This window comes from Phyllobates terribilis, unplaced genomic scaffold, assembly GCF_046119375.1.
Source record: "Phyllobates terribilis strain yellow unplaced genomic scaffold, ASM4611937v1 Scaffold_52__1_contigs__length_9100884, whole genome shotgun sequence".
In the NCBI taxonomy this organism is placed as follows: domain Eukaryota; kingdom Metazoa; phylum Chordata; class Amphibia; order Anura; family Dendrobatidae; genus Phyllobates; species Phyllobates terribilis.
The window spans coordinates 2,284,643-2,356,731 of NW_027362812.1; the positions used below are offsets into that span (position 1 = coordinate 2,284,643).

General features: G+C 43.5%; 1 long non-coding RNA gene across 1 annotated transcript; it reads right to left on the bottom strand.

Annotated features, from left to right (window-relative positions):
* Positions 1 to 25,767: 25,767 nt before the first annotated feature.
* Positions 25,768 to 26,444, bottom strand: LOC141191745 (uncharacterized). Its single transcript, XR_012265453.1, has 3 exons — positions 26,337 to 26,444; positions 26,007 to 26,254; positions 25,768 to 25,918 (listed from the first exon to the last, which is right to left on the bottom strand). It is a non-coding gene; the product is annotated as an uncharacterized lncRNA (long non-coding RNA).
* Positions 26,445 to 72,089: the final 45,645 nt, after the last annotated feature.

Here is a 72,089-nt window from a genome sequence, read left to right on the forward strand (position 1 = left end):
TACTACAGAATAATATAATATACAGCTCATCTACTGCAGAATATTATAATATACAGCTCATCTGCTGCAGAATATTATAATATACAGCTCATCTACTGTAGAATATTATAATATACAGCTCACCTGCTGCAGAATAATATAATATACAACTCATCTACTGTAGAATATTATAATATACAGCTCACCTGCTGCAGAATATTATAATATACAGCTCATCTACTGCAGAATATTATATATACAGCTCATCTGCTGCAGAATATTATATATACAGCTCATCTACTGCAGAATATTATAATATACAGCTCATCTACTGCAGAATATTATAATATACAGCTCATCTACTGCAGAATATTATATATACAGCTCATCTACTGCAGAATATTATAATATACAGCTCATCTACTGCAGAATATTATATATACAGCTCATCTACTGCAGAATATTATAATATACAGCTCACCTGCTGCAGAATATTATAATATACAGCTCATCTGCTGCAGAATATTATAATATTCAGCTCATCTACTGCAGAATATTATAATATACAGCTCACCTGCTGCAGAATATTATAATATACAGCTCATCTACTGTAGAATATTATAATATACAGCTCATCTGCTGCAGAATATTATAATATACAGCTCATCTACTGCAGAATATTATAATATACAGCTCATCTTCTGCAGAATATTATAATATACAGCTCATCTACTGCAGAATATTCTAATATACAGCTCACCTGCTGCAGAATATTATAATATACAGCTCATCTACTGCAGAATATTATAATATACAGCTCAACTTCTGCAGAATATTATAATATACAGCTCACCTGCTGCAGAATATTATAATATACAGCTCATCTACTACAGAATATTATAATATACAGCTCACCTGCTGCAGAATATTATAATATACAGCTCATCTACTGCAGAATAATATAATATACAGCTCACCTGCTGCAGAATATTATAATATACAGCTCATCTACTGCAGAATATTATAATATACAGCTCATCTACTGCAGAATATTATAATATACAGCTCATCTTCTGCAGAATATTATAATATACAGCTCATCTACTGCAAAATATTATAATATACAGCTCATCTTCTGCAGAATATTATATATACAGCTCATCTACTGCAGAATATTATAATAGACAACTCATCTACTGCAGAATAATATAATATACAGCTTACCTGCTGCAGAATATTATATATACAGCTCATCTTCTGCAGAATATTATAATATACATCTCATCTACTGCAGAATATTATAATATACAGCTCATCTACTGCAGACTATTATAATATACAGCTCACCTGCTGCAAAATATTATAATATACAGCTCATTTACTGCAGAATATTATAATATACAGCTCATCTACTGCAGAATATTATTATATACAGCTCACCTGCTGCAGAATATTATAATATACAGCTCATCTACTGCAGAATATTATAATATACAGCTCACCTGCTGCAGAATATTATAATATACAGCTCATCTACTGCAGAATATTATATATACAGCTCATCTACTGCAGAATATTATAATATACAGCTTATCTGCTGCAGAATATTATAATATACAGCTTATCTACTGCGAATATTATAATATACAGCTCACCTGCTGCAGAATATTATAATATACAGCTCATCTGCTGCAGAATATTATAATATACAGCTCATCTACTGCAGAATATTATAATATACAGCTCATCTACTGCAGAATATTATAATATACAGCTCATCTACTGCAGAATATTATATATACAGCTCATCTTCTGCAGAATATTATAATATACAGCTCATCTACTGCAGAATATTATATATACAGCTCATCTACTGCAGAATATTATAATATACAGCTTATCTGCTGAAGAATATTATAATATACAGCTTATCTACTGCGAATATTATAATATACAGCTCACCTGCTGCAGAATATTATAATATACAGCTCATCTGCTGCAGAATATTATAATATACAGCTCATCTACTGCAGAATATTATAATATACAGCTCATCTACTGCAGAATATTATAATATACAGCTCATCTACTGCAGAATATTATAATATACAGCTCATCTACTGCAGAATATTATAATATACAGCTCATCTACTGCAGAATATTATAATATACAGCTCATCTACTGCTGAATATTATAATATATAGCTCAATACTACAGAATATTATAAAATACAGCTCATCTACTGAAGAATATTATAATATACAGCTCACCTGCTGCAGAATATTATAATATACAGCTCATCTACTGCAGAATATTATAATATACAGCTCATCTACTGCTGAATATTATAATATATAGCTCAATACTACAGAATATTATAAAATACATCTCATCTACCGCAGAATATTATAATATACAGCTCACCTGCTGAGGAATATTATATATACAGCTCATCTACTGCAGAATATTATAATATACAGCTCACCTGCTGCAGAATATTATAATATCCATCTCATCTACTGTAGAATATTATAATAAACAGCTCATCTACTACAGAATATTATAATATACAGCTCACCTGCTGCAGAATATTATAATATCCATCTCATCTACTGCAGAATATTATAATATACAGCTCATCTACTACAGAATATTATAATATACAGCTCACCTGCTGCAGAATATTATAATATACAGCTCACCTGCTGCAGAATATTATATATACAGCTCATCTACTGCAGAATATTATAATATACAGCTCATCTACTGCAGAATATTATATATACAGCTCACCTGCTGCAGAATATTATATATACAGCTCATCTACTGCAGAATATTATAATATACAGCTCATCTACTGCAGAATATTATAATATACAGCTCATCTACTGCAGAATATTATAATATACAACTCATCTACTGCAGAATATTAAAATATACAGCTCATCTACTGCAGAATATTATATATACAGCTCATCTACTGCAGAATATTATAATATACAGCTCATCTCGTGCAGAATATTATATATACAGATCATCTACTACAGAATATTATAATATATAACTCATCTACTGCAGAATATTATAATATACAGCTCATATTCTGCAGAATATTATAATATACAGCTCATCTACTGCAGAATATTATATATACAGCTCATCTACTACAGAATAATATAATATACAGCTCACCTGCTGCAGAATATTATAATATCCATCTCATCTACTGCAGAATATTATAATATACAGCTCATCTACTACAGAATATTATAATATACAGCTCACCTGCTGCAGAATATTATAATATACAGCTCACCTGCTGCAGAATATTATATATACAGCTCATCTACTGCAGAATATTATAATATACAGCTGCAGAAGATGAGCTGTATATTCTAATATTCTGTAGTATTGAGCTGTATATTATAATATTCTGCAGTAGATGAGCTGTATATTATAATATTCTGTAGTAGATGAGCTGTATATTATAATATTCTGCAGCAGATAAGCTGTATATTATAATATTCTGCAGTAGATGAGCTGTATATTATAATATTCTGCAGTAGATGAGCTGTATATATAATATTCTGCAGTAGATGAGCTGTATATTATAATATTCTGCAGCAGATAAGCTGTATATTATAATATTCTGCAGTAGATGAGCTGTATATATAATATTCTGCAGTAGATAAGCTGTATATTATAATATTCTGCAGTAGATGAGCTGTATATATAATATTCTGCAGTAGATGAGCTGTATATTGTAATATTCTGCAGCAGATAAGCTGTATATTATAATATTCTGCAGTAGATGAGCTGTATATATAATATTCTGCAGTAGATAAGCTGTATATTATAATGTTCTGCAGCAGATGAGCTGTATATATAATATTCTGCAGTAGATGAGCTGTATATTATAATATTCTGCAGTAGATGAGCTGTATATTATAATATTCTGCAGCAGATGAGCTGTATATATAATATTCTGCAGTAGATGAGCTGTATATAATATTCTGCAGTAGATGAGCTGTATATTATAATATTCTGCAGCAGATAAGCTGTATATTATAATATTCTGCAGTAGATGAGCTGTATATATAATATTCTGCAGTAGATAAGCTGTATATTCTAATGTTCTGCAGCAGATGAGCTGTATATATAATATTCTGCAGTAGATGAGCTGTATATTATAATATTCTGCAGATGAGCTGTATATTATAATATTCTGCAGTAGATGAGCTGTATATTATAATATTCTGCAGCAGATGAGCTGTATATATAATATTCTGCAGTAGATGAGCTGTATATTATAATATTCTGCAGTAGATGAGCTGTATATTATAATATTCTGCAGCAGATGAGCTGTATATATAATATTCTGCAGTAGATGAGCTGTATATTATAATATTCTGCAGTAGATGAGCTGTATATTATAATATTCTGCAGCAGATGAGCTGTATATATAATATTCTGCAGTAGATGAGCTGTATATTATAATATTCTGCAGTAGATGAGCTGTATATATAATATTCTGCAGTAGATGAGCTGTATATTATAATATTCTGCAGTAGATGAGCTGTATATATAATATTCTGCAGTATTGAGCTATATATTATAATATTCTGCAGCAGATAAGCTGTATATTATAATATTCTGCAGCAGATGAGCTGTATATATAATATTCTGCAGCAGGTGAGCTGTATATTATAATATTCTGCAGCAGATGAGCTGTATATATAATATTCTGCAGTAGATGAGCTGTATATAATATTCTGCAGTAGATGAGCTGTATATTATAATATTCTGCAGCAGATAAGCTGTATATTATAATATTCTGCAGTAGATGAGCTGTATATATAATATTCTGCAGTAGATAAGCTGTATATTCTAATGTTCTGCAGCAGATGAGCTGTATATATAATATTCTGCAGTAGATGAGCTGTATATTATAATATTCTGCAGATGAGCTGTATATTATAATATTCTGCAGTAGATGAGCTGTATATTATAATATTCTGCAGCAGATGAGCTGTATATATAATATTCTGCAGTAGATGAGCTGTATATTATAATATTCTGCAGTAGATGAGCTGTATATTATAATATTCTGCAGCAGATGAGCTGTATATATAATATTCTGCAGTAGATGAGCTGTATATTATAATATTCTGCAGTAGATGAGCTGTATATTATAATATTCTGCAGCAGATGAGCTGTATATATAATATTCTGCAGTAGATGAGCTGTATATTATAATATTCTGCAGTAGATGAGCTGTATATATAATATTCTGCAGTAGATGAGCTGTATATTATAATATTCTGCAGTAGATGAGCTGTATATATAATATTCTGCAGTATTGAGCTATATATTATAATATTCTGCAGCAGATAAGCTGTATATTATAATATTCTGCAGCAGATGAGCTGTATATATAATATTCTGCAGCAGGTGAGCTGTATATTATAATATTCTGCAGCAGATGAGCTGTATATATAATATTCTGCAGCAGATGAGCTGTATATTATAATATTCTGCAGTAGATGAGCTGTATATTATAATATTCTGCAGTAGATGAGCTGTATATTATAATATTCTGCAGTAGATGAGCTGTATATTATAATATTCTGCTGTAGATGAGCTGTATATATAATATTCTGCAGTAGATGAGCTGTATATATAATATTCTGCAGTAGATGAGCTGTATATTATAATATTCTGCTGTAGATGAGCTGTATATATAATATTCTGCAGTAGATGAGCTGTATAATATAATATTCTGCAGTAGATGAGCTGTATATTATAATATTCTGCAGTAGATGAGTTGTATATTATAATATTCTGCAGTAGATGAGCTGTATATATAATATTCTGCAGAAGATGAGCTGTATATTATAATATTCTGCAGTAGATGAGCTGTATATTATAATATTCTGCAGTAGATGAGCTGTATATATAATATTCTGCAGCAGGTGAGCTGTATATATAATATTCTGCAGCAGGTGAGCTGTATATTATAATATTCTGCAGTAGATGAGCTGTATATATAATATTCTGCAGTAGATGAGCTGTATATTATAATATTCTGCAGTAGATGAGTTGTATATTATAATATTCTGCAGTAGATGAGCTGTATATATAATATTCTGCAGAAGATGAGCTGCATTTTATAATATTCTGCAGAAGATGAGCTGTATATTATAATATTCTGCAGCAGGTGAGCTGTATATAATAATATTCTGCAGCAGATGAGCTGTATATAATAATATTCTGCAGTAGATGAGCTGTATATTATAATATTCTGCAGTAGATGAGCTGTATATATAATATTCTGCAGTAGATGAGCTGCATTTTATAATATTCTGCAGAAGATGAGCTGTATATTATAATATTCTGCAGCAGGTGAGCTGTATATTATAATATTCTGCAGTAGATGAGCTGTATATATAATATTCTGCAGTAGATGAGCTGTATATTATAATATTCTGCAGTAGATGAGTTGTATATTATAATATTCTGCAGTAGATGAGCTGTATATATAATATTCTGCAGAAGATGAGCTGCATTTTATAATATTCTGCAGAAGATGAGCTGTATATTATAATATTCTGCAGCAGGTGAGCTGTATATAATAATATTCTGCAGCAGATGAGCTGTATATAATAATATTCTGCAGTAGATGAGCTGTATATTATAATATTCTGCAGTAGATGAGCTGTATATATAATATTCTGCAGTAGATGAGCTGCATTTTATAATATTCTGCAGAAGATGAGTTGTATATTATAATATTCTGCAGTAGATGAGCTGTATATAATAATATTCTGCAGTAGATGAGCTGTATATATAATATTCTTCAGTAGATGAGCTGTATATTATAATATTCTGCAGTAGATGAGCTTTATATATAATATTCTGCAGTAGATGAGCTGCATTTTATAATATTCTGCAGAAGATGAGCTGTATATATAATATTCTGCAGAAGATGAGCTGCATTTTATAATATTCTGCAGAAGATGAGCTGTATATTATAATATTCTGCAGCAGGTGAGCTGTATATAATAATATTCTGCAGTAGATGAGCTGTATATATAATATTCTTCAGTAGATGAGCTGTATATTATAATATTCTGCAGTAGATGAGCTGTATATTATAATATTCTGCAGTAGATGAGCTGTATATATAATATTCTGCAGCAGATGAGCTGTATATATAATATTCTGCAGCAGGTGAGCTGTATATTATAATATTCTGCAGTAGATGAGCTGTATATATAATATTCTGCAGTAGATGAGCTGTATATATAATATTCTGCAGCAGGTGAGCTGTATATATAATATTCTGCAGCAGGTGAGCTGTATATTATAATATTCTGCAGTAGATGAGCTGTATATTATAATATTGTGTAGTAGATGAGATGGATATTATAATATTCTGCAGTAGATGAGTTGTATATTATAATATTCTGCAGTAGATGAGCTGTATATTATAATATTCTGCAGTAGATGACCTGTATATTATAATATTCTGCAGTAGATGAGCTGTATATTATAATATTCTGCAGCAGATGAGCTGTATATTATAATATTCTGCAGTAGATGAGCTGTATATTATAATATTCTGCAGTAGATGAGTTGTATATTATAATATTCTGCAGTAGATGAGCTGTATATATAATATTCTGCAGAAGATGAGCTGTATATATAATATTCTGCAGTAGATGAGCTGTATATTATAATATTCTGCAGCAGATGAGCTGTATATTATAATATTCTGCAGTAGATGAGCTGTATATTATAATATTCTGCAGTAGATGAGTTGTATATTATAATATTCTGCAGTAGATGAGCTGTATATTATAATATTCTGCAGTAGATGAGTTGTATATTATAATATTCTGCAGTAGATGACCTGTATATTATAATATTCTGCAGTAGATGAGATGGATATTATAATATTCTGCAGTAGATGAGCTGTATATATAATATTCTGCAGTAGATGAGCTGTATATATAATATTCTGCAGAAGATGAGCTGTATATATAATATTCTGCCATAGATGAGCTGTATATTATAATATTCTGCAGTAGATGAGATGTATATTATAATATTCTGCAGTAGATGAGTTGTATATTATAATATTCTGCAGTAGATGAGCTGTATATATAATATTTTGCAGTAGATGAGCTGTATATTATAATATTCTGCAGTAGATGAGCTGTATATATAATATTCTGCAGTAGATGAGCTGTATATTATAATATTCTGCAGAAGATGAGCTGTATATTATAATATTCTGCAGTATATGAGCTGTATATATAATATTCTGCAGTAAATGAGCTGTATATTATAATATTCTGCAGCAGGTGAGCTGTATATTATAATATTCTGCAGTAGATGAGCTGTATATTATATTATTCTGTAGTATTGAGCTATATATTATAATATTCTGCAGAAGATGAGCTGTATATTATAATATTCTGCAGAAGATGAGCTGTATATTATAATATTCTGCAGTATATGAGCTGTATATATAATATTCTGCAGTAAATGAGCTGTATATTATAATATTCTGCAGCAGGTGAGCTGTATATTATAATATTCTGCAGTAGATGAGCTGTATATTATATTATTCTGTAGTATTGAGCTATATATTATAATATTCTGCAGAAGATGAGCTGTATATATAATATTCTGCAGTAGATGAGTTGTATATTATAATATTCTGCAGTAGATGAGCTGTATATATAATATTCTGCAGTAGATGAGCTGTATATTATAATATTCTGCAGTAGATGAGCTGTATATATAATATTTTGCAGTAGATGACCTGTATATTATAATATTCTGCAGTAGATGACCTGTATATTATAATATTCTGCAGTAGATGAGCTGTATATTATAATATTCTGCAGTAGATGAGCTGTATATTATAATATTCTGCAGCAGGTGAGCTGTATATTATAATATTCTGCAGCAGATGAGCTGTATATATAATATTCTGCAGTAGATGAGCTGTATATATAATATTCTGCAGTAGATGAGCTGTATATATAATATTCTGCAGTAGATGAGCTGTATATTATAATATTCTGCAGATGAGCTGTATATTATAATATTCTGTAGTAGATGAGCTGTATATATAATATTCTGCAGTAGATGAGCTGTATATATAATATTCTGCAGTAGATGAGCTGTTTATTATAATATTCTGCAGTAGATGAGCTGTATATTATAATATTCTGCAGTAGATGAGCTGTATATTATAATATTCTGCAGTAGATGAGCTGTATATTATAATATTCTGCAGTAGATTAGCTGTATATTATAATATTCTGCAGAAGATGAGCTGTATATATAATATTCTGCAGTAGATGAGCTGTATATATAATATTCTGCAGAAGATGAGCTGTATATTATAATATTCTGCAGTAGATGAGCTGTATATATAATATTCTGCAGAAGATGAGCTGTATATTATAATATTCTGCAGAAGATGAGCTGTATATTATAATATTCTGCAGTAGATGAGCTGTATATATAATATTCTGCAGAAGATGAGCTGTATATTATAATATTCTGCAGTAGATGAGCTGTATATATAATATTCTGCAGAAGATGAGCTGTATATATGATATTCTGCAGTAGATGAGCTGTATATATAATATTCTGCAGTAGATGAGCTGTATATTATAATATTCTGCAGTAGATGAGCTGTATATTATAATATTCTGTAGTATTCAGCTGTTTATTATAATATTCTGCAGTAGATGAGCTGTATATATAATATTCTGCAGTAGATGACCTGTTTATTATAATATTCTGCAGTAGATGAGCTGTTTATTATAATATTCTGCAGTAGATGAGCTGTATATTATAATATTCTGCAGTAGATGAGCTGTATATATAATATTCTGCAGTAGATAAGCTGTATATTATAATATTCTGCAGTAGATGAGCTGTATATATAATATTCTGCAGTAGATGAGCTGTTTATTATAATATTCTGCAGTAGATGAGATGGATATTATAATATTCTGCAGTAGATGAGCTGTATATTATAATATTCTGCAGCAGGTGAGCGGTATATTATAATATTCTGCAGAAGATGAGCTGTATATTATAATATTCTGCAGTAGATGAGCTGTATATTATAATATTCTGCAGAAGATGAGCTGTATATTATAATATTCTGCAGTAGATGAGTTGTATATTATAATATTCTGCAGAAGATGAGCTGTATATTATAATATTCTGCAGCAGGTGAGCTGTATATATAATATTCTGCAGCAGGTGAGCTGTATATTATAATATTCTGCAGTAGATGAGCTGTATATATAATATTCTGCAGTAGATGAGCTGTATATTATAATATTCTGCAGAAGATGAGCTGTATATTATAATATTCTGCAGTAGATGAGCTGTATATATAATATTCTGCAGCAGATGAGCTGTATATATAATATTCTGCAGTAGATGAGCTGTATATATAATATTCTGCAGCAGATGAGCTGTATATTATAATATTCTGCAGTAGATGAGCTGTATATTATAATATTCTGCAGTAGATGAGCTGTATATTATAATATTCTGCAGTAGATGAGCTGTATATATAATATTCTGCAGCAGGTGAGCTGTATATTATAATATTCTGCAGTAGATGAGCTGTATATATAATATTCTGCAGTAGATGAGCTGTATATTATAATATTCTGCAGTAGATAAGCTGTATATTATAATATTCTGCAGTAGATGAGTTGTATATATAATATTCTGCAGTAGATGAGCTGTATATTATAATATTCTGCAGTAGATGAGCTGTATATATAATATTCTGCAGCAGGTGAGCTGTATATTATAATATTCTGCAGTAGATGAGCTGTATATTATAATATTCTGCAAAAGATGAGCTGTATATATAATATTCTGCAGTAGATGAGCTGTATATATAATATTCTGCAGTAGATGAGTTGTATATTATAATATTCTGCAGTAGATGAGCTGTATATATAATATTCTGCAGTAGATGAGCTGTATCTATAATATTCTGCAGTAGATGACCTGTATATTATAATATTCTGCAGTAGATGAGCTGTATATTATAATATTCTGCAGCAGGTGACCTGTATATTATAATATTCTGCAGTAGATGAGCTATATATTATAATATTCTGCAGTAGATGAGCTGTATATATAATATTCTGCAGTAGATGAGCTGTATATTATAATATTCTGCAGCAGGTGAGCTGTATATTATAATATTCTGCAGTAGATGAGCTGTATATTATAATATTCTGTAGTAGATGAGCTGTATATTATAATATTCTGCAGTAGATGAGCTGTACATTATAATATTCTGCAGCAGGTGAGCTGTATATTATATTATTCTGCAGTAGATGAGCTGTATATATAATATTCTGCAGTAGATGAGCTGTATATTATAATATTCTGTAGTAGATGAGCTGTATATTATAATATTCTGCAGAAGATGAGCTGTATATATAATATTCTGTAGTAGATGAGCTGTATATTATAATATTCTGCAGAAGATGAGATGTATATTATAATATTCTGCAGTAGATGAGCTGTATATTATAATATTCTGCAGAAGATGAGCTGTATATATAATATTCTGCAGTAGATGAGCTGTATATTATAATATTCTGCAGCAGGTGAGCTGTATATTATAATATTCTGTAGTAGATGAGCTGTATATTATAATATTCTGCAGTAGATGAGCTGTATATTATAATATTCTGCAGAAGATGAGCTGTATATTATAATATTCTGCAGTAGATGAGCTGTATATTATAATATTCTGCAGTAGATGAGCTGTACATTATAATATTCTGCAGCAGGTGAGCTGTATATTATATTATTCTGCAGTAGATGAGCTGTATATTATAATATTCTGCAGTAGATGAGCTGTACATTATAATATTCTGCAGCAGGTGAGCTGTATATTATATTATTCTGCAGTAGATGAGCTGTATATATAATATTCTGCAGTAGATGAGCTGTATATTATAATATTCTGCAGTAGATGAGCTGTATATTATAATATTCTGTAGTAGATGAGCTGTATATTATAATATTCTGCAGCAGATGAGCTGTATATTATAATATTCTGTAGTAGATGAGCTGTATATTATAATATTCTGCAGTAGATGAGCTGTATATATAATATTCTGCAGTAGATGAGCTGTATATTATAATATTCTGCAGTAGATGAGCTGTATATTATAATATTCTGCAGAAGATGAGCTGTATATTATAATATTCTGCAGTAGATGAGCTGTATATTATAATATTCTGCAGTAGATGAGCTGTATATATAATATTCTGCAGAAGATGAGCTGTATATTATAATATTCTGTAGTAGATGAGCTGTATATTATAATATTCTGCAGTAGATGAGCTGTATATATAATATTCTGTAGTAGATGAGCTGTATATATAATATTCTGTAGTAGATGAGCTGTATATTATAATATTCTGTAGTAGATGAGCTGTATATTATAATATTCTGTAGTAGATGAGCTGTATATATAATATTCTGCAGTAGATGAGCTGTATATATAATATTCTGCAGAAGATGAGCTGTATATTATAATATTCTGTAGTAGATGAGCTGTATATATAATATTCTGCAGTAGATGAGCTGTATATTATAATATTCTGCAGCAGATGAGCTGTATATTATAATATTCTGCAGTAGATGAGCTGTATATATAATATTCTGTAGTAGATGAGCTGTATATATAATATTCTGCAGAAGATGAGCTGTATATATAATATTCTGCAGTAGATGAGCTGTATATTATAATATTCTGCAGCAGATGAGCTGTATATTATAATATTCTGCAGAAGATGAGCTGTATATATAATATTCTGCAGTACATGAGCTGTATATATACTATTCTGCAGTAGATGAGCTGTATATATAATATTCTGCAGAAGATGAGCTGTATATTATAATATTCTGCAGTAGATGAGCTGTATATATAATATTCTGTAGTAGATGAGCTGTATATATAATATTCTGTAGTAGATGAGCTGTATATTATAATATTCTGCAGCAGATGAGCTGTATATTATAATATTCTGCAGTAGATGAGCTGTATATATAATATTCTGTAGTAGATGAGCTGTATATATAATATTCTGTAGTAGATGAGCTGTATATTATAATATTCTGCAGTAGATTAGCTGTATATTATAATATTCTGCAGTAGATGAGCTGTATATATAATATTCTGCAGTAGATGAGCTGTATATATAATATTCTGCAGTAGATGAGCTGTATATTATAATATTCTGCAGAAGATGAGCTGTATATATAATATTCTGCAGTAGATGAGCTGTATATTATAACATTCTGCAGTAGATGAGTTGTATATTATAATATTCTGCAGTAGATGAGCTGTATATTATAATATTCTGCAGTAGATGAGCTGTATATATAATATTCTGCAGTAGATGAGCTGTATATTATAACATTCTGCAGTAGATGAGTTGTATATTATAATATTCTGCAGTAGATGAGCTGTATATATAATATTCTGCAGCAGATGAGCTGTATATTATAATATTCTGCAGTAGATGAGCTGTATATATAATATTCTGCAGTAGATGAGCTGTATATTATAACATTCTGCAGTAGATGAGTTGTATATTATAATATTCTGCAGTAGATGAGCTGTATATTATAATATTCTGCAGTAGATGAGCTGTATATATAATATTCTGCAATAGATGAGCTGTATATATAATATTCTGCAGTAGATGAGCTGTATATATAATATTCTGCAGCAGATGAGCTGTATATTATAATATTCTGCAGTAGATGAGCTGTACATTATAATATTCTGCAGCAGGTGAGCTGTATATATAATATTCTGCAGTAGATGAGCTGTACATTATAATATTCTGCAGCAGGTGAGCTGTATATTATATTATTCTGCAGTAGATGAGCTGTATATATAATATTCTGCAGTAGATGAGCTGTATATTATAATATTCTGCAGTAGATGAGCTGTATATTATAATATTCTGCAGTAGATGAGCTGTATATATAATATTCTGCAGTAGATGAGCTGTATATTATAACATTCTGCAGTAGATGAGTTGTATATTATAATATTCTGCAGTAGATGAGCTGTATATTATAATATTCTGCAGTAGATGAGCTGTATATATAATATTCTGCAATAGATGAGCTGTATATATAATATTCTGCAGGAGATGAGCAGTATATTATAATATTCTGCAGCTGATGAGCTGTATATATAATATTCTGCAGAAGATGAGCTGTATATATAATATTCTGCAGCAGATGAGCTGTATATATAATATTCTGCAGTAGATGAGTTGTATATTATAATATTCTGCAGCAGGTGAGTTGTATATTATAATATTCTGCAGTAGATGAGCTGTATATTATAATATTCTGCAGAAGATGAGCTGTATATTATAATATTCTGCAGCAGGTGAGCTGTATATTATAATATTCTGCAGTAGATGAGCTGTATATTATAATATTCTGCAGAAGATGAGCTGTATATTATAATATTCTGCAGTAGATGAGCTGTATATATAATATTCTGCAGCAGGTGAGCTGTATATTATAATATTCTGCAGTAGATGAGCTGTATATTATAATATTCTGCAGTAGATGAGCTGTATATTATAATATTCTGCAGTAGATGAGCTGTATATTATAATATTCTGCAGCAGGTGAGCTGTATATTATAATATTCTGCAGCGGAGGACAGAGGAGCGGAGGACGGAGCGGAGGGCGGAGGGGAGGACGGAGGGGAGGGCGGAGCGGAGGACGGAGCGGAGGCCGGAGCGGAGGACGGAGCGGAGGACGGAGGGGAGGACGGAGGGGAGGACGGAGGGGAGGACGGAGCGGAGGTCGGAGGGGAGGACGGAGGGGAGGACGGAGCGGAGGTCGGAGGGGAGGACGGAGCGGAGGTCGGAGGGGAGGACGGAGCGGAGGTCGGAGCGGAGGACGGAGGGGAGGACGGAGCGGAGGTCGGAGGGGAGGGCTGAGAATAACCACAAGAGCCCAGCAGGGACACAGGAAACCCCGTGCTTTTATGTATCTTGGAGCCTACAGATTTACGTTACATAAGATAAAACAGATGAGACCCCCCAGGGATGAAATCCTATACCCCCCCCCTATAAAGCGCAGCCAAGCTCCTCCCCTGTACAGTGATAACAGGACTATTATAGCGCTATTACAGGCGAGTAGGTAACGTGTCTCCAGCCAATAAGAGCGGCCCGTCCATTATCCAATCAGATTACAGAGGTGCCGGGGCAGCGACCAATCAGGACGCGCTGATGACAGTTCTGGATCGGCGGTCCCGGCTTCCCGTCCGTGCTCTTTATCGGTGCCCGCTCCGCTCTCAGGAGCGGCTGTCAGGCGGTGTCTAGTAACCGTCTGTGAATACGTTCCCGGCTTCCCTGCCTGTTACGCTGCTGGTGGAGGGCGGTTTGTGTTATGGCGTCTTATTACCTCTGTTACATGACAAGCGCTGGCTTGTCAGCTGCCGTGAGACTACAACTCCCAGCATGCCCGCCTATGTCCTGATGGTGCTGGTGTGCCGGGAGCTGTAATGTCGCCATGTTGGCTCTCCTGTGGCTTACTCTAGTCTTGCGCTGCCGCTAGACACCAGTAGGGGGAGCCCTGTGCATAGGATTTCATATATGGGCTCTATAACCCAAGTCTGTTCTCCGGGCTCCCCCTGGTGGTGGATGCAGGTATAGCATGGGGCTGAATGATGAGCTGCTCCTCGCCCGGCTTCTGTAGAGAGAAACCTCCCTACTAATTCTCTGGGGTTTCCTCTTCTCCTTGTCTCTACAGTCTGTGGTAGTGCAGATGAATCATGTACTGCTGAATACATGGACCTGATGCATGAAGACTAGTGATGAGCGAGCATGCTCTCTACTGCTCGGTGCTCGTCCCAGCATCTCACTGCTCGAGATGCTCCACGCTCGCTGAGTATTTCCGGGGTTGCTCGGCAGGAGCTCGAGTCCCCTCCCTGCATGCTTGTTGCTCTTTACCGAGCTAATGAACATGCAGGGATTGCCTGTCACTCATTGTAATGCCGCAGCCATGTTGGTTGTGGCATTACAGTGATTGGCTGGCCGCACAGAGTCATCAGGTCTATATCAGACCTGGGGCCGCTGTGCTCGTCAGTCACCCCGGAATCAGACAGTGGAGGGAGAGCAGGTAGATCTGTGGCTCACACCGCCGAGCCTAAAGCCAGGCATGGTCGTGTGTGACAATGGCCGGACCCTGGTGGCAGCTCTGAGGCGAGCTCACACACGTACCAGGCCTGGCCCATGTGCTTAACCTCGTGGTTCAGCGCTGTCTCAAATCCTACCTGGAGCTGCCGGATCTGCTTGTTAAAGTACGCCGCCTGTGTGCCCATTTTAGAAAATCACCTCCAGCTTCCGCCACCCTTGCCGTGTTTCAGCAGCGTTTGCAGCTTCCGGCTCATAGACTGGTGTGTGATGTCCCTACGCGTTGGAACTCTACACTGCAGATGTTGGGAAGGATTTGTGAGCAGAAGACGGCAGTTGTTGACTACCAGCATCAACAAGGCCGTCGGTATTCAGTTCAGACTCCACACGTAACACCTCAGGAGTGGACATGGATGTCAGACATATCCTCCAAAACTTTGAGGACTCCACCAAGATGGTGAGTGGCGATGACGCCATAATTAGGCTATGTGCCCACGATGCAGAAATGAAGCAGAAAATTTCTGCATCATTTCTGCATCTCCCTGGCAGATTATGCATGCGTTTTTCCTGCCAAATACATGCGGATTTGAAGCGTTTTCACATGCGTTTCCGCATACGGATTGACAAGCGCTTTCCAGGCGATTTTAGCATCACTTGGAAAGTGCTTGACAACTAGGTCACACTATATAAATCCATGCAACCGGCATGGATTTATATAGTGTGACCGTAAGAATGTTTAAAAATAAAAAAATAAACCTATACTTACCCTCCGATGGCCCGGCGTGTGTAGCTGCGCTCGCTTCTGTCTGCCAGGTGATCGCGGGACACTGCACTGAAGGGCCTGCGGTCACATGACTGTGACGTCACCGCAGGTCCTTCAGTCCTGCCCGCAAGCAAAGGGAAGGAGACCGGGGGCCGTCGAAAGGTGAATATAAACTTTATTTTTTATTTTATTCTTTTTTTTACAGGTACAATGGTACCCAGGTCTGGATGAGAGTCTCCTCTCCTCCAGAACTGGGTACCATCCGCACATTGAAACGCATATAATCCGTGAGTACAAATGTACTGACACGAATTATGTGCGTCTCAATGCAAGTCAATGGCGGCGATTACGCTGCGCTTCCGCAAAATTAATGGACATGCTGCGGATTTTTGAGCGCAGCATAAACGCTGCGGAAACATCCGCAGCATGGGCATAGAACTTGCGGAATCCCCTTGGGGACCATGGGGGGCGGATTACCTAGCGTTTAACAAGCGTTTATGCTGCGGAAATTCCACAGCATATACGCTTGAAAAACGCTATGTGGGCACTTAGCCTTAGCGTCACCATCCTGCTTCTGTCTTCTGAAATGCTCTCTGCTCACAATAAAAGAGTATGCACTGCTGGCGGAGCACGATGAGATGGAGCAAGGAACCATACAGGGTGATTACACACAGCCCAGCCTCATCTCATCCCAATGTGGATTGGGTGACAATGAGGAAGAGGAGGAGTAAGAACAGGAGCTAGTTTCCTGCGCTATAGATGGTACTATCTGCACTACTGTCATACCGTCTGTTCAGCGTGGATGGCCTGGGGATAGAGAGGAGGAGAGCATGGTCAGTGGTCCTATTGGTGAGGACACAGAAGTATTGCCTGTTAGCAGTCTGGCACGCATGGCTGAGTTTGTTACGCTGCCTTTCCCATGACCCTCGCGTTCTCAAAATTTTGGGTGACCGTCATTACTGGTTGGTGACACTTCTAGACCCACTCTACAAGTAGAAATTTCTATCTCTTATTCCTGAGGCGGACAGGTCTACAAAAATGGGGCAGTACCAGAAGGCCCTTGTTGCGGAACTATTAAAAATCTGAAAACGCTGGTGGCAGAGGTCACAGTTCGTTGGACAACCAAGCAGCAGAGGCGAGAGACACAACTCCAATCCAGCAGAGGCAGTGGAACACTGTCCAAGTTCTGGGAAAATAAACTCAAATCCAGTGTCTTTTTTTGGGAGGTGTATTCACATGCACCTTTTCACACCCACACATGGGTATACGCTTCCTGATTTTGGTGGCTATTTGCTCTTGTCCTCCTCCTTCTCCTCATCATCCACCACCATATCACCAGGGTGACCGTGGTCCGTGATGCAACACCCACAAATTTTTTTAAAGGGTGTTTATGATGCCCATAAAATTTTTTTTTTATGTTGTATGTTATCTGTCAGGACCCTGTAATGGGTAATTGCTGCAGTGTAGACATGGCGGCTGATCAGTGCTGCTCATAGCACTATGGATCTGTCAGGTCCCTGTAATGGGTAATTGCTTCGGTGTAGACATGGCTGCTGATCAGTGCTGCTCATAGCACTATGGATCTGTCAGGACCCTGTAATGGGTAATTGCTGCAGTGTAGACATGGCTACTGATCAGTGCTGCTCATAGCAGAATGGATCTGTCAGGACCCTGTAATGGGTAATTGCTGCAGTGTAGACATGGCTGCTGATCAGTGCTGCTCATAGCAGAATGGATCTGTCAGGACCCTGTAATGGGTAATTGCTGCAGTGTAGACATGGCGGCTGATCAGTGCTGCTCATAGCACTATGGATCTGTCAGGACCCTGTAATGGTAATTGCTGCAGTGTAGACATGGCTGCTGATCAGTGCTGCTCATAGCACTATGGATCTGTCAGGTCCCTGTAATGGGTAATTGCTGCAGTGTAGACATGGCTGCTGATCAGTGCTGCCCATAGCACTATGGATCTGTCAGGACCCTGTAATGGGTAATTGCTGCAGTGTAGACATGGCTGCTGATCAGTGCTGCTCATAACACTATGGATCTGTCAGGACCCTGTAATAGGTAATTGCTGCAGTGTAGACATGGCTGCTGATCAGTGCTGCTCATAGCACTATGGATCTGTCAGGACCCTGTAATGGGTAATTGCTGCAGTGTAGACATGGCGGCTGATAAGTGCTGCTCATTGCACTATGGATCTGTCAGGACCCTGTAATAGGTAATTGCTGCAGTGTAGACATGGCTGCTGATCATTGCTGCTCATAGCACTATGGATCTGTGAGGACCCTGTAATGGGTAATTGCTGCAGTGTAGACATGGCTGCTGATCAGTGCTGCTCATAGCACTATGGATCTGTCAGGACCCTGTAATGGGTAATTGCTGCAGTGTAGACATGGCTGCTGATCAGTGCTGCTCATTGCACTATGGATCTGTCAGGACCCTGTAATAGGTAATTGCTGCAGTGTAGACATGGCTGCTGATCAGTGCTGCTCATAGCACTATGGATCTGTCAGGACCCTGTAATGGGTAATTGCTGCAGTGTAGACATGGCTGCTGATCAGTGCTGCTCATAGCACTATGGATCTGTCAGGACCCTGTAATGGGTAATTGCTGCAGTGTAGACATGGCTGCTGATCAGTGCTGCTCATAGCACTATGGATCTGTCAGGACCCAGTAATGGGTAATTGCTGCAGTGTAGACATGGCAGCTGATCAGTGCTGCTCATAGCACTATGGATCTGTCATGACCCTGTAATGGGTAAATGCTGCAGTGTAGACATGGCTGCTGATCAGTGCTGCTCATAGCACTATGGATCTGTCAGGACCCTGTAATGGGTAATTGCTGCAGTGTAGACATGGCTGCTGATCAGTGCTGCTCATAGCACTATGGATCTGTGAGGACCCTGTAATGGGTAATTGCTGCAGTGTAGACATGGCGGCTGATCAGTGCTGCTCATAGCACTATGCATCGGTCAGGACACTGTAATGGGTAATTGCTGCAGTGCAGACATGGCGGCTGATCAGTGCTGCTCATAACACTATGGATCTGTCAGGTCCCTGTAATGGGTAATTGCTGCAGTGTAGACATGGCTGCTGATCAGTGCTGCCCATAGCACTATGGATCTGTCAGGACCCTGTAATGGGTAATTGCTGCAGTGTAGACATGGCTGCTGATCAGTGCTGCTCATAGCAGTATGGATCTGTCAGGACCCTGTAATGGGTAATTGCTGCAGTGTAGACATGGCTGCTGATCAGTGCTGCTTATAGCACTATGGATCGGTCAGGACCCTGTAATGGGTAATTGCTGCAGTGTAGACATGGCTGCTGATCAGTGCTGCTCATAGCACTATGGATCTGTCAGGACCCTGTAATGGGTAATTGCTGCAGTGTAGACATGGCTGCTGATCAGTGCTGCTCATAGCACTATGGATCTGTGAGGACCCTGTAATGGGCAATTGCTGCAGTGTAGACATGGCTGCTGATCAGTGCTGCTCATAGCACTATGGATCGGTCAGGACCCTGTAATGGGTAATTGCTGCAGTGCAGACATGGCGGCTGATCAGTGCTGCTCATAACACTATGGATCTGTCAGGTCCCTGTAATGGGTAATTGCTGCAGTGTAGACATGGCTGCTGATCAGTGCTGCCCATAGCACTATGGATCTGTCAGGACCCTGTAATGCGTAATTGCTGCAGTGTAGACATGGCTGCTGATCAGTGCTGCTCATAGCACTATGGATCTGTCAGGACCCTGTAATGGGTAATTGCTGCAGTGTAGACATGGCTGCTGATCAGTGCTGCTCATAGCACTATGGATCTGTCAGGACCCTGTAATGGGTAATTGCTGCAGTGTAGACATGGCTGCTGATCAGTGCTGCTCATAGCACTATGGATCTGTGAGGACCCTGTAATGGGTAATTGCTGCAGTGTAGACATGGCTGCTGATCAGTGCTGCTCATAGCACTATGGATCGGTCAGGACCCTGTAATGGGTAATTGCTGCAGTGCAGACATGGCGGCTGATCAGTGCTGCTCATAACACTATGGATCTGTCAGGTCCCTGTAATGGGTAATTGCTGCAGTGTAGACATGGCTGCTGATCAGTGCTGCCCATAGCACTATGGATCTGTCAGGACCCTGTAATGGGTAATTGCTGCAGTGTAGACATGGCTGCTGATCAGTGCTGCTCATAGCACTATGGATCTGTCAGGACCCTGTAATGGGTAATTGCTGCAGTGTAGACATGGCTGCTGATCAGTGCTGCTCATAGCACTATGGATCTGTCAGGTCCCTGTAATGGGTAATTGCTGCAGTGTAGACATGGCTGCTGATCAGTGCTGCTCATAGCACTATGGATCTGTCAGGACCCTGTAATGGGTAATTGCTGCAGTGTAGACATGGCTGCTGATCAGTGCTGCTCATAGCACTATGGATCGGTCAGGACCCTGTAATGGGTAATTGCTGCAGTGTAGACATGGCTGCTGATCAGTGCTGCTCATAGCACTATGGATCTGTCAGGACCCTGTAATGCGTAATTGCTGCAGTGTAGACATGGCTGCTGATCAGTGCTGCTCATAGCAATATGGATCTGTCAGGACCCTGTAATGGGTAATTGCTGCAGTGTAGACATGGCTGCTGATCAGTGCTGCCCATAGCACTATGGATCTGTCAGGACCCTGTAATGGGTAATTGCTGCAGTGTAGACATGGCTGCTGATCAGTGCTGCTCATAGCACTATGGATCTGTCAGGACCCTGTAATGGGTAATTGCTGCAGTGTAGACATGGCTGCTGATCAGTGCTGCTCATAGCACTATGGATCTGTCAGGTCCCTGTAATGGGTAATTGCTGCAGTGTAGACATGGCTGCTGATCAGTGCTGCTCATAGCACTATGGATCTGTCAGGACCCTGTAATGGGTAATTGCTGCAGTGTAGACATGGCTGCTGATCAGTGCTGCTCATAGCACTATGGATCGGTCAGGACCCTGTAATGGGTAATTGCTGCAGTGTAGACATGGCTGCTGATCAGTGCTGCTCATAGCACTATGGATCTGTCAGGACCCTGTAATGCGTAATTGTTGCAGTGTAGACATGGCTGCTGATCAGTGCTGCTCATAGCAATATGGATCTGTCAGGACCCTGTAATGGGTAATTGCTGCAGTGTAGACATGGCTGCTGATCAGTGCTGCTCATAGCACTATGGATCTGTCAGGTCCCTGTAATGGGTAATTGCTGCAGTGTAGACATGGCTGCTGATCAGTGCTGCTCATAGCAGTATGGATCTGTCAGGACCCTGTAATGCGTAATTGCTGCAGTGTAGACATGGCTGCTGATCAGTGCTGCTCATAGCACTATGGATCTGTCAGGACCCTGTAATGGGTAATTGCTGCAGTGTAGACTTGGCTGCTGATCAGTGCTGCTCATAGCACTATGGATCTGTCAGGACCCTGTAATGGGTAATTGCTGCAGTGTAGACATGGCGGCTGATCAGTGCTGCTCATAGCACTATGGATCTGTGAGGACCCTGTAATGGGTAATTGCTGCAGTGTAGACATGGCTGCTGATCAGTGCTGCTCATAGCACTATGGATCGGTCAGGACCCTGTAATGGGTAATTGCTGCAGTGCAGACATGGCTGCTGATCAGTGCTGCTCATAACACTATGGATCTGTCAGGTCCCTGTAATGGGTAATTGCTGCAGTGTAGACATGGCTGCTGATCAGTGCTGCCCATAGCACTATGGATCTGTCAGGACCCTGTAATGGGTAATTGCTGCAGTGTAGACATGGCTGCTGATCAGTGCTGCTCATAGCACTATGGATCTGTCAGGACCCTGTAATGGGTAATTGCTGCAGTGTAGACATGGCTGCTGATCAGTGCTGCTCATAGCACTATGGATCTGTCAGGTCCCTGTAATGGGTAATTACTGCAGTGTAGACATGGCTGCTGATCAGTGCTGCTCATAGCACTATGGATCTGTCAGGACCCTGTAATGGGTAATTGCTGCAGTGTAGACATGGCTGCTGATCAGTGCTGCTCATAGCACTATGGATCGGTCAGGACCCTGTAATGGGTAATTGCTGCAGTGTAGAAATGGCTGCTGATCAGTGCAGCTCATAGCACTATGGATCTGTCAGGACCCTGTAATGCGTAATTGCTGCAGTGTAGACATGGCTGCTGATCAGTGCTGCTCATAGCACTATGGATCTGTCAGGACCCTGTAATGGGTAATTGCTGCAGTGTAGACATGGCTGCTGATCAGTGCTGCTCATAGCACTATGGATCTGTCAGGACGCTGTAATGGGTAACTGCTGCAGTGTAGACATGGCTGCTGATCAGTGCTGCTCATAGCACTATGGATCGATCAAGACCCTGTAATGGGTAATTACTGCAGTGTAGACATGGCGGCTGATCAGTGCTGCTCATAACACTATGGATCTGTCAGGTCCCTGTAATGGGTAATTGCTGCAGTGTAGACATGGCTGCTGCTCAGTGCTGCTCATAGCAGAATGGATCTGTCAGGACCCTGTAATGGGTAATTGCTGCAGTGTAGACATGGCTACTGATCAGTGCTGCTCATAGCACTATGGATCTGTCAGGTCCCTGTAATGGGTAATTGCTGCAGTGTAGGCATAGCTGCTGATCAGTGCTGCTCATAGCACTATGGATCTGTCAGGTCCCTGTAATGGGTAATTGTTGCAGTGTACACATGGCTCCTGGTCAGTGCAGCTCATAGCACTATGGATCTGTCAGGTCCCTGTAATGGGTAATTGCTGCAGTGTAGACATGGCAGCTGATCAGTGCTGCTCATAGCACTATGGATCTGTCAGGTCCCTGTAATGGGCAATTGCTGCAGTGTACACATGGCTCCTGATCAATGCAGCTCATAGCCCTATGGATCTGTCAGGACCCTGTAATGGGTAATTGCTGCAGTGTAGACATGGCGGCTGATCAGTGCTGCTCATAGCACTATGGATCTGTCAGGTCCCTGTAATGGGTAATTGCTGCAGTGTAGACATGGCTGCTGATCAGTGCTGCTCATAGCACTATGGATCTGTCAGGTCCCTGTAATGGGTAATTGCTGCAGTGTAGACATGGCTACTGATCAATGCTGCTCATGGCTCTATGGATCTGTCCGGTTCCTGTAATGGGTTGTTGCTGTGGTTGGAGGCACAGTCCTCTATTCTCTGGTCCTGGCATCTGTAGGAGGATCATCGCTATAACACTGGGCACCTGCTTACCAGGAATGGCTTCCTCTCCTGAGCTCTCGCTATACTCCTCCTGACAAGGACCAGCATTATGAAGGGCTCCTCTAATATTCCTGAGTTGTGGTGTCAGGAGATTGTCCAGGGGTTGGTGAGGAGGACACTACTTGTTGGTGTGTTCTAAAATGAAACGTGGCTCATTCTTATATTTTGCCTGCAGAATCTGACTATAATGGCGACCGTGATCTACAGTGACCAGGAGAACGGTGATGTTAATGCTGCGCTGTTGTCCAGAGATCGTGCACAACTATCAGGTGCCGGTAAGTGGTTTCTAAAGGTAACGGCCGATCTGGCCCCAATTCATCAAGGGGTTTAATAGATTTCTAGCAGAACTCTGACAGGTCAAAACTTTTATGCAACTAGATGTTAATTTTTTTATATAATATATATATATATATATATATAATTGGTTAGTATATGGGTACAGGAGGCGCTGTGGGCTCGTCACTACTAGTGGCAGCAAATTTGTGGACAGGGAACCAGGGTTGTCCAAATAAGTGTTGATATAGCCGAGAAGAAGTAAATTTGCGCTAGTGGTAGTGAACAGAAGGACGGCACGAGAGATTTTGAGTGCAAGGGATAATTTTATTTAATCGAACATGTGCTTAAAAATAGCTAGTTAAAATGATTCAGACTCAGTGAGGTCACTGGGTCGGATATAAGAATAGTTATTAAAAGTATTAAAAGTTATAAAATCGATAAATAGATCGGTGTCCACTGATACAAGGTAATCACTGATTGATAAAAATAGGCCTTTTTCCCTCGTAGTCTGAGGATGTTCGGTTGCAGTAGATGTATAAGGAGGCAAAGGCTTGTAGACCTGGTGGGATAGAATAGGAATGTATAAATATGGTATACTAATGAGCGATGGGGGAAGGGGTAGGTATCTGTTTGTCTGTGGTTACCTGATACTAGTGCCTCGTATGGGGTATGGAGGTTCACTGGTGGCACGTGTTGGTGCCTGGGAGGGAGGACGAGGGGTACCTAGAGTGGGGTACACAAAAAAAATGTATGGATAAGTGGGGGTGGAACTCGACAGAGATGTCTCTGCTGGACTCTGAGTTGGGTCGTGAGTTACCTGTTCTTGGTATGGTACTCAATAGACTGTGGTAGTAGTTAGCTGTTGATCCACAGTAGCACTGCTACTGGTGTGACAGTCAGCAGGCTGTGTGGATAATACTGGATTCACCGGAGCAGTACTATAGGGAGTGAGAGGAGACAAGTATTAAGAATAGGGTGCAGGGCTCAAGGGTTAAGGTACGGGGTTCAAAGAGGGTAGTTTTGGATTAGTTACCTTCTAGAGGGTAGCGGGGGGTGTCCTGATTATTTTGGATGACTAGGAGGTATCGGTCCTGGTCCTTCTTGGAGAGAGGTAGAGGATATGTCACACACGGCTGTGGGTTGATGATCTGAGTTAGATCTGCAGGGGGAAGGAATAGGGATAGATCATAAATTAACTGATGTAGCTGTGGTACAAGCCTTGGAGACAAGAGTTTTGGGGTTACCTGTTGGTAGGTACAAGGGGCATCCAGGGACGTCTTAGAATGAGCTGGAGGTAGTAGTCCTGGTCCCTTGTTGAGTGGAGGTAGCACGAGGAGGTCAGAAGTAGGATGCAGCAAGAGGCTTGTACTAGCATGTAATGCCTCTGTTCGCTGTATAGAGATCTGTAGGGAGGGGGAGGGGGTGTATCTGTTAAGGTATCACTGGATTGTGGCTGTAGCCTCCAGTTTTTACCCAGAGATCGTGATTTACCTGCTTCGTAGGGATTAGGGTGTCAATAGTAGATGCTGGTTCAGGTCTCCATAATGTAGATACAGCAGGGTGCTGTAGTAGGAGGCTATAGTTATGTCAGAGGTAACCAGAGATAGGATACAGTAGGAGGCTTATGTTTTCCTATGTTGGGTGCACCAGGAGGCTCTGGCTGGAAACAGTGGGTGCCAGATTCAGCAATAGGGAGGGTGGCTGGTGCAGAGCCCAACTGAAGGGGTTGATAGCAAGTACTGCGGGGAACAGGGAAAAACCATTAGAGGGTCAGCTGCGTACAGTATGGACTTGGTGGGGCAGGGGCCCGTTGTTACTTACGGTCTGTAGAGGGCTTCACCGTCTGGGGGTGGTCGAGGTCCGGAGCGAGAGCGGAGTCCTGGCCGGTGACTGCCGCGTGCTCGCTACTTCCGGGTAGGAGGAGGAGAGAGAGAGTATGTGGAGAGCGCGCGAGAGGGGGGCAGCGTGACGTGGGGTCACGTGGCGTGCAGCGTGCACAAGGTACGGAGGCCTGTGGGCGCCTCTTTAGCTGTGTTAAGGGTCAGTCCGACGCGTTTCAACAACTGCGGCTGTCTTCCTCAGGGATGGCTTAACCCAGTCAAATGGTGTCCTTATATATGCAGGGCTGGTGACGTCATAGGTCAATTTGTTAGTCATTAAATGCAAAGAGCTCTATTTCGCTGTTCAATCCTCTTGGTCTTAAGGTGTTCAGTTTAAAAATCCACTCACTTTCTTTCCTGGACATGCTCTTAATAAAATCTCCTTGTCTCCAGTTCTTGTGGACGATTTGTATACCTACTATTTTAATTCCTTTTATTGACCCATTGTGTTTTTTTATAAAGTGTTTTGAGAGAGGGTGGCCCATGTATTTATTTTTGATGTTCCTTAAATGTTCGTTGATCCTGATGTTCATAGGTCTTTTTGTTCTGCCTATATATAATTTGCCACATGGGCAATATAGCCCGTATATGACCCCTGTGGTGTTGCATGTTATAAAATCTGTGATGGGGTATATTTCTTTTTGGTGGCTGACAGTGTGTTGTTTTGGTGTGTTTAGGGTTTTGCATGTCTTACATTTTTTGCATGGAAAGAAGCCTTTTAGTTTTTGATGGAATGGGGTTTGAGGTTTTTGAGAACTGGTGTGTATCCTTACTGTGGGGGCTATAATTGATCCTAGGTTACGTGCCTTTTTGAAGATGAATTTGGGTCGGTTTGGGATTTTGTCATCGTGTTCGATTAAATAAAATTATCCCTTGCACTCAATATATATATTTATTTATTTAAGCACTTTCACTCCAGCTCTGCCAAGTGGACGGAGCATGGTGAAGCCACCTGAGTCACAACTTTCCATAAATTAAGTGCACCCCATCACTATGGTGCGCCTCACCAGAAGTGTTAAGTGGAGTCCACCTCATAATAAACTTTGCTTTTACTTTTGCCCACCCATCTTTAAAGAATCTCTCCCATCAGTTTTTATTCTCTATATATTGCAGTCATCATATTATATAGCACTGTGTACTTACAATTGCTCATTTTGCCTTTCTACCCAGCTTATTGTCATTTACCTAATGGAAAAGAGATGTGATTAAAAACTGACTAGCTGAATCCTTCTAATCTCTATGTTAACACAAGGTGAACTTTTCCTGCATGAGTCATAAGTCCCTGCAGAGGAGGAGGGAGCAGCTGGGTCAGGAGGGGAAGAGGAGAATGATTTTTGCAGGGAAGAGGCTTCCTGTTTCTACATAGAAAAGAATTTACTGGGTAGAAAGGTAAAGTGAGCAATTGTTAGTACACAGTCCTATATAATTACAATATATTAAGAGGATAAGCTCTGATGGGAGAGGTTCTTTAAGACTGTCATGTATTGGGTAATGAGTTGGGGTGTCAGTCTCCATCAGTGCTGGCTGAACACTGACTATCCTGCTCAGATTACTACACATGGCGCTGCTCCTCCCTGTAGTATGGGCTACGCAGGACGGTGCCGAGGCTCCAGATTCTACCTGCACAGCGACAAGGTCCCAACACTTCTACCTCTATAACTTGCCTAATGCAGACGCAAACCTGCAGCCTTTCCACTGAGATCTTGTCGGCCTTCTACACTGCCATGGCTTTGTCTGCACAATGTAGCTTAAAGGGAATGTCCACTTCTTAAGCATCCTAGAAGTCTACAATATAAGGTCAGTATTCCTCTAACCCTCTGCCTTATTTGGCTGCCATTGAAGGCAGTCAGCGAAATGGGTTCAATTTTCTATAGAAGTGGCAGAATTTAACCCCTTCCTGACCGTGTTATTTCCCATCTCTGCATTTTTCTTATTCTTCTAAGAGCAGTAACTTTATCTTTCTGTCAATACAGCCATATGAGGGTTTTTGTTTTTATGCCGTTCACTGATCAGGTAAATTATTTTTATATTTTGATTGGACTTTTACAGAAGTAACGCCCATATGTTTTATTTTAAAATGGGTCATAGAGGGGCAGGGGTGATTTGAAGGTTCAGATTATACTTTTTCCTTTTTGTCCCCTTAGGCTGTGTGCCCACGATGCGTTTTTTAAGCATTTCCGCAGCGGCAAAAATGCTGCAGAAACGCTTAAAAAACACATGGTAGAAGGCCTGCCATGTTCCCCAATGATAATCCACATGTGCTGTGCACATGCTGCGGAAATTTCTGCTGCGGATTATCATTGCGGAAAAAAAACGCAGCACTACCAATTATTTTGCGGAAGTGCTGCTTTTTCGCCGCCACTTACTTGCATTAGATCGCATGGATTACGCATCACTGTATATGTAGATGCGCAATCCACGCGTTCCAATGTGCGGATGGTTCCCAGGTCTAGAGGAGAGGAGACCGTCCTCCGGACCCGGGTACTATAGAAACTGTGAAAAAAAGAATAAAATAAAAACTAAATATGATACTTACCTTCTGGCGGCCCCCGCTGCGCCCCTCCTCTCATGCCGGCAAATCGCGATGGACTGAAGGACCTGCGCTGATGTCATAGTCATGTGATGGGTCACGCGACGCTGACGTCGGCAGGTCCTTCAGTGCAGTGTACCGCGATCTGCCTGCAGTCAGCACCGAGTGAAGCAAGACTCTGGGGTCTATCGGAAGGTAAGTATAGATTTATTTTTTATTTTTTAACATTCTCTCGGGTCACACTATATAAATCCATATCGTTTGCATGGATTTATATAGTGTGACCAAGTTGACAAGCACTTTCCAAGTGATGCTAAAATCGCTTGGAAAGCGCTTGACAACCCGCATGCGGAAATGCATGTTAAGAACTCTTCATTTCCGCATGTCCCTGGCAGGAAAATGCATGTACAATCCGCATGTACAATCCACATGTACAATCCGCATGTACAATCCGCATGTACAATCCGCATGTACAATCCGCATGTACAATCCGCATGTACAATCCACATGTACAATCCACATGCGTTTTTTCTGCCAGGGGAGATGCAGAAACGCTCAGGAAAAATCCGGAGTATTTCTGCATCGTGGGCACATAGCCTTAGGGGACTTGAACATGCAATCATCTGATTTCTTGTTACGTACAGCAATACTGCAGTATATAGCCAGCATTCACAGATCTGTCATGACAGGCATGGGTCTTTTCAGCAGACTCCTTTCTGGCAGTGATGGCATCCCACGATCGTGTTACAGGAGCACAGATGGGCACATGGCATGACTCCCTTCTCAGTTCGCTGTTAATGCCGCTGTCCGTCTCTAACAGGTGGAGCTCTGCCCTACATGTGGCTATTAGAGGTTGATGATGGCTAAATATCACAGCTGGCATATGATGTAACTGCAAATCATGTTGCTAAGGGGTTAAAGTGCCACTCCAGTGGGTTTTTTTTCTTTCACTTTTAGTGCAGAAATGATTTTCAAGTATGTGCTCAGATTGGGCATGGGTGCTGGGATTACTAGTACACCTGACATCCAGGTGGGCATAATTCTGTTCCTTGCGTATTGGAAGACTCTGCCTCTGCTGCTTTGGTGTTGGCAATCTTTCAGTTTCTTGCCCATTGATGCTCGGGAACAGTCCTCAAAGTATCTATTTATCGGTCGACCATGACTGCACCACGAGAGAGGGAATCCGCCCACCAAGTACAAGAAACCTACAGGCTTAAAAGGGGCGGCACCTCTCGCCTCAGTTTGGTTTCCTATCCTTGATGAAGGGAACCTGTGGCAGGCTTACCTGTTGAAGATGTACGGATTCTGAAGAATCGAGCTGTCGAGCAGCGCCCACAGCCTGGGGTCGGCAGCTCCAGCATCGCTTTGCGTCAGTGGCTGTGGAGCGGCGCCTATGTCTGGGGTTGGCAGCCCCAGCATCAAATGGGCGCTGGATGGCAGCAGGGGCTGTGCCCCTGTCTGGGGTTGGCAGCCCCAACATCATGCTGGTGCCAGATGGTAAGGGGGAGCTGCGCCCCTGTCTGGGGTGGGCCGCCCCAGTGTCGTTCTGGCGCCAGGCAGTGGTGTCCCTGTGGGAAGTTGCAGCTTCAGTGCCGCATGATACGCGGGGCCACACGCTTCCGGTCTCTCTATGTAGCCGGAGGGGCCTGGCCACATGTGTGCCGACTCCAAAGGAGTGCTGCAATAACCTCTACGGCCAGCAGGTGGCACCCCAGTGGTAGCCCAAATTTGACCTTACCATTTACTCAAATCCTGGATGATAGGCAGGATCAGGTTTAAGAATGACTCTATCTCCCTAAGGTAGCTACTCATTTCCACTGACTTCAGGAAGTAGTACTACCCTCCTTCTGTCCTAATCCGAGTAACCAGAAGGAAGCAGAGTTGCATACATTAGACGTAAGGAGTTGTGTGGTTAGGTACCTCTCGGTTACCAAAGACTTTAGGAAAGAGAGCTCATTGTTTATATCCTACCAAGGGGTTAGGAAAGGGTTTAAAGTCAAGGTCCCCATAGCTAGATGGATGAGGGAGGCTATTTCTCTAGCTTATGCGTTTAGTGACGAAGAAGTATCACAAGGGTTGAACGCTCACTCCACCCGGGCTGTCTATCTCCTGGGCAGAGAAGACGGGTGTCTCGATAGACATATGTAAGGCTGCTACCTGGTCTTCTCCCTCTACATTCTATAGGCACTATAGACTGGATATGGGTGTTTCATCTGACCTCACCTTTGGGAGATGGGTGCTCCAAGCTGTGGACCCTCCCAAGACTTCTTAATCTCTACAATTCTCTCGTGGTGCTGTCATGGTCGACCGATGGTCATAAGTTACTTACCGGTAACGGGATTTTTCTGAGACCATGACAGCACCCTTATATTTCCTCCCTTCATGTTTGTGGGAGCACTCTGTTTGTTAGAATTTCACACTTAATGGGTGGTGTATGAGTAATTTTGTGATTGTTTGCTATGTTTATCCTGGCAGTCCTCTCAATACTCTGTAATCCAGACTGAGGCGAGAAGTGGCACCCCTTGTTAAGCCTGTAGGTTTGCTGTCCTTGGTGGGCTGACCCCCCCCCCCCCCCATGGTGCTGTCATGGTCTCCGAAAGATCCTGTTACCGGTAAGTAACTTGACTTTTTCCCTATAGGAAAGTCGCTTGTCAAAAGCCACCAGGGCAAAGTGCGCAGTTCTGCATCAAGTGGGAAAACATCAAGAAAAGCTCTGGGAAATGTCAACAAGCAAGTAATGACCCAGAAGAACGGGCAGCCTCTGAAAGGAGACCGGAAAGTGCCAAAGCCTGCGCCCGCTGTTATACAGGTATAATGTATTACCGCAGCTCTGATCATACACCGCTCTTGTGTTCTGCCCTGTACTGATGTACCGACTTGTATCTACATAATCCTAAAATGCCACAGGAACATCTGCAAGAAGATCACATGGCATGTTCTACTATTACAAGTCCCATTATTATCTGTTGGATTAAAGTGGGCTAATATCTGGCTAATCTAGCTGTGTAATGTGTATGGGGGTCTCCTGGCTGCCCTAACAAATATTCAGTTCAAATACCCGCTCCTTGTTCTCTAGGCACAAATTGCTTAGAGGCAGCAGATTACCCTCCTCCCCACAGAACACATGAGAGCTCATCTGTATGTTGGGAGAGATGGCTGCTAGCCAAACAGTGTATGGCCAGGCCACAGCTATGCCACAGGGGCTTGGCTGACTCCTTTTCAGATCATATATGGAGAACCTAATGGCAAACACTGGATAAATGAAGCTTGTGACCTGGTTCCTGTTCCCCTCTAGGTTTCTGGCACTTCTGATAAGACAGACGAGCAGCAGTACCCCGACATTGAGAAGTTTGTTCCCTACAATCCTGCAGGTAACTCTTCCACACCTTGCTGTACCTATTGCCTGCCATTAGCCACTTGCCTTTACATTTAATTTTGAGCATGAGAATCAATTCTAATACTTGCACCTGAAGCTGGATGGGGTTAGTGAATTTGTCACCAGGATTTTGCTGCCCCATCTGAGAGCAGCATGACTTAGGGGCAGAGACCCTGATTACAGTGATGGATCACTTGGTGCAGTTCAGAGTAACTGTGTCTGCTGCAGATCTACAAATGCTCTGAATGCTGGGCTCTGTATAACCCCACCCACATCACTGATTGGTAGCTTTCTGCCTATGCACAGTGTACAGAACTATCCATCCATTGTGGGGACAGGGTTGGACTACATGGCAGAAGCTTTACTAGTCATCTGGTGGCAGTCTCCTGCTTGTGGAGGATCTCTTATCAAAACTACAGCAATCAGCCCAGAAAGCAACACGTCACTGGAATTGGGGATCTTTGTCCCCACGTTGTGCTGCTCTCAGATCAGGTGGCAATAAACCTGGTGACAGATTCCCTTTAAATGCAGTTTAGGGCCATCTCTGTTACACTCTTACTCTCTATTAGCTGCAATGTCCCATCTGCCTAATGCAGCCACAGATCTCATGGCTGCAGTATCCGGATCTTCAGAAACTCGCTGACATCGTGTCAGTTAATCCAATGAGTGTTTGCAGTGACAGCAATGTCTGTTAGCTGGGCTTCTGCTGCTGCTCAGTTGTGGAGGAGAGCAGACAGATGTCAGTGTGGTGTTCGGAGGCTCCTGGGGCCCCTGCACGTGACATTAGGAGTGCCAGAGATCCAGAGTGTGGTCTTGGGCTCCACTATACAGGTGGGACTTTGCAGCTATTTGGGGGTGGGGAGAGGAGGACACAACACTGACGTGTGCAGTGAAGGTGGTTAAAGTTCATTGACGCTAGATGACTCATTTTGTTGCATTGAGCCCATAGACAAACTAGGAATGCCAAAGAACCAATCAAGAACAACCGAACTAAATAGTCAAATTCTGCAAAAATAGGAAATTTAAAAAACGTATAATGAATACACGGTTAAGTAAGTGACACCGTAGAGACAGGCACTCACACCAATGTACATACAATAGTTAAAATAGAAAAATATAGAATAGATGTATACTACCAGGAGTAGTTCTAGAACGCACACCAGGGGTAGGTGTAGAACCGCCCGCCAGGGTTAGTACTGGAACCGCCCACTGGCACCAGGGGTAGTACTGGAACCGCCCACTGGCGCCAGGGGTAGTACTGGAACCGCCCACTGGTGCCAGGGGTAGTACTGGGACCGCCCACTGGCGCCAAGGGTAGTACTGGGACCGCCCACTGGCGCCAAGGGTAGTACTGGGACCGCCCACTTTTGCCATGGGTAGTACTGGAACCGCCCACTGGCGCCAGGGGTAGTACTGGAACCGCCCACTGGCGCCAGGGGTCGTACTGGAACCGCCCACTGGCGCCAGGGGTCGTACTGGAACCGCCCACTGGCGCCAGGGGTCGTACTGGAACCGCCCACTGGCGCCAAGGGTAGTACTGGGACCGCCCACTGGCGCCAAGGGTAGTACTGGGACCGCCCACTGGCGCCAAGGGTAGTACTGGGACCGCCCACTGGCGCCAAGGGTAGTACTGGAACCGCCCACTGGCGCCAGGGGTCGTACTGGAACCGCCCACTGGCGCCAGGGGTCGTACTGGAACCGCCCACTGGCGCCAGGGGTCGTACTGGAACCGCCCACTGGCGCCAGGGGTCGTACTGGAACCGCCCACTGGCGCCAGGGGTCGTACTGGAACCGCCCACTGGCGCCAGGGGTCGTACTGGAACCGCCCACTGGCGCCAGGGGTCGTACTGGAACCGCCCACTGGCGCCAGGGGTCGTACTGGAACCGCCCACTGGCGCCAGGGGTCGTACTGGAACCGCCCACTGGCGCCAGGGGTAGTTCTTGAACCGCCCACCAGGAGCATACCAGGAACAGTACTAGAACCGCCCACGAGGACTTGCACGCTAGGAGTAATTCTAGAACCGCCCACCGGCACCAGGGGTTGTTCAGGAACCGCCCGCCAGGGGTAGATCTAGAACCGCCCTCCAGCACCAGGAGTAATTCTAGAACCGCCCACCATCACCAGGGGTTGTTCTGGAACCGCCCACCAGGGGTAGTTCTAGAACCGCCCACCAAAACTAGGGGTAGTTCTAGAACCAACCACCAGGGGTAATTCTAGAACCGCCCACCATCACCAGGGGTTGTTCAGGAACCACCCGCCAGGGGTAGATCTAGAACCGCCCTCCAGGAGTAATTCTAGAACCACCCACCATCACCAGGGGTTCTGGAACCGCCCACCAGGGTAGTTCTAGAACCGCCCACCAAAACTAGGAGTAGTTATATAACCGCCCACCAGGAGCAGTACTAGAACTGCACACTAGGAGTACTTCTAAAACCGCCCATCAGCACCAGGGGTTGTTCCAGAACCATCCGCCAGGGGTTGTTCTAGAACCACCAGCAACAGGAGCAGTACTAGAACTGCCAACACCAGGAGCAGTACTAGAACTGCCAGCACCAGGAGCAGTACTACAGTAGAACCGGCAGCACCAGGAGCAGTACTAGAACCGCCATCACCAGGAGCAGTACTAGAACCGCCCCGCCAGGAGCAGTACTAGAACCGCCAGCACCAGTACTAGACCCGCCCCGCCAGGAGCAGTACTAGACCCGCCATCACCAGGAGCAGTACTAGACCCGCCCCGCCAGGAGCAGTACTAGACCCGCCCCACCAGGAGCAGTACCAGACCCGCCCCGCCAGGAGCAGTACAAGACCTGCCCCGCCAGGAGCAGTAGTAGACCCGCCCCGCCAGGAGCAGTACTAGACCCGCCCCGCCAGCACCAGGAGCAGTACTATAACCGACAGCACCAGGAGCAGTACTAGAACCGCCAGCACCAGGAGCAGGACTAGAACCGCCAGGAGCAGGACTAGAACCGCCAGCACCAGGAGCAGGACTAGAACCGCCAGCACCAGGTGCAGTACTAGACCCGCCCCGCCAGGAGCAGTACTAGACCCGCCCCGCCAGGAGCAGTACTAGACCCGCCCCGCCAGGAGCAGTACTAGACCCGCCCCGCCAGGAGCAGTACTAGACCCGCCCCGCCAGGAGCAGTACTAGACCCGCCCCGCCAGGAGCAGTACTAGACCCGCCACACCAGGAGCAGTACTAGACCCGCCCCGCCAGGAGCAGTACTAGACCCGCCCACCAGCAGCAGGAGCAGGACTAGAACCGCCAGCACCAGGAGCAGTACTAGAACCGCCAGCACCAGGAGCAGTACTAGAACCGCCCCGCCAGGAGCAGTACTAGAACCGCCCCGCCAGGAGCAGTACTAGAGCCGCCCCGCCAGGAGCAGTACTAGAGCCGCCCCGCCAGGAGCAGTACTAGAGCCTCCCCGCCAGGAGCAGTACTAGAGCCTCCCCGCCAGGAGCAGTACTAGAGCCGCCCCGCCAGGAGCAGTACTAGAGCCGCCCCGCCAGGAGCAGTACTAGAGCCGCCCCGCCAGGAGCAGTACTAGAGCCGCCCCGCCAGGAGCAGTACTAGAGCCGCCCCGCCAGGAGCAGTACTAGAGCCGCCCCGCCAGGAGCAGTACTAGAACCCACCCGCCAGCACTAGGAGTAGTTTGAGAACCGCCCACAGTCAGCAGAGGGTAGTTTTTTGACCGCCCCACAGTCAGCAGAGGGTAGTTTTTTGACCGCCCCACAGTCAGCAGAGGGGGTAGTTTTTTGACCGCCCCACAGTCAGCCGAGGGGGTAGTTTTTTGACCGCCCCACAGTCAGCCGAGGGGGTAGTTTTTTGACCGCCCCACAGTCAGCAGAGGGGGTAGTTTTTTGACCGCCCCACAGTCAGCCGAGGGAGTAGCTTTTTGACCGCCCCACAGTCAGCCGAGGGGGTAGCTTTTTGACCGCCCCACAGTCAGCCGAGGGGGTAGCTTTTTGACCGCCCCACAGTCAGCCGAGGGGGTAGCTTTTTGACCGCCCCAAAGTCAGCCGAGGGGGTAGCTTTTTGACCGCCCCACAGTCAGCCGAGGGGGTAGCTTTTTGACCGCCCCACAGTCAGCCGAGGGGGTAGCTTTTTGACCGCCCCACAGTCAGCCGAGGGGGTAGCTTTTTGACCGCCCCACAGTCAGCCGAGGGGGTAGCTTTTTGACCGCCCCACAGTCAGCCGAGGGGGTAGCTTTTTGACCGCCCCACAGTCAGCCGATGGGGTAGCTTTTTGACCGCCCCACAGTCAGCCGAGGGGGTAGCTTTTTGACCGCCCCACAGTCAGCCGAGGGGGTAGCTTTTTGACCGCCCCACAGTCAGCCGAGGGGGTAGCTTTTTGACCGCCCCACAGTCAGCCGAGGGGGTAGCTTTTTGACCGCCCCACAGTCAGCCGAGGGGGTAGCTTTTTGACCGCCCCACAGTCAGCCGAGGGGGTAGCTTTTTGACCGCCTCACAGTCAGCCGAGGGGGTAGCTTTTTGACCGCCCCACAGTCAGCCGAGGGGGTAGCTTTTTGACCGCCCCACAGTCAGCCGAGGGGGTAGCTTTTTGACCGCCCCTCAGTCAGCCGAGGGGGTAGCTTTTTGACCGCCCCACAGTCAGCCGAGGGGGTAGCTTTTTGACTGCCCCACAGTCAGCCGAGGGGGTAGCTTTTTGACCGCCTCACAGTCAGCCGAGGGGGTAGCTTTTTGACCGCCCCACAGTCAGCCGAGGGAGTAGCTTTTTGACCGCCCCACAGTCAGCCGAGGGGGTAGCTTTTTGACCGCCCCACAGTCAGCCGAGGGGGTAGCTTTTTGACCGCCCCACAGTCAGCCGAGGGGGTAGCTTTTTGACCGCCCCACAGTCAGCCGAGGGGGTAGCTTTTTGACCGCCCCACAGTCAGCCGAGGGGGTAGCTTTTTGACCGCCCCACAGTCAGCCGAGGGGGTAGCTTTTTGACCGCCCCACAGTCAGCCGAGGGGGTAGCTTTTTGACCGCCCCACAGTCAGCCGAGGGGGTAGCTTTTTGACCGCCCCACAGTCAGCCGAGGGGGTAGCTTTTTGACCGCCCCACAGTCAGCCGAGGGGGTAGCTTTTTGACCGCCCCACAGTCAGCCGAGGGGGTAGCTTTTTGACCGCCCCACAGTCAGCCGAGGGGGTAGCTTTTTGACCGCCCCACAGTCAGCCGAGGGAGTAGTTTATTGACCGCCCCACAGTCAGCCGAGGGGGTAGTTTATTGACCGCCCCACAGTCAGCCGAGGGGGTAGTTTTCTGACCGCCCCACAGTCAGCCGAGGGGGTAGTTTTCTGACCGCCCCACAGTCAGCCGAGGGGGTAGTTTTCTGACCGCCCCACAGTCAGCCGAGGGGGTAGTTTTCTGACCGCCCCACAGTCAGCCGAGGGGGTAGTTTTCTGACCGCCCCACAGTCAGCCGAGGGGGTAGTTTTTTGACCGCCCCACAGTCAGCCGAGGGGGTAGCTTTTTGACCGCCCCACAGTCAGCCGAGGGGGTAGCTTTTTGACCGCCCCACAGTCAGCCGAGGGGGTAGCTTTTTGACCGCCCCACAGTCAGCCGAGGGGGTAGCTTTTTGACCGCCCCACAGTCAGCCGAGGGGGTAGCTTTTTGACCGCCCCACAGTCAGCCGAGGGGGTAGCTTTTTGACCGCCCCACAGTCAGCCGAGGGGGTAGCTTTTTGACCGCCCCACAGTCAGCCGAGGGGGTAGCTTTTTGACCGCCCCACAGTCAGCCGAGGGGGTAGCTTTTTGACCGCCCCACAGTCAGCCGAGGGGGTAGCTTTTTGACCGCCCCACAGTCAGCCGAGGGGGTAGCTTTTTGACCGCCCCACAGTCAGCCGAGGGGGTAGCTTTTTGACCGCCCCACAGTCAGCCGAGGGGGTAGCTTTTTGACCGCCCCACAGTCAGCCGAGGGAGTAGTTTATTGACCGCCCCACAGTCAGCCGAGGGGGTAGTTTATTGACCGCCCCACAGTCAGCCGAGGGGGTAGTTTTCTGACCGCCCCACAGTCAGCCGAGGGGGTAGTTTTCTGACCGCCCCACAGTCAGCCGAGGGGGTAGTTTTCTGACCGCCCCACAGTCAGCCGAGGGGGTAGTTTTCTGACCGCCCCACAGTCAGCCGAGGGGGTAGTTTTCTGACCGCCCCACAGTCAGCCGAGGGGGTAGTTTTTTGACCGCCCCACAGTCAGCCGAGGGGGTAGTTTTATGACCGCCCCACAGTCACCAGAGGGTAGTTTTATGACCGCCCCACAGTCACCAGAGGGTAGTTTTATGACCGCCCCACAGTCACCAGAGGGTAGCCCCTAACCTATTAGTCCCCTGTGCAGCTGCACTGGTTGCACCAATGATATCCACTTAGCCTAGTAAAATCTATCATCCGTTATCAAAGCTGAGCAACAAAAAACTCTCCTAGTTACCCATAGCAATCAGAAATTAAAAGGGTATTCCCATCTCCAAGATCCTATCGCAATATATAGTAGGTGTAATAATAATAATATTAGCAAATACCTCCAATAAGAAATGTAGAATACTTTTTCTGATTCGCTATGTTTCTTTCCTCATGTGCAAGCATTGCAGGACCTTAGGTATCTATGGTTACGACCACTAGCAACTAGATAACTATCGCTATAAGTGGTTTGTAAGCATGGATAGCTAAGGTCCTGCAATGCCTGCACATGAGGGAAGAGACATGGCGAATCAGAAAAACTATTCTACATTTCTAATTGGAGGTATTTGCTAACATTATTATTATTACACCTACTCCATATTCCACAGTGATATAAAAAAAGAATAAAAAGGGGAGACAAGGGGCGCAGAGTCTAAGTGTAGATGAATATGTGCATTTGCCACAACAATATTTGTTTTTTGCACTCACCCTTTAGATGTCTTGTATTTTCACTCAAATGATCTGTATAGTGGATCAGCTCTTTGCAATCCTCTGGTCTGCAGCACAAATGCGGGAACTATGTCAGCCCTGGTATAAGGCTTGCATGTTGGATATTGTAGTGGAGAGAAGATTTCCCTTTTTCGGCGCTTCCAGAGGATAAGGATCGTTACAGATGAATTCTTTTTCTCAAAATCAGATTTATTCGGACACTATATTAAGAACAAACAACGTGTTTCTGCCAGCAACGGCCTTCATCAGGTATAATATGCACTTGTAAGGACTTTAAGGGAAGACCATCTTTATAGACTAGTTACTCTTAAGATGTCGTGTTTTTTTTTTTTTTTCTTTCCTTGACTTGGTTGAATTGATTAGGATTGACACCACACCCCAATTAAGTTAGGAGAGTGGGTAGTTGTTCAGCATTACATTCTAGCACCATTCTGTGTACTAGAATGGTAGATTTTTTTATATTAGAATGAACATATATATAATAAAATTCCTTTCTCTTATCATTTCCTTCACTTTCCCCTCCTTATATATATAGAAAGAGAAAGTGATATATAATAGTAATTTTAGAATACATAGTTGTGATTAAAATATACCTGGTGATGGTTATATTTATATATAAAAAAATAATAATAAATAAATTACATAGTACTGATCATAAAAATACAGAATTGTTAGTCTAGTATATAAAAAAATTCATAAAATATAACAGTTATTTTTACAGGAATGAGATCTTACAATAAAACAAATATTATTTTCAGTATTGGTAAATAGGGCTGTGCATTATTAAATATACATTTTTTTCTTCTTTTTCCCCCTCACACATTTTCCACTATATCATTAAGACCATCTGGATATAGGGTTTTCAATCTAAAGATCCAATAAGACTCTTTTCTGTTTAGTTTCTGGAGTTACCTTTATGTCAAATTGTTTGTGGTGTTTAACTAAAAGGTGTCTGGACAAACTGTGTTTTAAAAAACCTTTTTTGGTGTTGTGTCTGTGGCCATTCATACGCGACCGCAGTGTCTGTGTAGTGCGGCCCACGTATTGAAGACCACAGGCACAATTGATCACGTAGATAACGTGATCACTCTCACAAGTAAGGTGCTGGTTTATATTTATTGTCTCTCCTGTGCTTCTTGATGTGATACATTTTTGTTTGTGACTAATGATATTGCAGCAATGACATTTTTTTGATCCACATCTAAAAACTCCAAGGGGATTTTGTATAGGAGTCTTTTTTGGTCTTAAAGGAGAGAGGGGTTTAATAATGCACAGCCCTATTTACCAATACTGAAAATAATATTTGTTTTATTGTAAGATCTCATTCCTGTAAAAATAACTGTTATATTTTATGATTTTTTTTTATATACTAGACTAACAATTATGTATTTTTATGATCAGTACTATGTAATTTATTTATTTATTTTTTTATATATATAAAATATAACCATCACCAGGTATATTTTAATCACAACTATGTATTCTAAAATTACTATTATATATCACTTTCTCTTTCTATATATATAAGGAGGGGAAAGTGAAGGAAATGATAAGAGAAAGGAATTTTATTATATATATGTTCATTCTAATATCAAAAAATATACCATTCTAGTACACAGAATGGTGTTAGAATGTAATGCTGAACAACTACCCACTCTCCTAACTTAATTGGGGTGTGGTGTCAATCCTAATCAATTCAACCAAGTCAAGGAAAGAAGAAAAAAAAAAACCACGACATCTTAAGAGTAACTAGTCTATAAAGATGGTCTTCCCTTAAAGTCCTTACAAGTGCATATTATACCTGATGAAGGCTGTTGCTGGCAGAAACGCGTTGTTTGTTCTTAATATAGTGTCCGAATAAATCTGATTTTGAGAAAAAAAATTCATCTGTAACGATCCTTATCCTCTGGAAGCGCCGAAAAAGGGAAATCTTCTCTCCACTACAACCTACTCCATATTGGGAGAGGATTTGGAGATGGGAATACCCCTGTAATAAAAGCTGAGCTCTGACTGGTTGCTATGGGTAACGAGAATAGTTGTAATTCTGCTCCATAATCTACATAATTTCTCCCCTTTCTCATCATTCAGGTGGATGTGACGGGGTCCTGAGTCTCCTCCTCAGCTTCCATCCTGTCAGTCTTGTCATGGCTCAGTGAAGGCTAAGAAGCGGGTTATTCTGTTCTTCTTGGCTTTCTCCTGTCCCTATTCTCCAATCGATTCTTCTTGCCTTCCTTGTGGTTTGTGAGCTCCCGTGTGTCTCCTCTCACCTGCGCTCCTGTGTATGCAGGCACCTGCCATTGTGATGTCATCGCTATGTCATAGATTCCACATTCCGGCACCTGCCATTGTGATGTCATCGCTATGTCGCCATGCTTCCACATGCTGGTATGTGCCTCTGATATCACAGCTTTGGCCAATATGGCTGTAGTCCTGGGGCAGCATAAGTCACATGACTGGTACCAGTCGTATGGTTCAGGACATTGCAGTCCAATTGAAGAAATCATTGCTTGATTACAATCCGGTTTTCCACACAATTTACCTCACACACATTATTTACACCAGTGCATTATTAATGGCCGTACAGAACTAGGCCTCAAAAAGGCTGGGTTTATTGAGGTCCTGACAAGACCAGGTAATGAAGGGTTTATTACAGGGTTTGATATGGAGGTTGGATGTGGAACTAGGAATGTGATAGGCTGGTGGTGGAGTTCTAGTGAGATTTATATAATAGGAGGGCTGCCATCTTTGGCGTGACATTCAGTGCTGGCTTCACTTTCCTCTCCTACAGACATCATTGACATCTGGAGGAGGTGGGAGAGCAGCTGCAGCGGTCAATTCCTCCAAAGTACGAGAGAGTGACGACACCTCTGATTGGCCGCAGGGATCGCGGGCCCCGGGAGAGCCAGTGCTGACACTGCTGGAATGGCCAAACCAGGTCTTCATAGGTAATTGAATAAAATGGAGGTTTATTTAGAATAAAGTTACAAGTAAAGGTATAGATAAGGATAAGATATAAAAACCTTATCCAGAAACCTCTATGAATGAGAAGTGGGTCGGCCTTCTTGCAAAAGGGTGCAGTATTTAAATGTAAATTTCTCTCATGCATGGAGTTTCCACGCACGCCCAGACAATATAATGAAATGACATGGAAATCTGTATTCCAAGCAAAACATCCATATTCACAGGTGATTTGAATGAGAGAAAAATGTATTTTGAATAATCGTTACAGTTCAGAGATGGAGATGAGACATAAAATGCGTATACAGGACCCCTATGAATGAGAGAGGGACCTACTCTGTTACAGAAGAGTGCAGGATCTAAACCAAAGTTCTGGCTCACAGTAACAAAGTTTCCATGCATGTTCAGATTAAACATTACAATTCTTAGTTCTCAAGGATAAGTCTGTTGCAGGAGACCTCCAGACGCCTGGTTTCTGTGAGTACATTTTATCTATGGAATAACATGGTACAGAACTTTCTAACAATATCTGCAGGCTCAGCCTTGATTTCCCTTACAGAAACAAAACATGATTTAATAAAGCTAGACTATATCAGACATATCACAAGTAATATAACATATTGGAAAATTATGGATTATAATTACTGTATTGATTATTTTTTTTATTAGAAATATTTAAAGTAAAATATAATTAATACTTAAGCATAAATCTGACAAGGAGGCTTCCAGGCGGTTTGTTTCTGAAAGAATATCTGATCTATAGTGCAATGTCTTACAGAACCTTCTGACCATATCGGAAGCTTAGCACAGAGGCAGATCTGTTTTCCGGCACCCGGAGCAAGACTTCAGTTTGGCGCCCCCCACACACACCGCTCATGCAGTTTGAATAGTAGTCATGTGACCGCTCATATACGATTTGCTTTTTGACAGTCATGTGACTAGCTGCTCTTCCTAATTCTCTCAATTTCAGTGAAAAACGACAGCCCCTATTTCATGAAGAGAAGCAGGATTAAAGGCTAGTTGTCACATAACCGTAAGTATGAAAATCACATACGAGTGGTCATGTGGTGTCTGCTGGACCCAGCTAGCAGAGCTGAATCCTGACATTGAGTATATTGCACGCTGTTAAGGTTGGGCATGCTACAGTACTTAATTTTATAATTAAAAGGGCTGTCCAGGTTTGTGATTAAAGTCGGCAGTAACTCTAGGTGGCTGCAGACTTCTGAATACTCGCAGCGCATGCACTGCACACTTTCACCTTTCCTCCAGCACAGGAGAATCCTGAAAGGTCATGTGAGTGCAAGTATGAGATTTTCATACTTCTGGCCACATTCCAACTAAACGTGACCAGCCTCACTCAAGTCATTTGTATAGAATGAGGCCACGCATGTCTAGTTGGCATGTGACCAAGTGTATGCAAATCGCATAATTGTGGTTTCAAGATTTCCTGCTCTCACCACTAGCGCCAGAGAATCCTGACCGCATGCAGTGCACATGCGCACGGTGAAAATTCAGAGGTCTGCTGTCAGTGATTGCAGACTTTCATCACAAATTTGAACAACCCTTTTAATTTTCCTAAAACAAATAAAAACAGAGTAACTCTTGTCAGACAGCACAACACTTTATTAATATGGCCATGTATCGTGTAATTTTATAAGTTATGGACTGTTCAATGTGTACAGGATCAGAACCAATAACTGCACAAAAATACATCAACATAACTACCAGCAGTATGCAAAAATACAGCATCACAACCCTCATCAGTACAGTACAACACCAGAACCACCATCAGTACATGTACTGTCTCCTCCTTGGTATGTCCTCACACTGTCTCTTCATGTTACCCCTTTCCCCACATTACCCAGTCTCTATTATGTGCCCGCACAAGCTTTTCTCCTCCTATACTGTCTCCTGACACCCCCCCCACCATTCCTTATACTATTTCTGCACACATCCCCCCCACCCCCGTTCCTCATTATTTCCACACACCCATTCACGCTTGCTCCTCGCACATTCCCTCCCCGCAGTGTTTCCACACCCATTCCTCACCCCCGCTCACTATTCTGTTTCCTCACACATTCTCCCCTCGCTCTCCGTACTGTTTCTTCACACATTCTCTCCATACTGTCTCCTCAAATTCACCCAGCATTACAATAATTCTTTGGTTCCTTCAGCTTAATTGGAGTGCTTGCCACACCAACAGACATTCTTCACGCCTATGTGTCGCTGAAGAGTGTCATCAGCAGTGTAATCAGATGACCTGATGACGCTGCTGACGTCGCCCTGACCCAGAAGTGCGGGAAGTCAGTGCTTGAATTGTTCTTGTGCATGAAAGACGTGAGTAAAGTTGATTGCTGGGAGCCGTTGTTGCACCTTCTCTGAGCCGGCCATCAAGCTAATAGCTGAATCCCACTATGGGGGCGGCAGAGACACGTCTGACCGTGACTTTAGGTGGCCCGATGGCGCCCCCTGGCCGGCTGCACTGAAGTTTAATGCCACACCTGCACCCCCTTAGATACGCCCCTGATTAGAATTGGTTTCTTTTAGCTGAAACAAAACATCACTTTATAAAGCTGACATATAATCCATCATTTGCCAATATGTTATATTACTTGTTATAATAGCTATACGGATTATTTTCATCAGTTCCCACCTTTGTTTTGCACATAAACAACTCTATGAATCACAAAATGAAAAGCAATAGCTACTTTTTCAAGCTTAAAAGTACAGTTTCTATTTTGAATCTTCATGTGTATTTGCAATGTCTAGAATTATAATAACACAAATTGCAACAATAGGTTTTGAGGAATGAAACAAAGAACTCAATCAACTGAGCTCCTAGGGAACCTATTTTGGATGCTATCACTTGGAGCTCTTTTACATTCTTGAGATGCTCAATCACAACTTCAGAGCTATCAAAGATACAACATTAATCCTCCACGAATGAACACACAACCTTGAGCTGCCAGTAAGAAATCTGCTACTCTACATGTCTGTTCTAATTCTAAAGAGATTTCTGCCAGAGCATCAGAAGTCTCATTGATAACCTGGTCCATAATATTACTATACAGATTTAGCTTTTTCATAATGAGGATACCCCAACCTATCAAAATTGGGGCCATTGAATAGAATCATAGATTCGTAGCTGTAAGTGACCTCCAGGTTCGTGTTCAACCCCCTGCTCAATGCAAGATTCAATAAACCATCTCCGGACAGATGTCTGTCCAGCCTCTGTTTGAAGACTTCTATTGAAGGCGAACTCGCCACCTCTCGTGGCAGCCTGTTCCACTCATTGATCACCCTGTCAAAATGTTTTTTCTAATATCTAATCTGTATCTGCTCCCTTTTCAGTTTTATTCCATTGCTTCTCGTGTTTCCATGTGCAATTTAGAATAAAGATGATCCCTCTACACTGTCCCATCCCTTCAGATATTTGTAGACAGCTATTAAGTCTCCTCTTGGCCTTCTTTTTGCAAGCTAAACATTCTCAGATCCTTTAACCATTCCTCGTTGGACATAGTTTGCAGTCCGCTCAATATCCTCGTGGATCTTCTCTGAACTTGTTCCAGTTTTTCGATGTCTTTTTCAAATGTGGTTGTAGCGCTGGCGTCCCTGCCCTCTGCTAGGCAGGGACGCTGCTCCCCTCACCGCTCTGCTGTCAGCGCGCGCTCCGTCCCGGCGTCCTCTCCCCGCTCTGCTGTCAGCGCGCGCTCCGTCCCGGCGTCCTCCTCCTGCTCTGCTGTCAGCGCGCGCTCCGTCCCGGCGTCCTCCTCCTGCTCTGCTGTCAGCGCGCGCTCCGTCCCGGCGTCCTCCTCCTGCTCTGCTCTCAGCGCGCGCTCCTTCCCGGCCCCTGTGCTTAGGGCGCGCGCGCGCTTCCCTCCTCTTAAAGGGGCCGCGCGCGCCGCCCTAAAGAGTCCCCGGCCAATGGCCGGAGGACTTCATCATATATAAGGCACCTCCTCCAAAATGGAGGTGCCCGAGCAATGTTGTTTGCACCTGTGTCTCACCTGTGCTTCAGCCCTCAGGTCCCGTTGCCAGTTACCTGCCAGTTACCTGCCAGTTTCCTGCCAGTTTCCTGCTAGTTACCTGCCTGATTCCTGCCTGAATACTTGTTACCTGCCTGCCTGCCTGAGGTCCGACGGTCTGCCTTACAACTTCGGTCAGTCTGTCTAAGGACCAACTTGTCCGCTCACCTGGGAGCGCACATCAGCTACCTGCCTGCTTGCCTGAGGTCCGACGGTCTGCCTTACAACTCCGGTCAGTCTGTCTATGGACCAGCTTGCCCGCTCACCTGGGAGCGCTTCTCCGCTACCTGCCTGCTTGCCAGCCCGGAGGTTCCGCCGTCACGTGCCGTGACCACCTGCTATTCCAGAGACTCTCGCTTGCTCACCTGGGAGCACACATCTACCATCTGCCTGCTAGCCTACCCGGAGGCTCTGCCATCACAGGTCGTACCTACCCCTTACCCAGAGACTGCCCTGATCACTTGCCGTAACTCCCTGTCCGTTCACCCAGAGACTGCCACCCGCTCCCTTACAGGGGCCGCCCCCTTGTATAGTAGCTCAGAGGTTCCGCCTCCCGGACCCGTTACAGTTTGCTCGGGCCATGGAACCCGGTGGCACCCAAGCTCCCTCGCTCTCGGACCTCTGTCTTGAACTGTCCCGTCAGAAGTCCCAACAGGAGGCCATCCTGGGTCATCTGCGGAATGTTAATACTCGCCTGAACACCCTGTCTGATCCTGCAACTACGGCCAGTACCATGGTATCCTTTTCCGGACCCCGGCTCTCTGCACCTCCTCGCTTCGGAGGCGACTCCGTCCTGGCTCGGGGCTTCATAAATCAGTGCACCCTGCATTTTGAACTATTGTCCCACCAGTTTAACTCCGACCGAGCCAAAATTGCATTCATCATGTCCCATCTCACCGGGGAGGCTCTGGCCTGGCTAAATCCTCTATGGGAGAGAGGAGACCCCCTGGTATCCGACTTGCCTGCCTTTCTCACGGCTTTCCGGAAAGCCTTCGACGAACCCGGACGGAGGACCTCATCCGCATCATCTCTGCTACGCCTCCGTCAGGGAAGCCTCACCGTGGGTCAATATGCCATACGGTTCCGTACCCTTGCCTCGGAGCTGGCCTGGGATAACGAAGCTCTGGTATCCGTCTTCTGGGAGGGTCTGTCCGGCCGTATTAAAGATGAACTTGCTGGTCGGGACATTCCTACCACTCTCGATGACCTAATAACTCTTGCCACCCGGATTGACCTACGGTTCCAGGAACGTGCCAAAGAGGTCACCCGTGAAAAGGGGCTTCCACGTCTGGTTCCTACTTTTCTGAAACCCGTCACTCCTTCCGTTTCTCCCCAGGTACACTCTCCTGAGCCTATGCAGGTCGACCAGACCAAGATGGTCAAATCCCGTCAGGACTTTCGCCGTGCCGAGGGGAGCTGCTTCTACTGTGGCAGTAAGGAGCATCGGATCCGTGCCTGCCCGGAGAGGTCGGGAGAACGCCTGTGTCTAGGTTCGCTCAGAGGACTTGATCTAGACAAAAATAAATCCTCTCCATCCCTGCTGCTGTCTGTCTCAATCATCTGCGGGGAGAATCGTTATTCCGAACTAGCCCAACTTGACTCTGGAGCAGCCGGAAATCTTATTTCACTGTCCCTGGTGGAGAAATACCGCATCCCCACCAAACCTCTGGCTGTACCCTTGTCTGTTGTTGCCGTGGATGGGGGCCTCTTATCTCGCCCCATCCAATTCATCACCGAATCCATTACTCTGCAAGTGGGTATGCTGCATTCAGAGAGTATCTCCCTTCACGTTCTGCCTGGACTCTCTCACGCCCTCTTGCTAGGTCTGCCTTGGCTCCAGAGACATGCACCCGTGCTTGACTGGCAAACCGGAGAAGTCCTTCGCTGGGGACAAGACTGTCATAAAACCTGTCTGGTTCCCGTCCATTCCGTCCGTCCCTCTCCTATCCCAGCTAATCTACCTGGACTTCCGATTCCTTATTGGTCTTGTGCTGATGTCTTTGATATGGAGGAGGCAGAGACATTACCACCTCGTAGACCATGTGACTGCCCCATCGATCCCGCCAGAGTAATGCAGGTGGCCCCCGTGAGTCTAAATTGTCTCCCTCCTGGTAAGACGTTCGTATCGGTACCTGATCGGGAGAGGATCCTACACTGGGGTCATTCGTCTAAACTAGCTGGCCACGCCGGTCAGAAAAAGACCCTCCAGCTTATTACCCGGCACTACTGGTGGCCTAACCTGCACAAGGATGTTATGGACTTTGTTTCTGCCTGTGTGTCCTGCGCCCGCAACAAGGTTCCGAGACACCTGTCGGCCGGCCGCCTTCTTCCTCTGCCAGCACCTGCTGCCCCCTGGCAGCATATAGCGATGGACTTCGTAACTGATCTGCCCGTCTCTGCCGGTTGTACGGTCATTTGGGTGGTCGCTGACCGCTTTTCCAAGATGGCTCACTTCATTCCCCTGCCAGGTCTTCCGTCTGCACCCGAGCTGGCCAGAGTCTTTATCCGCCACATCTTCCGTCTTCATGGCCTGCCCCGTCACATCGTGTCGGATCAAGGAGTACAGTTCACTTCTCGTTTCTGGAGAGCCACTTGTAAATTGCTAGACGTCACTCTGGACTTCTCCTCCGCTTACCACCCACAGTCTAATGGTCAAGTGGAGCGGATCAATCAGAACCTGACCAGTTACCTCCGGCACTTCGTTAATGCTCACCATTCTGACTGGGTGGATCTCCTGCCATGGGCCGAATTCTCGTACAACAATCACAAGAGCGAGTCTTCCTCCATATGGGAGAGTACCCGGTCCGCACTCCTTCTGTCATCCGAGCGTATGAAAAGGCACGCTGACAAAGGACGTCTGGATCCTCCTCAATTCCGTCCTGGGGATAAAGTCTGGCTCTCGTCCAAATATGTCCGGCTCAAGATCCCTTCCTATAAGTTGGGGCCTCGGTTCATCGGCCCACTGGAGGTTATCAGTCAGATCAACCCGGTGGCCTATAAATTGAAACTCCCGGCCAACTTACGGATCCCTAACTCCTTCCATGTATCTCTCCTCAAACCTGTGGTACTTAACTCTTTTTCTAAGTCTACAGGTACGCCTCTTGCTCCGGTTTCTGCTGAGGACGAGTTTGAGGTAGAGAACATTCTTGCCACCAAAAGGGTAAGAGGAAAGACCTTTTTCTTGGTAGATTGGAGGGGGTTTGGTCCTGAGGAGAGAACGTGGGAGCCCCGGGAGAATATCCATGCCCCTCTCATCCTAGCTAAATTTCTGTCTGGCCTAAAAAAGGGGGGGCCTAAAGGGGGGGGTACTGTAGCGCTGGCGTCCCTACCCTCTGCTAGGCAGGGACGCTGCTCCCCTCACCGCTCTGCTGTCAGCGCGCGCTCCGTCCCGGCGTCCTCTCCCCGCTCTGCTGTCAGCGCGCGCTCCGTCCCGGCGTCCTCCTCCTGCTCTGCTGTCAGCGCGCGCTCCGTCCCGGCGTCCTCCTCCTGCTCTGCTGTCAGCGCGCGCTCCGTCCCGGCGTCCTCCTCCTGCTCTGCTCTCAGCGCGCGCTCCTTCCCGGCCCCTGTGCTTAGGGCGCGCGCATGCGCGCTTCCCTCCTCTTAAAGGGGCCGCGCGCGCCGCCCTAAAGAGTCCCCGGCCAATGGCCGGAGGACTTCATCATATATAAGGCACCTCCTCCAAAATGGAGGTGCCCGAGCAATGTTGTTTGCACCTGTGTCTCACCTGTGCTTCAGCCCTCAGGTCCCGTTGCCAGTTACCTGCCAGTTACCTGCCAGTTACCTGCCAGTTTCCTGCCAGTTTCCTGCTAGTTACCTGCCTGATTCCTGCCTGAATACTTGTTACCTGCCTGCCTGCCTGAGGTCCGACGGTCTGCCTTACAACTTCGGTCAGTCTGTCTAAGGACCAACTTGTCCGCTCACCTGGGAGCGCACATCAGCTACCTGCCTGCTTGCCTGAGGTCCGACGGTCTGCCTTACAACTCCGGTCAGTCTGTCTATGGACCAGCTTGCCCGCTCACCTGGGAGCGCTTCTCCGCTACCTGCCTGCTTGCCAGCCCGGAGGTTCCGCCGTCACGTGCCGTGACCACCTGCTATTCCAGAGACTCTCGCTTGCTCACCTGGGAGCACACATCTACCATCTGCCTGCTAGCCTACCCGGAGGCTCTGCCATCACAGGTCGTACCTACCCCTTACCCAGAGACTGCCCTGATCACTTGCCGTAACTCCCTGTCCGTTCACCCAGAGACTGCCACCCGCTCCCTTACAAGGGCCGCCCCCTTGTATAGTAGCTCAGAGGTTCCGCCTCCCGGACCCGTTACAGTGGTGCCCAGAAGTGGACACAGTATTTCAGATGAGGTCTGACCATGGAGGAGTAGAGGGGGATAATTACTTCCCTTTATCTAGATTCTATGCTTCTCTTAATACATCCCAGAACTGTTTGCCTTTATTTCTGCTGCATCACACTGTTGACTTATGTGCAGTCTGTGATCTATTATTATACCCAAGTCTTTTTCACATGTGCTGTTGCTTGGTTCTATTCTTCCCATTCTGTAGATGTCCTTTTCGCTTTTTTCTTGCCCAATGAATGTAATTTTAAAAGTGGTAAAAATATCCCTTCTGATAATGATAGCCATGTCATGTGAAGAGCTAATCAGTTCTTTAACCCCTTCACCCTTGTTTCACCTTCATGACTAGGCCAACTTGTACAATTTAGACCACTGCCACTTTATATTGTAGTAACTCTGAACGCTTCAAATCCCAATGATTGAGATTGGGTTGTTTGTTTTTGACACATTGTACTTTTAGTGGTAAACTTACAGTTAGGTCCATATATATTTGGACAGAGATAAAATTTTTCTAATTTTGTTTCACAATATTTTTATTGAATTTTATCAACATTTAAACACGAACTCGAACATGGTTCGTATGGGGGGGGGGGGGATTTGTGAAAGGGGAAGGAGGGCAATCAGGTACATTAGCATTGTTTATCCAAGATAATATAAATCAAAACAAAACAGAACAAGTAAAAGCGAATACGCTTAGCAATGACACATTGGAACAACATGTTAAACCTGTGTGAAAGGTTTGGGAATGACGATTGTCTGTCTATGGTTTCTCTTTAATCGGGGAATTTTTTTGACCATAATGACCATTTTTTTAAGTTTCTTGTTGAGCCATTTATGCTGGAAGCATATCTGAACTCATACGATTTATGGAGTGAGATTCTGCCTAGAAGTTCGAAGAAACGAGGGGGATCTGGTTTCTTCAAGTTATATGCGATTGAATTTTTTATTACCAAACATATGTGGATGATAAGGTATCTAGTGTGTGAGGTCAGTGATTCCAACTCTAAGGACAAGAGAGCCTTCTGAGGTGTAAGGGCGATTTCTTGGTTGGTTAGGTTATTAATTAGTTTAGACGTCTGAGCCCAGATTTTTTTAATTTTGGGGCAGTTCCAGAAAATGTGGATCAGATCTCCGTATTGCCCGCAATTTCTCCAACAGAGAGGGGAATTGTTGGGGTCTATATGCGAGGGTCTTAAAGGGGTATAGTACCAACGTGGTAACGTTTTATAGTATCCCTCATGTAACGCCATGCAAATGTTGGAGGAATATGATGAGCAGAGGGCGTTTTCCCACATCTCCATTGTGAAGGATGTATTTAAGTCTACTTCCCAGTTTTTCATGAATGTAGTTTTTTTAAAAAATGCGTCTTTGTTAAAACTTGAGTAAATATATTTCAGACTCCAGAAGATGTTATGGTTTGTATTACGAAGTAAGTTTATAGAGGCCTCAGACATTGATTTCCTGCTGGATAGAAATATTCCAATCATGTCCTTAGTCATTGAGTAGTAGAAGAACTCGTCGGATGTCAATTTAAATTTGGATTTTAGTTCTGCGAAGGGAATAAAATTGCTACTGTTAAAAATGTCTTTGATTTTGATTATGCCTATGATGGGCCAATGAGAGGGGAATGGGTGATTGTAGATTGCTGCGATATATGAAAGAGGAAAATTCAGTGAGTTATTTGAATTGTTTTTGCTTCTATTGAGAGTAATGAACTTTCCCCAAGCAAATAAAGCAGCTTGGAAGATAGGGTGGGATGGAGTATACCGGGATTTTTTTAAAAGATTATTAAGGAGTAGATTTTGGGGAAGAAGGTTACCATTGAGCAATGTCTCCAATTCAATCCATGCTGGAGGGTGTTTTGAATGTAACCAGTATTGGCTTTGTTTAATTAAATTTGCTAAATAGTAAGCGTTCACATTGATGAGACCAATGCCACCGTTAACTTTGCTTTTATATAGCAAAGCTGTCGGGGTCCTCGCTTTTTTACCGCTCCAAAAGAATGTATTGATAAGGCATTGCATCTTGGTTATGTATGGGGCGGGAATAATTAAGGGACGGTTTCTTAGTACGTATAAGATTTTAGGAAGTGCAAATGCTTTCAGGATTAGCGACTTGCCTAGCCACGATAGGTCTTTGTCGTTAAAGTATTGTAAGTCTTTATTGTTTCTGTAATTGAAACCATATTTTTGGTGATAATTGAGTTTATATTTTTTGTGATGATGATTCCTAGGTATGTGAATTCTTCCTCTTCCCAATCGTAGTTAAAGTCTTTTTTGATTTTATTTATTATGCAGTTGCTTAGGTTGATTTGGATTATTTTTGATTTTTTGTTGTTTATTTTGAAATACGATATTTCTGAGAATTTTTCCAGGGTGTTTGTTACCTCTTTGACCGAATTGAGGGGGTCAGCTAGTGTAAGGAGAATATCGTCTGCAAACAAACTAATTGTAAATTGTCGGGAGCCTGCCTGTATCCCTTTGATATTTTCATTTTCCCTGATTTTTTGTGCGAGGGGTTCAATTGCCAAAGCAAACAAAAGAGGTGATAGGGGGCAACCCTGCCTGGTTCCGTTATTTATTTTTATTGGGCTAGATAAGTGTTTGTTGGCGTATATTTTGGCAGAGGGGTTAGAGTATAACGCGAGGATGGAAGACAAAATTTTTTCGCCAAAACCAAATTTCATTAGTGCAAGTTTTAAATATAGCCAGTTGAGACGATCGAACGCTTTTTCAGCGTCAAGAGTCAGGAGGATTGATGGGGTTTTGGATAAATTCAATAATTTGATAATATTAATGAGGCGTCTCGTTCCATCTGTAGATTGTCTTTTTTCGACAAAGCCAATTTGATCGTTGTTTATTAAGGTAGGTAATATAGATTTTAATCTATTTGCCAACACTTTGGAGTATAGTTTGAAATCGGTGTTTATAAGGGAGATGGGCCTGAAGTTTTTGCCATCCTCCGGATTTCCTTTGGGATTGGGTATAAGTATGATTATGGCTTCCAGCATTTCGTCTGGGAATGAGCCCTGAGACGCTGCCTTATTAAATACTTGGGTGAGGTGAGGGGTAAGAATAGATTCGAACGTTTTGAAATATTCGTTGGTGAATCCGTCGGGGCCTGGGGATTTATAGGGTTTTAGTTGTGTTATTGCCTCGACGACCTCTTTTTCTGTAAAGGGGGATGATAACGTTTCTAAGTCATGTTTACTGGCTTTTGGTAGATTAATTGAGGAAAGGAATTTGTTGATGAGTTCTTTGTTAGGCTTTGGTATGGAATCATTTGTGTTAATATTATATAGTTTATGATAGTATTTCTCAAAAGTGGAGACAATCTCTTTTGGGTGATGTCTAAGTGTGCCATCCTCCGATAGAACTTTATTAATCCTGTTTTGTATCCTCTTTTTCTTAATACGGTTCATCATAAATTTAGTCGGTTTGTTCAAGGATGCATATACTTTAAATTGTGAGTTCTTGACTAGAGATTCAAAGGGGGCAAATAATTCTTTTTTGAGTTCTACTCTTAAATTATTAATTTCTTGGCCAATTTTTTGAAAGGGTGGGTAAGTGTTGGTTTGGATCTCCTCCTTAGATCTAATTAAGGCTTGGAGTTCTATAATTTTAGCCCTATTTTTCTTTTTGATGGAGGATGACAGTTTCAGCAATGTCCCTCTGAGGACTGCCTTATGAGCATTCCAGAGAGTAAATGGACTAATGGTTTCATTTTCATTGAAGTATTGTTTTAAATTTTTCTCAATTATAGATCTGTACTCTGGTGAATAAAGGAGGGACGGGTTGCATTTCCAAAGAAAGTTATTAGTGAGGGGTGGGCCTAACCTAATTTCTCCCAGCAAAGGGGAGTGGTCAGAGATAGTTTTTGGGAGAATTTCAATTTTTGAGATGGAAAAGACATCAGTTAGAATAAGGTCTATTCTGGATGCAGTCTGGTGGACGTCTGAAAAAAACGTGTACTCTTTTGAGGTAGTGTTGATACACCTAAATGCGTCAAACAGCTCGTTTTTTATTAGCCACGGGTTTAGGGAAGCAGATAGACATCTTCTGGGGGATGAGGAGTCCATATGACCATCAGGAACCATATTGAAATCACCCAGTATAAACAGTTCTCCCTTCTTGATTTTGGAAATCTTTTTCATCACCTTGTTAAGAAAGCTGATTTGTCTTTTGTTGGGAGCATAAATGTTTACAATTGTACAAATCTTGTTATTGACCCCACAAACAAGAATGTGATATCTGCCATTAGGGTCAGAAACCTCTTCTTCAAGTTTAAAGGGGACGGTATTTTTGATTATAGTGGCGACCCCCGCTTTTTTTTTATTCTTGTTTGTAGACTCAAAAATGTTAGTAAAGTTTTTGTGGCCGAATTTGGGATGATTGGATTCAGAGAATTTTGTCTCTTGTAGACAGATAATATCCGCTTTTTGGGAGTTAATTTCTTTCCAGAGGGAGAATCTTTTATTCGGGCTATTTAGTCCCTTAACATTATATGATGATATTTTAATACTCAAGTTGGAGAATGCTTATATTCAATTGGGAAAGGTGGAGAGATTTAGGAGTTGGAATCAGGTAGTATGTTAAAGCTTTTTAGATGACTACACAGGTGAGTTATTATAAATGTGTCATAAAATGTGTGAACAATTCACAATGCAAACAACAAACAAATGAGAACAATAACACAACTTTAGGATTGTACGTGATAAGCGAAGTGAATATTTGTGTAATAAAATCACGACTTCTAGACAAACCTCCAGGGGATACCTACTAGTCCGTAGGGTTTTTTTTCTGGGGGAAAAAAGTTCGTGAAATTGTCCAATGTAGAACAACCAAGTTGTTAGAAGAGAAAATCCAGGTGTGAAAGAGGTCCAGTTAGGATTGCATACAGTTGGTATATAACACACTACGAAACGCATAATACCTGTATGATGAAAAGGTTATATAATTATAACATAACATTAAATCCTTCAACAACGTGGAGGGAAACTGCAGCTTTAAGCAGTAAACAAATTTTTAGAAAAGGTAATGGTTAGCCGGAAGTTAAACGATTGTCCCTTTGGGAGAGAGGAGGGACTTTAAATGAGGAATCGTCCTTCAGCGAGGCAATAAATTTACGCCCTTCCTCGGGGGAGAAAAGAACGATGGTTTTTCCTTTGTGAAAAACTAATAGTTTTAGCGGGAAGCCCCATCTGTAGGGCACTCCCGATTCTCTCAAATATGTCGTGGTGTCTCTGAAGGATTTTCTGGCATCTATTGTTTCCTTAGACAGGTCTGTGTAGATTTTTAGATCTTTAAATGGTTCAGGAAAGGTTTTTTCTACCTTGATAAAGTTTTGAATTTTTTCTTTTGTTTGGTAGAAGTGAATTCGTAAGATTGTATCTCTTGGGGTGTCGGCTGCAACTGAGTTGGGACGGGGTAGTCTGTGGATCCTGTCTATAGTGAGTTCTTGATTGGATAATAAGGGCAGAGCTTTTTTGAACACTGATTTAGCGTATTCAGATAGATCTTGTGGTGGGACTGTCTCCGGGATACCTCGTATTTTGAGGTTGTTCCTGCGGTTACGGTCCTCCAAATCCGCAAGTTTTGCTCTGAGCTTGTTGATCTCTGCGTGGGTATTATACTGGTCGTTTGTTGTTTTTTCGGTTTTGACTTCTACAAGAGTAAGTCTTTTTTCATAATCCTCCAGTCTTTTATTGAAAACTTGGAAAGTGGAATTTATTGTTTCTGTTTGTTTGTCCAGAGTAATTTTCATATTATCGTTGATCACTCTGGCCAATTCTAACATGTAAGATTCAGTGTTATTTGAGGGAGGTGGAAATTCCTTGTAACTGCCTGAATTGTAAGAAGCTTTATCGGGGGTCTTGGGCCCGTGATCTGTTTTCTGCTTATTTTTTTCCGGGCTATGATTTGGGGATGAGTCTGTGAAGTCAGAGTCTGAGTCAGACTCAGCGTGATCCTGGAACACTGTGCCCTTGTGACCCCAGCTTTCAGGTTTCGATCTTTTATGAGATATTGAGGTGTCCATTCCTTCGAAGTTCAGATTGTTAGGTGCGATTGAAGGAGGATGGTCCTTGTTTATGACTGTTGGAGGGGATAGGATAGAGGAAGAGGGATTTTGGAAAGAAGTTTGTGACACTTCTTTTTGGGAATTTTTTCTGGAGGTTGATTTTTCTTCCCTTTTGAGGGGAGATCTGGACTTGAGAGGGCTTGCTGTATTTGGAGAGTCCTCCAGGGTATTACAGTATGTGTGGTAATCAGGATTTTTCTCGGCAGGATTTTTAGATTTATTTGTAGAATTAGAGGATTTGCTACTTGCAGTAACACTTTTTTTGGTAGAGCTCATGTTTGACTGTGTCAGTTAGAGCAAAATTTGAAATTTTTAGACAGGATTTGATTTTGAAATGAGTTTATCCGACACCTCTGTAGTTTATAGGTTTTTGTAAAGAAAAAAAAAATGTTATTGGATATTAAATGATATCAACCAAGCAGAGGTAATCTGTCAGAGATATACTTAACCTGTATTACTAAGTTAGAAAAATACAAGTTAGACGGTTGGAAATAAGTCCGTGGGACTCTGTAATCCTAACGTTTAATATGATTTTCCTTCTTTTCCAGTGACAGGTTGAGACCTATTGCCTGAACATAGGAGAGTTTTGTAGGGAGTCCAAGTAAATGATACGAGAATTGAACCTTAAGAGATCAGTAGCACTGATTTATTGTGCCAAAATTGAGGAAGTCACAACTTTGTCGTGTTATATGTGTCATAGATTTTGCATTCAGATGTGATCTATGCTCAAGATTGGCAGTTGGCAGAAGTAATTCTGTAGATGCAAGTAGGGAACAGTGTTACGTTTTGCAATTCCAATTAGTGCTGCGAGATGCACTTAGATTCTGCTGTTGAGGCAGTTGACTGTCAGGTGTAACACTGTAGGTGTTAGGGGAGTTGTAGCTGTGATATGCAGATGGCAATCTGTATTCACACTCTGAGTTCCAAAAGAGACAGAACTGCAATGTATAGATGCAATGTGCCACAAGGTCCAGTTAATATTTAAATGCCGAGCAGTCAGCAGTCTGTATTCACACTGTGGGAGCTGAGAAGGACGCGATGATTCCTTCGTTCGCCGGGTAGTAGGGGGGGACGGGACGGGGGAGTATGTACTAGCCTGTACTATGTCTCCGCTGATCCGGTGTCCTCTTCGCTCCCTCCGTGCAGTCCGCGCTGTCCTCCTCACCGTGGTGCTGGATCTTCTCCTCCGTGCCTTCCTCTGTGGGACCTCGGTCGGCCTTTTCGTGATCCAAGGGTGTCAGGAAGGATGTGGGTTTGTGATGAGGCACAGCTTGTTAATGGTGCCTGAGGTGCTGTCGCCTTCCCTCTTCTCCCTTGGGAACTTGAGCTGTGCTTCTGATGGTGGGAAAGTGCAGCCGCCGGCTTCAAGTAGCTGGAACAACTTCAATTTTGGTGCGATTTCTTCAGGGAAGGTCTCAAAATACTCCTGAGAAGTTCCCCAGACGGATTTTGTAGGAGCATTTGGGATTTCCTCATTTAAATTGCTTTGAGGTAGCTTTGATTTGGTTGCCTGTACGGAGCTCAGCTCTTCTGCAACCTACATCAGCCAAGCCCAGGCCACGTCCCCCACTTCGACTTTTTAAACCATTTTCACTGTGCGGCATTTTTCCACACCTGCCTGTCTAGTTGATTGGAGGGGTTTTGGTCCTGAGGAAAGGTCTTGGGAGCCTGCCGACAGCATCGTTCTCCCCCCTGTGATTTTTGAGCAGTTTCTCTGTCGGGTTGGCCTAAAGAACAGTGGGGCGTAAGGGGGGTGCTGTCACAGCAGTAACTCACGTGCCTCCTCAGCGTCGTCCTACTCTCCATCGTCAGCGTTCGGCGTCTCCTCCCATCAGGTCGGCTCGCTGAGGTTTGCCTCTTGCCGCTCTCCTCTGCACAGCTGCAACAGCATGGTGTTTTCCCTTTGGCCTTAGGGGGCGTGGCCGGTCTCTGCAGGAATTTAACCCTGCTTTGTCCTGCAGAGATCAGGAGTGGTACCTGGCGACTACCTGCGGCCAAGACTATCCTCGCCACCAGAGGCTCAAGTGAAAACCAGTTAGTTGCTTAGTCACGCCACTCCAGGGTAAGCCTGGCCCCAGGAGCAGTGGGTCCACACCCAGCCGTGTTACCGGAAGTTTCAGCAGTTTTTATTTTAAGGACATTAAGACAACTTTTTCTGTTGAACAACTTCCTTTGTAGAGAAGCTGTCACTTGACATAAATGTGTAATTTTTTCCGTTCTCATGAATCTGCGTCATTTTGTTTTTCTTTCCTGTGCCCCTTCGTTTCTAAAATATGGCACTTTACGCCTTGTGTAAAGTAGTCTTTTTAGCCAACTCGGAGTGGTCTTTAACCCCTTACTGGCCAGGGGCGTATTAGTACGCCCCAGGCCATCACCCCCGGTTCAGCACTGGCTCCGGCGCTGAGCCCGCACTGAACCAGGCACATGTCAGCTGATTCTTACAGCTGACATGTGGCTGCAACAGCCGTTGGTGGAATTGCGATCCACCCGCAGCTGTTAACCACTTAAATGCTGCTGTCAATCTCCGACAGCGGCATTAGCCCCGCCCATCGGTGACCTGTCACTTGATCGCAGGTTACCGATGCGTGGGCATGGCAACCCGGGGTCTGCAACAGACCCCTGTGGTTGTCATGTCTTGCTTGCTATGAGCGCCACCTAGTGGTTGGCGCTCATAGCACATGAGCATTTCTGCTACATAGAGGCAATCTGCTCATCGCCTTTCTGAAGCCGAGCCGATCAGGTAACTGCAGCTTCTGGTCTCCTGTGGAGACTATTGAAGAGGCAGAAAGTGGAAAAAAATGTTTTAAAAAATATGAAAAAGGTAAAACAATCTATAAAAGTTTAATTGCCCTCCTTTCGCCCCATTCAAAATAAAATAATAATAAAGAAAAAACACATACACATATTAGGTATTGCTGCATTCAGAATCGCCCATTCTATCAATATAAAAAAAAGAATTAATCCGATCAGTAAACGGCGTAACGAGAAAATTCTAAACGCCAGAATTATGTTTTTTGGTCGGCACAACATTGAAATAAAATGAAATAACGGGCGATCAGCTCGACACGCAAAAAATAAACCCTCACTTGGCCCCAGATCCCGAAAAATGGAGACTCTACGGGTCTCGGAAAATGGCGCCATTTTTAGCAAACTTTAGGTTCTTTTTTATTTAAGTGGTGAAAAAAAAATCCATACATGTTTGGTGTCTACAAACTCGTAATGACCTGGAGAGTCATAATTGCAGGTCAGTTATAGCATTCAGTGAACGTGGTAAAAAAAAAACAACCGTGGAATTGCATTTCTTTTGCAATTTCACCGCGCTTGGAATTTTTGTCCCCATTTTCCAGTACATGATATGGTAAAACCAGTGATGGCGTTTAAAAGTACAACTTGTCCCGCAAAAAATAAGCCCTCACATGGCAATATTGTACTAAAAATAAAAAGGCTATGGGTCTGGGAAGAAGGGGAGCAAAAAATGAAAATGCAAAAATGGAAAATGCTCCGGTCATTAAGGGGTTAAAAAGACCCCCATGTAGAGGAGTTTTGTATCATTACCACTTAGCTAAAGGGACAAGATGAATATATAAGTAAGAGGAGTGGAGTGGCAGATGGAAAAGGGAATAAAACCAATCCCAGATCCAGAAGAACAGCGGCATTTACACCAAATAAATGTTCTAGATTTATGACAAGTGACAGATCCTATTTAATGTGATTGTTTCTGTGACAAAACAGACATTTTCTGCTATTCTAGAACTCCTTTCCTTATAAATGTATTGTGGGCTCTAGATGGTACCGTGTCTGCGATCATTGTAATCTCCATTACTGGATAGAATTAGAGAAGAAAGACTAAGGCTCGAAGCTGTGACCAAAAATGATCAAAAGTGACTGCAGATTTTATTTGTATCTTTTTTAGGCAAAAGGAGTTAATAACAGCGATCACCTGACCGGGGTCTTACATCTTCAAGCAACTATTCCCAATCATCTGGGAATCTACAAGAAGAAATGTCTTGTTTGCAGCCACTGATTTCTCTGCCTCCATTCAGTCCACAGTTGTGGATTTGTCCGGCTGAATCTTCCATGAGGCTTTTCCTCCATCACTGACTGCGAGGATCCATCACATAACTGCCATAGATTCAGCTTATGTGCTCAGACATCACTGGGAGCCCCCCAGCAATGTATAAATGACATTGCCAGAACAGACCACCCCACTGTATCCAGAGCTGATCACTCCGTACTAGGACCCTGGAATAGAAGTGGACGGCCCCCACACACAGGGGGCAGCTGTGGACGTGGTCCTGTGCCGGCTTCATTAGGGCAAGGTATATAGAGGATCTCATCTGTACCGAGAAGCTGGACAAGCAGTCCTGCAGCAGAAGTGACCGAACACTGCGAGGGTCAGTACCTAGGACCACCTCTTGGGAGGAGGAGGATGTTTTAATGAAGTATAAAAACTTAGGACACTATAGTCCTGATTGATCAATGCAATTATGCCAGAATTCTGGTGTAAATCACTTTGAAAAGTCACAATTTTTGTGCATTGTTGAGTTGATCAAAAATGTTGTGACGTTTGGTGTTTTCATGTCAGTTTTGCCCAGCTTCACCAAAATGGGCAGAGTTGGGGCAGGATGGAAGTGTGGCACCACAGCTTGTCTAATTCATAGCGAACTGTGGCTTCCCTTACACCAGAAATCTTACTCCAGTCCGTGACTGGAGTAAGATTTGTGGCAAGATGCACACACCACTTGTCAGAAGTGCATAATTCATGCGCCACTTAATGAATCTGGACCGTCTGACTCCAGCACGCTCCCTCATCAAGAGCAGCTTGAATATGGCCAGTCTTAATGAATCCGTGTCCTAAGTGCTTTATTAGTTAAAGAATAACCGTTATTTTAATGTGTAATATTAATTTACAAAACAAAAATTAAAACAAGTAATTTTATAATCTTATCAGAGAAGTCTTCTTTTTCCTGCTGGATTGATCTTTCAGTCTCAATTCGCGGTAACATCTGTAAAATCTGTATTCAGTGAAGACAAACTTTCCTATTAGTGAGATAGATGACAGTTAGTGCTATTAATACTCTTTACAGAAGGAAGGGGAGGAGCTAGCGGAAGGGGGAGGAGCTAGCGGAAGGCACAGACCTTCTGCTGCAAGTTCTCCTGAAACCACAGTTACTTCTCCATGGAAGATTGCAGCTGGTGTTTATACATAGAATCCTAGAACATTAGAATTGGAGGAACCTCCAGGGTCCTAGTGTCCAACCCCTGCTCAATGCAGGATTCACTAAACCATCTCAGACAAATGTCTGTCCAGCCTCTGTTTGAAGACTTTCATTGAAGGAGAATTCACCACCTCTCGTGGCAGCCTGTTCCATTGAAAAACGCACCAAATCTGCAGCGTGTGCACACAGCCTTGTTGTTCTTTTGGTCACAGGCAGGTCTTTGCACAGTCCTGAATGATAAGTACAGCACATACACGCTAAGGCTATGTGCCCACATAGCAGATTTGATGCAGAGCGTTTTTGCCTCTCTCTGGCAGAAAAAAACATATGCAGATTTACATGCAGATTTACATGCAGATTTACATGCATTTTTTCTGCCAGAGAGAAGTGTTTTTTCAGCATTTTTTCAGCGTTTTTTCAAGCACTTTTCCAAGTGATTTTGAGCATCACTTGGAAAAGTGCTTGACAAGTTGGTCACACAATATAAATCCATGCAACCGGCAACCGGCATGGATTTATATTGTGTGACCAACTTAGATGCTTTAAATGCTGCATCTATAGTAAAAAAAAAAAGAATTAAAAAGTTAAAAATAAAAAAAACCCTGTATACTCACCTCTCCAGTCTCCTCCCGGCAGCGTTCTCTCTCTTCAGCGTCCCGCGGTATACTGGCAGGACCTGCGGTGACGTCATCTAGTCAGCTGATGGTCACGCGACCATCACCTGACCTCTGACGTCAGCGGTCGAGTGACCATCAGCTGACTAGATGACGTCACCGCAGGTCCTGCCAGTACACCGCTGGACGCCGAGGAGAGAGAACGTTGCCGGGAGCAGACCGGAGAGGGGAGTATACAGGGTTTTTTTATTTTTAACTTATTTATTTCTTTTTTTCACCGCTTGGTAGCCGGGATGAAGAGGAGTTGTAGTCTCTTCTTCATCCTGGGTGCCACACGCACCCCAATTACGCTGCAAATTCTCGGCCATTGAATTTAATTGAAACGCAGTAAATCCACACATACCTGCGGGTTTGCTGCTTTTCAATGGCCGCGTAATCGCGGTAGAAATGGTCATGCTGCGTTTTGCAACGCAATGTGAATTCGGCGCGCTAATTAGCGCATCATGTGCACAGCACATCCCAATTCACATTGCTTGGCATGGCAGACGGTTTTACATGGGCACATAGCCTAAGAGCGGGGAGCGGCTCTAGTGTCACCTGCTGGGATGGCACAATCACTGTCAGCCGGATACAGGGGACATTATCAGAAAGGAGGAGATGAAGTCTCTTCCCTCTCGCCTATCAGAGAATAGATTGCTGTATACGGGGGGCCTTATCCTCCTCTATTACACAGCACTCAGCTCCTAAAGGGAATGATTTGACCATAATACAATATATTTGAGTGGGGCCAGTGCTCCAGTTTTACGTTCATAATGTTGAATGGAGATTGATCAGTGCAAGTGTGTCTGAACAGGGTCCGAGCCCACATCTCCTGAGCTCAGGCTTTACACTGAGCATCACTGTCACGGACGTCAGATTAGAAGGGCATGGAGCACGATGTGGATGGTTGCCTCCGTATCCGCCATTACCTGGACTGCTAGCTTTCCCTGGACACTCTGGATCAGCTCCTCCGTCTTGTCGAGACCTCTAAGGGCCTGTTCACACAAGCAGATAAAATATCATTCAGCGTTTCATCCAGAAAAGTGGGAGAATTCTTTTCTCACTTGTCGTCCATGTGCAGTCCAGATCTAATCTGGCTTTTTAACCATTTACAGTTTCCAGGGCTACAGGATTGCAATGTATCTGTATAAAGCAGATTTTTTTCTGTACCCATAGACTTGAATGGGTGAATCTTGTCTGACGGATGAAACGAGGACATGCTGCCATTTTCTTTCTTTATTTTTTGCTCACACACAGATTCGATCAGTGACAAAAAAAAAAAATTCCTCCTCTGCACTTTCCCATTGAATCCCATTGGTCTGAGTGCTGTCCATTTGTTCCACAGACAACTTTCCTACTGAAAATACATTCGTGTGAACGAGTCCTAAGAAAGACATTGGAATTGGTTATTAGATGTTGACTGAAGTTTGGCTCTGAAAATGCAGGGCTCTTAAAGACGTTCTCTAATACTTTAATGCAGATGATTTATGCATAAAATAGGTGGTCTATATCAGATCGTTGTAGGTCCGACTCTTGGCTCCCCACCAATAAGCTGTTTATAGCTCTGGCAACGGCCGGATGTAACTTGTGAACAGAGCGCACCCCAGTGGCCACTGCCTGGTGCTGCAGATCACCTCCGGTACTCCTCAATAGCTGGTCTGCACCCGGCAGCGGCCGCAGTGTACGGAGCGGTTTTGTTCCACTTTGAACATTGCCTGCATCTTGCCAGAGGTGATGACAGCTGATCATCGGGGGGCCGATGGTTGGACCCCATCTATCTTATATTAATGACCTATCCAGTGGAGTATAAAAGGGTTTGATAACTCCTTTTAAAATCTTGTTTCCATCCCATTGTCTTATACAGCGTGTATCTGTGTTCTTTCTGTAACCAGATGGGCCTGACCTCTGATGGTTCTTCTAGGCTTCTATTACAGCTCTTACAGCCCCAGCATGCATCATTTGTGCTGGAGAGGAATATGAAGACGCAGGAGCAAATAGAAGAACAATTAGGAAAGCTTGGATTATTAGAAGAGCAAAAAATGCTCATAGTGGAGGTGAGACTATTATTTTTTTTTTTTCTTAACTTTCATTTTTATATTTTTTTATTTTTAGGACATTTGCTTCCTCTCTTCAGAAAATAACAGTAGATAAGATTGATTAAAGCTTCTGGAAAGGTGTTCAATAACGTCTGATCAGGTGGCTGGTTTGTAATGGTTGTCCCATCTTACCAATCCCTCTCTTCTACCATGAATGTGACATTGTGGGATGAATATATATATATGTATATGTGTATGTGTGAAAAGTTGTTTGCCCCTTCCTGATTTCTCATTCTTTTGCATGTTTGTCATACTTAAATATTTCAGATGTCAAAACAAATTTTAATATTAGACAAAGATAACACAAGTAACCACAAAATGCAGTTTTTAAATGAAGATCCTAATTATTAAGGGAAAAAGAAATCCAAACCTACAGGGCCCTGTGTGAAAAAGTGATTGCCCTCTAAACCTAATAACTGGTTGAAGCACCCTCAGCAACAACAACTACAATCAAGTGTTTGGGATAATTGGCAATGAGTCTTTTACAACACTCTGGAGGAATTTTTGCCCACTCATCTTTGCAAAATTGTTGTAATGTAGCCACATTGGAGGGTTTCCGAGCATGAACCTCTTTCTTAAGGTCAGGACTTTGACTAAGCCACTGCAAAGTCTTAATTTTGTTTTCCTTAAGCCATTCAGAGGTGGACTTAATGGTGTGTTTTGGATCATTGTCCTGCTGCATAACCCAAGTGCACTTCAACTTGAGGTCATGAACAGAAGGCCAGACATTCTCTTTCAAGATTTTTTGGTTAACCAGCAGAATTCTTGGTTCCATTTCCACAGCAAGTCTTCCAGGTCCTGAAGCAGCATAACAGTCCCAGACCATCACGCTACCGCCACCATATTTTACTGTTGGTATGATGTTCCTTTTTTAAAATGCAGTGCTACTTCTACGCCAGATGTAATGGGACATACAGCTTCCAAAAAGTTCAACTTTTGTCTTGTCAGTCCACAGAGTATTCTCCCAAAAGTCTTGGCGATCATCAAGATGTTTTCTGACAAAACTGAGATGAGCCTTTGTTCTTATTGCTCAGCAATGGTTTTCGTCTTGGAACTCTGCTATGCGTGTCATTTTTGCCCAGTCTCTTTCTTTTGGTGTAGTCATGAACACTGTCCTTAACTGAGGCAAGTGAGACCTGCAGTTCTCTGGATGTTGTTGTGGGGTCTTTTGTGACCTCTTGGATGAGTCGTTGCTGCGCTCTTGGGGTAATTTTGATCAGCCGGCCACGCCTAGGAAAGTTCACCATTGTTCCATATTTTTGCCTATTGTGGATAATGACTTCCACTGTGATTCGCTGGAGTCCCAAATCTTTAGAAATGGGTTTAGAACTTTTTCCAGACTGATAGATCTCAATTACTTTGTTTCTCATTTGGTCCTGAATTTCTTTGGATCGCAGCATGATGTCTAGCTTTAGAGGATCTTTTGTTCTACTTCACTTTGTCAGGCATGTCCTATTTAAGTGATTTCTTGATTGAGAACACGTGTGGCAGTAAACAGGGCTGTGTGGGGCTACGGAAATTGAACTCAGCTTCCCAAAGATGTGACAAATCACAGTTAATTTATGTTTTAAGGAGGGAGGGGCATCACTTTTTCACACAGGGCCCTTTAGGTTTGGATTTCCTTTTCCCTTAATCATAAAAACCTTCCTTTTAAAAACTGCATTTTGTGTATACTTGTGCTATCTTTGTCTAATAGGAGTCTGCTGCTGACATTGGTATTGGGGTAATGTCCCCCAATTCTGTTACTATCCTCCATCCTGGTATGTATGGTCCCTCCTTCCTGGTATATGTGGCCCCCATCACATCTTGGTATACGTGACCCTCATCCCCATCCTGGAATGCATGGCACCCCTTGAGCCCCCGGTATTCATGGCACCCCTTTGATCAACCATCCTGGTATGCATGGCACCCCCTGATCCCCATCCTAGTTTTCATGGCACCCCTTGATCCCCCATCCTGGTATGCATGGCATCCCTTGATCACCCATCCTGGTATGCATGACACCCCTTGATCTCCCATTCTGGTATGTATGGCACCCCGTGATCACACATCCTGGATATATACAGTAACAGACCAAAAGTTTGGACACACCTTCTCATTTAAAGATTTTTCTGTATTTTCAATGACAACGAAAATTGTACATTCACACTGAAGGCATCAAAACTATGAATTAACACATGTGGAATTATATACTTAACAAAAAAGTGTGAAACAACTGAAAATATGTCTTATATTCTAGGTTCTTCAAAGTAGCCACCTTTTGCTTTGATGACCGCTATGCACACTCTTGACATTCTCTTGATGAGCTTCAAGAGGTAGTCACCGGAAATGGTTTTCACTTCACAGGTGTGCCCTGTCAGGTTTAATAAGAGGGATTTCTGGCCTTATAAATGGGGTTGGGACCATCAGTTGGGTTGTGCAGAAGTCTGGTGGATACACAGCTGATAGTCCTACTGAATAGAATTTGTACTATGGCAAGAAAAAAAGCAGAAAAACATGTCCCCAGCATGAGACACCCATTCAGGGCCGGCGTAATGGCAAGCAGACTAGGCATCTGCCTGGGGCCTCCAGCCCGTGGCATGCCTCTATAGGGTCCGTGAGTTCGTCCCCCCGCATCGCGCATTGAACTGTATCGGTAGCGGGGGAATGACTGTGCCTGCAGAGTGGAGCTGCTGAGACGCTCTGCAGAGCATGGAGCAGCTGGAGAACGAGGAGAGGTGAGTATTGTATGTATTTGTTTTTTATACGTGGTGACCATAATACTGCAGAACTGGGGGGCTGCATTATACTGTATGGAGTGGCTGAATTATACTCTATGGTTGGGGCCAAATTATACTTTGAGGACTATGGGTTGCATTATATTATATGTACTATATGTTTGGCTGCATTATACTATAGGGAGGCTGCATTATACTCTATTAAGGACTGAGGACAATGCATTATACTATATGAAGGACTATGGGGAGTGCATTATACACTATGAAGGACTATGGAGAGTGCATTATACTATAGGGAGGGCTATGGGGAGTTCATTATACTATAGGGAGGATTATAGGGAGTACATTATACTATATGAAGGGCTATAGGGAGTGCATTATACTATAGGGAGGGCTATGGGGAGTGCATTATACTATAGGGAGGGCTATAGGGAGTGCATTATACTATATGGAGGACTATGAGGTGCATTCCATTATATGGAGGACTATGGGGAGTATATTATACTATATGGAGGGCTATGGGGAGTGTATTATACTATATGGAGGACTATGAGGTGCATTATACTATATGGAGGGCTATGGGGAGTGTATTATACTATATGGAGGACTATGAGGTGCATTATACTATATGGAGGGCTATGGGGAGTGTATTATACTATATGGAGGGCTATGGGGAGTGCATTATACTATATGGAGGGCTATGGGGAGTGTACTATACTATATGGAGGACTATGAGGTGCATTATACTATATGGAGGGCTATGGGGAATGTATTTACTATATTGAGGAAAATGGGCCACATTATACAATATGGAGGGCTGTGGGGCACATTATACAATATGAAAGACTATGGGGAGTGCATTATGCTATATGAAGGACTATGGGGAGTATATTATACTATATGGAGGGCTATGAGGTGCATTATACTATATGGAGGGCTATGAGGTGCATTATACTATATGGAGGACTATGAGGTGCATTATACTATATGGAGAACTATGAGGTGCATTAAACTATATAGAGAGCTATGGGGAGTGTATTATACTATTTGGAGGAATATGGGCCACATTATACAATATGGAGGGCTATGGGGAGTGCATTATACAATATGGAGGACTATGGGGAGTGCATTATACAATATGGAGGGCTGTGGGGCACATTATACAATATGGAGGACTATGGGGAGTATATTATACTATATAGAGGGTTATGGGGAGTGCATTATACAATATGGAGGACTATGGGAAGTATATTATACTATATAGAGGGTTATGGGGAGTGCATTATACTATATGGAGGGCTATCGGGAGTGTATTATACTATATGGAGGACTATGGGGAGTGCATTATACAATATTGAGGGCTATGGGGAGTGCATTATACAATATGGAGGGCTGTGGGGCACATTATACAATATGGAGGACTATGTGGAGTATATTATACTATATAGAGGGTTATGGGGAGTGCATTATACTATATGGAGGGCTATCGGGAGTGTATTATACTATATGGAGGACTGTGGGCCTCATTATACAATATGGGGGGCTGTGGGGCACATTATAAAATATGGAGGACTATGGCATGTATTATACTAAACAAGCAAAATGCTGCCTATTCATCGAGTAATTGGATTGTTTATGCCAGAACAAAAATCCTTGTTCTCAGCAGCACATCGGCCGGTGTAACCTGCAGATGTGCTGCTGATAACATGATGCTGTATGGGGACAGATTGATCTATTAGTGATTGTTCTGTATCCATCATTCTTCCTCAGCTGGTGTAAAGAGGTCGGGAAACAAGCGTCGAACGGCTTCAGTATTGTGGATTGCGCTCGTTTAGCGGCCTGATCTCAGCGCATGTAAATACAAGCTAAATGTTTGTGTGGTGCTGTATGTCAGCATTTGGGACCCCACTTTAAACTTTTCCCCAGGGCCCCACTTTATCTAAAATCGGCCCTGCACCCACTGAAATGGTTCCCGTCCGCTGCACAGACTGGGAGAGAGAGGGGAGACTATTTGGGGCTTATGTAGTGGCGCTCAGTTTTGTGGACATCGGAGGGAAAGTTTTCTTTTAATTTATGAAATTCAATTCATGTGCTAAATGTAAAAAAATATTAGTAACAATTCAACTTTATTTTAATGCTTAGGTTATGGGTGAGGATCTTTTGTCAGAAAGAACAGAGGAAGGACAAATGGAGACAAAAACCACTCAGACATTGGCCTCTTACATAATGGCGTCTGACGCCGAGTTCAGAGTCAAATGGTTTCAGAAAGCGACCACTTTCCTAATGAGCAGCGAGTAAAGATGATCAGCTCTCCGCCATCACTGACTGTCTGCAGACTGGAGCTTGTCCATCTCTAATCATTCCTGCTCAATGGGGGCCACAATATTTTGACTTCACAGTAATCACTGACATCTTTTCGGAGTATATTGTATACATAGTGATCTTTATACGGCTGGAGCACTTACAGTAGCCAATCAGATGGCATGCAGGTAGCGTTGTGCGAGATCCAGTATGCCGTCCTGCTTCTATCATTAGAGGGTCCTGCTAGAGAACAGCGGCCACACTATTATACTGTGTCCAGAGTTACAGGAGTCTGTCAGATGTGGACTGCTACGTTGCAAAAAATGCTTAATGAGTTATTTTTTTTCAAACTGGATTGATATGCAAAATATTTTTAATAAAATCATTTTCTTATACTTGCAGGGTTTCTGCTTATTCAGTAATGTTGTAGCTGTTTTCTCTCACGCTGTGGATGATTGTAAATGAATACAGTTTCCTACATAATCATTGCAGCGGATCAGTTAAAAACGGGTGCCGTATGTGTTGTACCCAGGGCCGGCATCACCACCCGGGCAAGTGCCTGGGCCCTGAGCGAGCAGGGGGCCCACTCACCCTCTGGGACACCAGCGCGCTATGGGGCCCATGAGTCAGCGGGGCCTGATGCCAGCGAATGGGCACCTGCACTGGGCCTTCCCCAGTGCTTTAAACTGTTTGCAATACTTACCTCTCCCTGTTCCTCTGCTGCTCCTCTGTCTTCTGCGTCTTCTTACTCTGTGACATCTCAGGGCAGAGGGCGCAATGACGTCACTACAGAGCGCCCTCTGCTGAGCAGTCCCAGTGCAGAGAATCAGAAGACGCTGATGAGACAGGCCTGCTTCCAGCAAGGAGCGGTGAGTATTTGATTTTTTTTTTTTATGTTATGAGTATTATATGGGGCTCATTATCTATTGAACAATATATGGGGCCCATTATGTATGGAGTATTATATAGGGCTTATTATCTATTGAACAATATATGGGGCTCATTATGTATGTAGTATTATATGGGGCTCATTATCTATTGAACAATATATGGGGCCCATTATGTATGGAGTATTATATAGGGCCCATTATCTATGGAGCATTATATGGGGCCTATTCTTTATGGAGCAATATATTGGTCCCACTATTTATGGAGCAATATATAGGGCCCATACTGTATGGAGCAATATTTGGGCTCCATTATTCTGTATGGAGCATTATATGGTACCCATTATGTATGGAGCAATATATGGGGCTCATTTTACTTTATGGAGCAATATATGGGATCCATTATACTGAATGGAGCAATATATGGGGATCATACTGTATGGAGCATTATATACGGTCCGTTATTCTGTATGGAGCAATATATGGTGCCCATAGTACTGGATGCAGGACCATGTGCTGCCCATAATACTGGATGGAGGACCATGTGGTGTCCATAATACTGTATGGAGGACCACGTGGTGTCCATAATACTGTATATGGAGGACTACGTGGGGCCCATAATACTGTATAGAGGACTATATTGTCTGGTCTGAACTGTGCGCTGGGAGGATTCGCCGGTTTCTGAGCTGTTGTAGACTTTACAATAGATATCACTCATGTAATGTGAGAAGTGAAATCTTTAGCATTGTACTATACCTATATTTCTGTGCATCATGAATCGTGGTAGGTGTGAAAGGAGCCCACTGAGACTTTTGCCCGGGGCCCATGAAATCCTGGAGCGGCCCTGGTTGTGGCATCTATTTCTTTTTGTACTGTATGCATGAGTTTTAATGGCGAATTTCTTTAAAAAAACAGTGGGATAAACAGTCATCTGAACTTGTCCCTTAACTTACATTGGTCTGTGAGGTGATCTGAAAGAAGAAAATCCAATGCTGACTTCTAGAACATTTGGGGTAACTTTCCCGCATTGGTCTCTACATAATCTGTGAATTCAGGGAACTGCTAGATCTGCAGCAGATAAAAGAGGGATTATATCAAAATGCCATCATGCAGACCAGCAAGTGACACATCGCTGGCATAAGGTCCTCTGCCCCGACTTGTTGCTTTTAGATTACATAGCATAAACCTGATGACAGTTTCCCTGTAATAAAATCCCAGAGCTTCTCACATGGGAGATACAGCGGGTGGCAGATACTGGCCTGGAATCCTGCAGATACACAGCACTGCCGTCACCTATACACTGCATTGTGAAAGGATTTGGCCCCCTTGAACTTTTCTACCTTTTGCCACATTTCTGGCTTTAAACATAAAGATATAAAATTCTATTTTTTGGGGGAAGAATCAACAACAAGTGGGACACAATCGTGAAGTGGAATGAAATTTATTTGCTATTTTAAACTTTTTTAACAAATTAAAAACTGAAAAGTGGGGCGTGCAATATTATTCGGCCCCCTTGAGTTAATACTTTGTAGCGCCACCTTTTGCTGCGAATATAGCTGCAATCGCTTGGGGTATGTCTTTATCAGTTTTGCACATCGAGTGGCTGAAATTCT